Raw genomic sequence first — 72089 nt, 5'->3', positions numbered from 1 at the left:
ACTCACAGCATATAAAAAACATATCTTACAAACATTAAATCAATGATAAAAACCATTCACATAAATTGTTAAAATGATGTTTCAATACAGAATGTACTTAAACTTGTGAATTTCAGCCATATTAAATATGCTGAAAAGTCTAAAAACCTAGTTCATACATCCTGATTACTAAATAAAAATTCACTATCCTAGAGTTAGTCACCCTTTAACCAAGTGAGATGGGCAAGTAGCATTATCAATAAACCAAGCAATTGTAGCGAATCACAATTAATGACAGAATTTGTCTAAAAATTCATAAGGTGGCAAGGGTTACAATACAGCCCCCAAGCTTTTTCCATCTTCACTCATTTAAGCAGCAATACAGCTTAAGGACATTCACAGAGGTTCAGGGATCTAGCATATGGGCAGAAGGATGTCAAAAACAGCATCTTCCGTTTCATCCATTAAGGTATCAGGTGGTCCTTTGCCTATTTTCGAGTTAAAATCGACTTATATATTGCATTGGTTTTACCTGCAGTAGTTGACAATAGGTAGTTAATGAGCCTCATTACGAGTCCGGTGGTAGCTGTGCCGGGAAAACCGGCAGTCTATCGCCGGACCCGAAATACCACTCTGCTTCTGTGATTGCCGGAATCACCGGGGCATTACAACCCCAGTGACCCGGCAATTTCTGAGGTGGAATTCCGTAATTACCCATTCCCATGGAGTCCAACAGGACTCCATGGGGGTGGGGACAATGGAAACATTGGTTCCGTCTATGACAGAGCCAGTGTTTCCATTTCTGCCTGCAGGCGGGTGGAGTTACTCCCGCCAGATCAGACCTGGTGGGAGTGACACCTCCTGCCTGCAGAACTTGGAATCAGCCGGTCCGGAAACAACGGTGGCAGTGGATTTACCATCACCGTTGTTTCCGGACCGCCAGGATCATAATGAGGCCCAATATTTTGTTTTAAATTACTAAGTGAGAACTCTCCCCCATCTTTACCCACCTGGTTATAAAAATGTCCAATATATAATCGAAATCCCTCTTTGTTTAATTTTTATTGAAATGATGTGCATATTCTGTGTGGGATATTATGCGGATAATGCTATGGCTTTCCAGTAGACTTTTACAAAGATCACTAAGCTGCCATAAGGCCGTCCTCTCACTTTTATTGATGCATATATCTGGAAACTGGTCAAGCTATCCAGACCTAGATGGGTCAGAGCCCATGTTTGCTGTAAAACATTTGTAAGCTATTGACGACTTCCTGGCTCGACAACAGATCCATTTGGCCGGCCAGATTCCATGACAAAATAGAAAAGCCAGCTATGCCATAAGGTAACTATTCGTATTTTACAGGCGTACCTTTTTTATGGTAGTTGAAGAAAAACATAATGCACGTGAATGCAGCAAGGTATCATTTTGGCACCTCTTGCTTTCGATTTAGCAAGTCTACATTTATTTTTCTTGCCCCCTACAGCTACTTGTGAAAATGTATAATATTATCTACAGCATTCAGTGTTGGCGTGACATATGGTATTTTGGCCAATCCATCAGCAAAGACGCGTTATGTTGAACAAGCACAAATGTCAGATCTTGGCAACCTTGGTCATTATTGAAGTACTGGTGCCAGCCCCGGCGTGCTGTTCTATCACATCATCTCAGTAGCGGTCTAGTCCTCAACCAAGATAACGTCAGTCATTCCTCACAGCATTCAAATGGAGCCCGGGCCATGACCGCACCGCTTCTCAACTCCTGTGAGTACCAACGCTAGTTTCTCGCTATTAGTCTGTGGTTCCTTCCTCCTCCATCTACCTGTCTTGGTTCGCCTCAGTACCGCCCCTTCCCCTTGATTCCTTCTTTGCCTAGCCGCCTCCAGCGGTCGTCAGACCAAAACTGCTCAGTACAGGAGCATCATTCCTGAGCTACCTTCTCTATTGTGGAGCTGGACACCGTGTTTTCCAGCTCCAGCGGATCAAACCACACCTTATCTGCCATTGGCTGTGTCAGCGTCCAGAGTGTTTTCCTGGCTTGCCCTTTTTCCTCGATACATAGCCCTGAACCTTGAAAGTGGATTCTGTTCATTCAGACTCTGGGCCTCATTACAAGTATGGAGGTAGCCATGCCGCTATTAGCGTTATGGTTACCGTCATACCGGGTACCGGGTCCGGGTTCCCGGAATGGGGAAGTACTGGGCCATTCCGACCTTGGAGGGCCCGGTTAATCCCATTCCCGGGAACCCGGACCCGGCACATCCCCATTCCCATTCGAGCCCCCATAGGGCTCAATGGGAATGGGGAGGATGCAAACAACGGGTCCGTTAATGACGGGCCCATTGTTTGCATCCTGGTCTGCTCACGGCACCCGCTAAGGACACCTGGTTTTACCAGGCATCCATAGCGGGGCCCGCAAGGAGACCTCGTAATGGGGCGGTAGAGGGATAACGGGGCCGGCATCTCTACCTACCCCGTTATCCCTCTACCACATATCTGGTAATGAGGCCCTCTGTGTTTAAGGGCCAAGCGCTGTTTCCATATTATACCACCATTCCACAAAACTCCTAACAGTGGTAAGTGGGTTTTATTTTTGAAGTTCTCACAGTTTGAGACGCCCACAAAAAAAAGAAAATGGCACAAATGCAAGCTCTCGTCAATGCTATGCAATCCTTGCCCCAAGAGGTGCAAGCACTAAAAGCAGAAAATGACACTCTACTGCAAATCATGGCAGCGTGAGAAACGTTGGAGAAGAACCTTCAGTGTCCTCCCCTAATATGGAAAAATTCGACAGAAATCCTAACATGCAAAATTTCCTAAATGCCTGCTCAGTGTACTTCTCTTTTCGTCCTCTCTCCTTTTCCTCCAAAAGAGCTAAAATCGGATTTATTGCATAAAACCTAACCAAGAGTGCTCTTGCCTGGGCTGCCACTTTAGTCACAGCTGATAGTCCCTTAATGAGTGATTATGCTTCATTTTTTCAATCCTTCATGGAAACCTTCGGCAGACCGGAACTCACTTACACAGCACAAGAATCCTTATTGGACTTCGCTCAAGGCTCATCTGATTTAATGTCTTATGTAACAAGATTAAGCAGCTAGCAGCGGAATTCGGATAGCCTGAGTCAGCTCAATTCACCCTATTCAGGAGGCATCTGAAGTATGACCTGAAGGACGAATTAGCTCGAGTACCCCGTCCTGGTTCATTCTCAGAACTGGCAGCCCTTGTCCTACAAATTGATCATCGGATCCTAGAAAGAAAGTCAGAAAGGAAAGGTACTCTCGAACAATCCTTCTCGAACCCCTTTTGGACATTATGAATATCAGGTTATGCCTTTTGCATTAACCAATGCTCCTTCTTTGTTTCAAATGTTCATAGACCATATTTTTGCTGATCTACTTTTTCAATCAGTTATCATTTATCTGGATGATATCCTCATCTATTCTGAATCTACTGATAGCCACACTATTCATGTTAAAGAGGTTCTTTCTTGTCTACGAAAACACCAGCTCCTAGTCAAACCTGAAAAGTATCTCTGTTCAAGTGCCTCTGAACCAATGTTCCCTACCTTGTTTGCATCTCAGTCCAGAAGGAATACAAATGCATCAAAAGAAAATCAAAGCTATAATGGATTGGACAGTTCCTCATTCCGTGAAGGAGATACAGCGATTCCTTGGACTGTGTCATTTTTATCGCCGATTAACAACCAATATGCTACCCTGGTGTTGCCTATCGCCCGTCTTCTGAAGAAAGACACACCTTTCAACTGGACTGACATACGAGAATCTGCATTTCATACACTGAAAAGATTTTTCACTTCTGCCCCTATTTTATGTCAGCCTGACGTCCAGAGGCCTTTTGTAGAGGAAGCAGACACGTCCGCAAATGCCCTGGGTGCAGTGCTATTACAGGAACAAGACGGCCACCTAGAACACCCCATTGCATACCTTTCTCACACTCTTGCTGATAGTACCCTGTGAAAGTGTGAACCCATCACAAGAACTTAAAGGTCTTACAGAATATGGAATGCAGGAACAGCTGACAGGCACGTTGGGTCTATTTCTTTGCCCAGTACCAGTTCAATATCACGTTTATCCCTGGCTCCAAAATATTGTTGCTGATGCATTGTCACGTAGGAACACCCAGCCTTCTTGTGTCCGCCAAAAGGGATCCATGTTTTCTCCTAAAATCATTATCATGCACGTTAATATTTTCCTTCAAACCCTCAAGGACGATACTCAAGGATTGCTTCAAAGCCACACTCCCGAAAAATCACTCTTGTTGAAGGATGGCATCCTCTTAAAAGGAAACCAGATCTTTATACAACCACTGCCTTGCAGCAACAAGTCGTGACATTAGGTCATGACGGTAAAAGCACAGGACACAGAGGAGTGAAGACCACTCAAGATTTGGCACAGCGATACTTCTGGTGGCCTACGTTAAGATACGATATCTGCCAGCATGGCGCTACGTGCCCAGTATGATATGATATGATAGTTTATTTATATAGCGCCTATACACAATGTGTTCCAAAGCGCTTCATGACAAGCGAGGGAACAAGGGAAAATACATACATTCTTACAGGTCATGAACAACAAGCGACATTTCAGATAGTGCAAGTGCTCAGACACAGATAGGAAGGAAAAGGGAACAGACAGGCGACTACCGTACTAGGCCGGATGACATTTCTGGTAGAGCCGGAGAATTACAAGAGGTGAGGGAGAGAGGATCAGAAGGGGGAGAGGAAAAAAACAAGCGACTATCGTACTAGGCCTGACGACATTTCTGGTAGAGCCGGAGAATTACACGAGGTGAGGGAGAGGAGATGAGAAGGGAGTAAAGAGGAGAGAAGTGGGAGACCCTCATACCTCATTGAAGGCCCTCGCTTTGCTCAGGCCGTCAACTCGGTCTTCATGGCCCATAACGCCCGGTAAGGGCCGCACTGCAGGTCAATGAAGCTAGATCACATGAAGCTAATTAGGCAAATGTGTGAGTTGACACTGCATATGCACAGTCCATTTACATTGGTAACACAGTAATGGCGACTGAAACCCTTGTGGTCTGTTGTACATGAATTGTGAAGGTGCAGGTTCACTTTGAATCGGCCACGTGACAGCAACTGCAACCATCCTGCACTCACCCTTTGATGAGCCCTATGTTCACTTACCAGGTTCATAGAGATTGACATATGCCATGTACAGTCATGATACCCTCCTCTTAGTAGCATTTCATGATGGACATTGGACAATAAATCACATGTAATCTTTCTCTTGCTCCCATGCAGCTGGTGCCGGGTATCCCCTGATGGGCTGGCTCATGACCCCCATAAGGCACACACACAACAGGCACGAAGAGGCGTACAACCATGCTCATGCACGTACTCGTGTCACCATTGAGCAGACATGTGGCCTGTTGAAGGCCAGGTTCCGCTGCCTCAGCAGGTCGGGTGGAGCCCTCATTTATGGGTGAGAAAAGGTTGGGAAAATCGTACTAGTATGTGCCATGCTTCACAACATGTGCATCCGTCGCAACGTCCCACTGCCCCATGACATGGACATGGTGCCACCTGAGGATGAGAATGAGGATGAAGGAGATGCTGAAATCCCTCAGCGACACTATGGCATTGATGGACGTGCAACACATCAAGAATTAATTGACCATTACTTCTGATGGAGTGAGCACGGAACTGGGCATGGGTCACAATGGGCACTGTACATGATTAAATTGACACACACTGAAGAAGCAAAGTCCAGCCATGTTTGTTTGCGACACCAAGTGTATTGAATATAGAAAAAAAAGTAATAATTGAACTTTTTAACCTAACACTTCTAGCCCATTTAATTTACCCCACACTCCCTCCCCCACTACCCCCGCACACAATACCCCAACACACCCTCCCCCACTATCCACACACCCAATACCCCAACACCCCCTCCCCCACTAACCCCACTAGCCCTTCCCAACTACTCCTTCCCCACATTCAGTAGTCACTCACCCTATTCACAGGCCCTTTTCTGAGGATGGAGCTGAGCCTCTGGTGGACGACTCAGTCGCTGTGACCATCGCAAGGGATACTATGGACCAAACTAGTCAGGGTTGTGCTGGAGGATTGGGGGAGGGTTGTGATGATGTGCCATTGTTAGACAATGGCGGTCACCAACCTGTTAATAGACTCCGACGTGCTCGACATAACCCCATTCCTCTCCCGCACACGCCTCTCAAGGTGGTAGACACCCGAAGTGGCCCTGCCGAGCATCCGGCCCATGTTACGCATGGAGTGTGTGATCAAGCCGTGCATGGCCTGCTGCCGCTCTTCCATTCACATGAGGCACCCCTCAATGTCCCTTATGTGTCTGAGTCCTGGTAGTGGCAAGGGAAGTGGGCTCAAAGGGCCTGGGGGAGTGAACAAAGCTTCGTCACCAAGCCCTTCATCAGTATTGGTGTTCGGCCCACTGGCCTCCACAGTGCTGTGGGCTGCAGAGCCATCTGTTGGTGTTAGATGTATGTTCGTCTGCCTGGGTGGTGGGGCTTCTGGCTACTCCTGCTCGCTGGGCACTTGGGATTGTGCCTCCTCCTGCTCACTGGGCACTGGCGATTGTACCTCCTCCTTCTCACTGGGCACTGGGGATTGTGCTTCCTCCTGCTCGCTTGGCACTGGGGATTCAGGCTCTTAACCCTGATGTGCCTCCCTCGCTGCAGATGTTGTGGTTGACTGCCGGGGGGGCCTTGTTGGCATGTGCTGTGGTCAATTGCCAGGAGGACTTACTGGCAGATGTTGTGGTCGACTGCCGGGGGGGTTGCTGACAGGTGTTGTGGTCGACTGCCGGGGGGCCTTGCTGGCAGGTGTTGTGGTTAACTGCCGGGGCTCCGTGCTGGCAGGTGTTGTGGTCGACTGCCGGGGCTCCGTGCTGGCAGGTGTTGTGGTCGACTCCCGGGGGGCCTTGCTGGCAGATGTTGGTGGATGCTGGTGCTGCAGGGCAGCCTGTGTTTCCTGGTGGTGTGGCAGGTGTTGTGGCACGCTCGTGTCTTGCCGTGGAGGTGCCTGCCTCTTGGCTGGAGGCAGTGGTATCGTAGCGGCGGCAACGTGCAGCGGCAGACAGGGGTGTAGTGTCATGTTCACCTTCACTGTCAAATGAGGTGCCTGTGGGGGACAGTGAGGCAGGGCATCAGAATGGGTGTGCATCCATCTGACATTTATCAATGCTGCTACATTCTGAGTCATGCGCATTATCATGGACATGTTGGTGGGCCCTGCATGGTGCACACAGAAATGTGTGGGGGATGCAGTGTTGGGGCATCCTTGTGCTGCGGCCATGGAGTATCCAGTGTCTGATGGATGGGGTACTGGTGACTAGTGGCTTAGGTGTTGTGGCCATGCAACAGGGGCTGTGTGCCATGTGGACTTTGATTGTCAATGTGATGTGTTCCCATTGTGTGCGTTGATGCATTGATGTAGACTCTGCGGTATGGACATGGTGGGTGTGTCAGGTGTGCAACTGGTGCGGGTAATGTGTGTATCTTGGCATGAGATGGCTTTGGCTATGTGGTGGCAGATTGGTAGCGCCAGGAGTTGGGCGGTGATGTGTGTCTGTGTGCATGCAGATGGCACTTGTGTCGGCAATACAGGGGACATGTGGGGTGTGTCAGTGGGGTTTCTTGATTGTGTTCCTGGCAGGTGCATTGTACTTGTGTGGGAGGAGGCTTTTGGTGGGTGCAATTGCAGCAAGGATCTGGTGCAACTTACTTGACATTTGGACCTTACCATTGACATTGAGGATACATTGTGTGTGCTGTGACTTTGGTATTACAGTAACGGACACTCAACATCATCATCAGGTGTCACTGCTCCCGTTTCCGCATCTCCTACTCCCTCGATGCTCTCCACATGGAGTACACTGCTGCAGGTCTCCTCCCACGCCTGCAATTTGATGGAGGATGGTGCCTGGCCAGCCCCTGGCTGTGCTCTGCAGTGAGGAGGTTGCGGACACTGAGTTGTAGATTGTCCCACCTCTTCTGACAATCCCGGACAGTCTGAGGTGTGGTCCCCACTACCGAGACTTTGGGGGCCACTTCTACTCATATGGATTTCTTTCTCAGTTGTGGCCGCAGTAGATCTGCGCAAGACACCACGTTGGTATGTTCGACAAGTGAATCTGCTAACATGTTGAGCTCCAGCTCACTAAAACAGGGTTTCCGGCGACGGATAGCACCTTGCTTAGCATCCACAGTGTACTTTCTCAGGGTCTACTTGGATTTCCATTTTGACTCCTGTGCAATGAGGATTGCAATGGATTTTTGAAGATGGCTGCTGGTGCATTTCCCTTTCCGGCACAATGATGTTGCTTCCGGTGCCTGTAATACTAGTACCAGCAATGATGGTATTGTGGATGCCGGAGTTGGTGTCTGCGGCATCATCTATTCTGGTTTCAGGACTTTTGGGGCCTTTACAGACATGCCGGTGCTACCGTTTCTGGCATGCCGGAATGCACGTGCACTCTGACTCAGAATCTGCTGTTGATTCCAGCAGCACTTCTACATGGAAATGGTAATACCGGCATGCCGGTAAATTTCATTTTTAACCAGCAAACTAGTAATGAGGCCCAATGTGTCCAACAGTCAAATGCGAGCATTTGCAAAGTCATTAATGATGAACCCTTTGTGAATCAAGATACTTCCTGCAATGAATGGGAAGGGGAAAAGAGGAAGGGAAAGTGGGGGAAGGGAGAAGAGATCAAGGAAAAAACAGGGGGGCTGGGGGACCAAAAGGGGGCACGCAGCAACGTCATAGGGGAACGGAGGGGGGGGACAACAGCCAACAGGGGGACCAGTGGGTGAGGGTTAACAAAGCAGTATCACGGGGGACAGGGGGCAGGGGGAAACGAGCAACATCATGGGGGATAAAAGGGTGCTTGGGGGACACCAGCAACATCACGCAGGACCGAAAAAACAACTGACTACTGTTCCAATAGGAAAACTATGTTGGGTATCCAAAAGACATTGGGGGTCATTACGAGTTGGGTGGTAAGGGATACCGGGCACCGGTAAGGAGACCGGTGCCGGTAATCCCTTACCACCCAATTCCGAGGTCCCTTGGTGGGAAACGTAAGGAACATGTGGTCTGATCACACGTCCCTTACGGGTCCCGCTAAGGGACTAGGGCGCTAATAATGGGCTTGCCATTCGCAAGCCCGTTATTAGCGCCCTCCCCATTCCCATTGAGCCCTATGGGGGCTCAAATGGGAATGGGGAATGGTTTGTTCAATGGGTATTTACCGGTCCCGCCAGGGTCGGAATGCACTGGTAAGTCCCCATTGAACAAGACCGGACTCGGATACGGTATGGGAGGCAGCCATGGTGCTATTATCACCATGGCTACCGCCCATCTCGTAATGAGGCCCAAAGTTTGGCTGTCCACCAAATACCTGTCCAGAAGATTGAGGCCTTCCAAATTCTCTCCATTATACATGGGTTAGTTTTCCATCATACAAACCATCAACCCAGTAGCCTTCAAACTTGTGTTACCTTTGTCATGGCGAAGAATACATCCTGTCTTTCATACTTCTCTTCTGAAGCCTTTTCTCCCACCTCTGATCTTGGTGGACGACATCCCTGAATAGGATTTGTGATTCCCACTTTTTTAGAGGCAATCTCTACTACTTAGTGGATTGGGAAGGCCCGGGCTGAGCTACCTTCTCTATTGTGGAGCTGTACACCATGTTTTCCAACTCCAGAGGATCAAACCACACCTTATCTGCTTGCCTGTTTCCCTCTGGACATAGCGCTGAACCTTTGAAGTGGAGTCTGTTTCATTCAGACTCTGTGTTCAAGGGCCAAGCTCTGTTTCTATATTCTTCTACTGCTCCACGAAACTCCTAACAGTGGTAAGTGGGTTTTATTTCTGAAGTTCTCACAACAAATCAAACAGTCACACACAAAAATCGCAAATCTCCAGTAGTATGACATTTCACTGAATTTCTCCATCAAATAAGTAAATCAAGGTTTCAGATTTGGGAAGTGATTTCAAGGTAATCACATCATGTTCCACTTAATCACATCAAATTCACCAGCTCTCACACCATATACAAAGAAATCCCATCAAAATCATGTACTTGCATCATATGCCTCGTTGATCCAACAAATGCAAATTAAGTGAGATAGTAAGTGAGATAGTATTGCAAGTATTGATATCACATGTTATGTTGTTATGTTCTGTTCATTTATACCGCACAGCACTGCCGTTTGCATTGTCTCCAGGCGCTAACGTGGCTCTGTAAGAAAGGTGGGTAGGGTTGGTTAGTGAGTAAGCGATGGATAGGATAGAGGTTGTGATCATCTGTTGATGTTTGTTGAACCAAGTGAAACTGGCGCCTGAGCGTGTGTGCTTTTTACGTATGCTTGGCTATGTGCCCTGGACTTGTTTTGCCCGTAACAGAGGCGTCCAGTGTCTGAGTTGTATGTTGTCTGGAGGTATTGGGTTTGTAGTATAATAAGAGAGAGGTGTGCAGTTTCCAGGTGTTTGGTGGGTTGTTTCACTAGCCCTCTATGTGTGTGTAGAACATGAGTGGTGTGAGGATGTGGAAAATAGATGGGAGGGTGGTTAGTTGGTTTTGGGTGATCTCTGGGTTCAGTAGTTTTATTGTGGGTTCTTCATTCTGTACTTTCCTGTGTTTGCTTTGGCCCAGGTGTATGGTTAGCAGAGGCACACATCTAAACCAAATCTGAACAACAGTTCTAGTGTGGCTAAATTCTGAACAGTGCGAACCAGGTTAGCACAGCTCCACTGTGGCTAAATTCAAAAGCAGCATTAACTAAATCAGTCCAACTCTAGTTTCTAGTGTGGTTGAATGTAAAGCAGCAGGGTACAGTTTTGATGTGGTTAAATTCTAAAGCAGCATGAATCAAGTCAGTGCAGTTCTAGTGTGGCTAAATTCAAAAGCAGCGTTAACAAAATAATTACAATTGCTGTGTGGCTGCATTCAAACACACCGGAAACCGAGTTAGTAGAATTCTAGTGTTTCAAAAATCAAAAGCAGTGTTAGCTAAGTCATTGCATTCATACAGTGTCTGAATAAACAAACAACGGACACCAAGTAAGTAGAATTCTAGTGTGGCTAAAATCACATGGAGCTTTGTCATCAACTGTGAAGGTACTCTCATTATATGACAGATGTTGTGAATAAATTAATATTTAAGTACTCACATTATGCCCCAGATATAGATGTCATATGACAGATATTCACATCCTATGCAAAACATTGCCATCAACTTCCAATGTGCATTGATCAGAATGACAGCTATTGTTCAGGTACTCACACCACATGTAAGTTATTGCTACTGAATGCCCAGTTACCCACATCCATATGCTAGGCGTTTCCATCAGGTGCCAGTTACTCACATCGCAGAGCAGGTATTTGGATCTCATGCCAGATATTTACATTTGATATATTGCTAAGAAATAAAAAGTACTGAAATCACGTGGCAGGTATTCCCATTAAATGAGCAGGTACTTATATTGTGACAAAGTGCCTTGTGATGGCTCCCAAAACACACATACATCTCGCTATATCACCTCTACTCATGCAGGCTGGCTTATTTGTTGTTACCTGCAAGCCATGCTGGGAGCCGCAACAGCACACCCACTTCTGACAAGACAACTCTGGAGCTCAGTGGTACTGAGATCCAAGATGACAGCTAAATCTTGTTTCTCCTACCCTCGGACCATGGAATCTGAGGTCAGAAACTAGGAATGCTGAGGAACGAGAGGCCGACAGGGAGTACCAAACCAATGAAAACAGTAAGAACTGGATCCTGGGACTCTCCATCAATGAGGGGGAAGACTGCAGAGGTATGAGAAAGACAAGTTACTTGACTGAGGTCAGAAACTAGGACTGCTGAGGAACGAGAGGCCGACAGGGAGTACTAAACCAATGAAAACAGTAAGAACTGGATCCTGGGACTCTCCATCAATGAGGGGGAAGACTGCAGAGGTATGAGAAAGACAAGTTACTTGACAGAGGCAGAAGAAGCAGAAATCTGAATGATGCATGATGAAGGAGGTAGGAGGTAGCTGCCGACACCAGGAGGAGATCTGGACCAGAGTGTGTTCTAGGTTGAGACCCTATGACCTTGCAGAGGCTGGACCCAAGATTGAACAAGACAATGGGTTCTAAAAGCATGCAGCAATTAGTGGGTAGCTGAGCATCAAGCGGAAAACATCACCCAAGGAGTGAGAGATGCTGGACACCCATACCCTGGAGTTGGAAGACCTCGGGTGAGAGCTGGAAAGACATAACAGACATTTGAAAAGCAGAGATGGTGCTGCGAGAAGACAAAGTGCCTACCAAGTCGCTTGTGAGTCTATGGGTTTAGAAAAAATAAATTGTAAGATACTGAGAGCCCAGACACTGGGAAATGTAGTGAAACTACCAAAGGGTCTGAAAGGCATTGGGAGATTTAAAAAAGAGCTCAGTCTGCAGTTGGAAATGGCACAGGAGCTTCCGCTCCACTCCTGGGACAGCTGGAAGCCCAGGAAGCCTTGCAGGCAATTTCTGTTGAAGGCCATGCCCCCTCGATTATTTCTCTCCCAGCCTCCCCCCACATGGTGAAGTCCATTGGGGAAAGAGCACGGCAGTTGGGCGTCCCGAAGGGAGTTCGGCAGACCAAGGAGGAGGCCACTGCACTGCAGTCCAGTTCTGTACTTAACAATGAAAGTTACACCGAGAGAAATTGACGCACAGGTGAGAAGTCCTAATCCCTGTATTATGAATGCTGAGCCAAATGCCCCAAACTTATAAAGCAGCTGTTCTACCAAGGGGGAAGATCAAGCAGTCCACAAATGGAAGATCTTGACAGTCAAGCGTAAGCTGATAGCAGTCTCAGATCCCTGTACTGGAAAGAAACTCCCTTTGGGTTCTACGAAAATTATGGGGGAAGCTTATTCTTTGATCAAGGAACCCAACCAATTTCTGGGGATGGATTCCGTGAATCACAAAACCACTGGGGGCAAAACCAGTATGCACATAATTAGTTTAGTGCCTGAGGCTGAACCAAAGCATATAGTGGAGCCAGGGAGCTAGGACTCGAATTGCACTAGCACCTGTGATACTACTATAGACGTGGATTTACTTTTGGGGTAGGGCGAGCAGCCCAGGAATGTCAAAAGACCAATGACTCCAAAGGATAAAGATACTATAATTTTGTTGGACATATTGAACTCGGTCCCACAGTTCATTAACCCCAAAATGAATATGTACTAGGAATTGTAGAGACCAACCATTGCCATGCTAAAAACATGGCTCCTAAAATCAGTCCCCAACCCTCAGACCTTGGTCCAAGCAGGAACTATCCCGAAAACACCCAGTCTCATGGACTCAGCCATCCACTCACCCAATGCTGTCTGACTCATACACTCTCCCCCCCAACGACCCAGCTGACGAGGGACCATGCAAACCTTGTGCTTGTTGAACTCTTGTCAGAACATGGGGAACTAAAGAGGCTATACAGGTACTTATCCAGGCCCAGTAGAGAGGTGGGGTTTTGTGAGGGCCTTCAAGGGAGAAAGAAGGTGGCATGGATGGCATGAGGACTAATTGCTTTACGGGGTGCCCAAACTACCACACCCGGGCATTGTCAAAAGTGCTACGAACCTGAACGGGATGGGTATGGGGACAGCCTGTGTAAGTGGAGAACATATTGGGTCTGTGGAAGCTGTGGCCAAGCAAGCGTCCTTGGACCCACATAAGACTGAGCTCCCTGGACAGACTTTAGCGACATGAAGTAAAGAGGCACAAAGCACCGAGAAGCATACACTCAGGGAAATAGCCCAGTGCCCCAGAATTAAACCATCAACCAACAAGTCACGGGTTGAGGCCGATCCTGTGAGTCCAAACAATCCCATTGTTGTGTCACGTCCCAGGGCCTGGAGACAGTGGTCGAAGTGGGCTGGAGCGGTGCTCCTCTACTTTTTCTTAAATAAGCTTCACTGTTCCTATACTTTCATTTTAAAAAGAAACCGTTCCGGGACCGTTTCATTTTAAAATAAAAGTGTAAGAAGAAGTTAAAAATTGCTCTTCAGTGCACTGCATCAGGGGTAGGTGGGAGGGGTGGCCTTAATCTTTAGCATGCCCCTTCAGAGGTGCGAATAGGGGGTGATTAGAAGGTGGATGGTGCGTAAAGCTGCATGCTGTGGGGGAACCAAATAAAGTTAATGGGGTTATTTAAAATTAATTTTGCATTTTCCTTGGCTGTGTTTCTTTCCGCCGTTGCACAGTGGTGGCGGTAGAATTGTGGAAAGGTGGGACCCACGAGTGGGCTTTGTATTCGGTGTGGGAGGGGGTGTGGGGATGGGGCTTTGTGGGGCGGGCCAGCAGGGAACATAGTTCCACTACTTCTTTTCGTACACTTCGACCACTGCCTGGAGAATATATGCTGGGCAGAGCCTAAAAAGAGGCACAGTGTATTTGCATCAAGTTCCCAAAATCTCTAGCAACTAACAAGAATCCAGGGAGGCCTTGACAAATAAATACCTGCATTGGCTGGGAACTGTACAGGGCTGCTTTTTTGTATCCCGGGAGAGCATCCCAAATTGTAGCACAGTCTATCACCAGGGGGTGAATGACTAGGATTCGATTTGGGTTGATTTTTGGGACCATGGCATAGCCTGTGACATACTGGGCATCAATATGAAAAGCGCTCCATTAATCAACAGTTCAGTCCGAATCAGCCCCCAGCTTGATCGCAAAACAATTTTTCCGGGTCTGCTTGCAGGGAGTGGCACGGAAGTGTTCTGACGAGACAGCAGTGTCTTCCTTTGCATGTCCCCTTCTCTGCTCTGGGGTCCTCAGCCTTGAAATGAAAATGGCTGTAGAGAAAAGCAGCAGACTCCTCTTTGGATTTCTGGTGCCTCCAGACCATTATTATAAAAGCAGGTAGTGTTCTTAGTTGGAGGGATACCTGGATTGTATTGGCAAGTTGATGTGCTGGGACAAGATATGGATGTTTTAAAAAGGAGAATGTTGAAGGAGCGTTTCAATATGACCCACGTTGGACCATTTCCATAGGCTCTGTTCCCTATATGTTCTATGTGTACCCTGTTCCCTATGTTCGAGTCTCCTGTAAGTTTGACAGTGAGAACCTGTACACTTTAACGTAAGCAGTTCCCTACTGCCAAAGTTTGGTCATCTGCACTGCAGGGTGCAAATGTAAAAGGCAGAAGGTGGCGTACCAATCATGTCAGACAGCATTATTTGTAATTGTAAATGCTTGAAACTTTACATTTGATCCCTATAGGGTCCACCTTGCTTTATGCTATTGCATAAAGCAGGCAGACACCATAGGGGATCTCCATGAAAATCCATGTCAGCGCAAATGCAGGAGCATTTGTATGGCAGCGAGGAAGACTGGCGGTGGAAACGCAAGTTGTCTTCCGCCCCTCCTCTCCACCATACAAATGAATGAAAAAGGCGGGTAACGTAAGGACTGTGCGTAAAAGCTTAAGGCTTTTACAGATTTGTCTTACGTTACACCCCCATGAAATGAGCCCCTTTGTGCTTCAGCATTGTTGTGTCTAAAGTGGAAGAATGGGGGCAGTTCCTTTAATTGGTAGTGGAGTTCTCTTTCTCATGCACCCAAACTTGACTGTGTGATTCATCAGTAAAATAAAGCCATGGCTATTAACAACAATCATAGGCTCGTCAGTGTTAACAAAACACTGCCACATCAATAATGCAGTGCTGTAATTATTAGCAATCAATCAATTGGTGCAGTGTGTGTCATCTATAGTATATAAGTAATACCAATACCATTTTGGAATAGTTTATATCAAAAAGAAGAAGAGTAGAGTAGGCAGCAATGCATTTTATTCCATACCCGTGGCATCGCCAGGGGACCACTCCGGTGGTGATAGTATGCGGTATAAATGTCCTTTAACATTAACATTAGCATTAACTATAAAATGTTCCACCCTCCCAGATTGAAACTACCAGCATCTACTCTTCCATAGGCATGGCTCTTCCACACCTGATATCTGGGTTACTCTGCTTGATAGTGATCCGGGATCATCAGTACCAAGCGGTCACTCATGGTGCCCGTCAAGCTTTAGAAGCACATGTAATACAACCTAACATAATGTATAAAGATGGGTGCCACGATTCTTTCTTTCATAGTTTGAGCAGGAAGACTGATGGTGTGCTCTGGGATATGTTGTCCCATGAATAAGGGTCTCCTTTGAGTGTCCATTTGGGTCTGCAGTTCTTTTTAATGTTGTATGCTACGCCTCCCAGAGTCCATGGAGGGGCACATGCTTGACTATGTTCATTTCGACCTAAAACATAGTACTTGTGGACGGGTGTCTGTGTGTCTTGAAACCACCTAAAACACATGATAACAAATACTTGTTCCCCAAATGCGTTTGAACTATAAGAAGATTAATAAAGCAATGCATGTGAAAAAAGAAGTGATATTGATATTGTCATGAACAAAGGATTTCATACTTAGTATTGCATAATATTCATAGCGTCCTAGTTAGAATGTATCATTTAGTTTAGCATCTGAACACTCAGTACCTGCACGTTTCTGGCCTACATGTGTTTCAATTGTTGAGCTTCTTAAGGGCACGTTCCTACCTATTGTTGTACCAAATTTTGGAAAAAAACAATTATTAATACCTTTAATACAGACTCTAGGACAACCGTTGGTTGTTCAGGAAAAACCATAAAAAATAGCAACCGAAAAAACAAATGAATGTGCCCAAAATTGAAAAGGAAATATGTCCATGTTAGCGTAAAACAAACTCAAATTCAAATCACACCGTTATTGTAATTATTGAAGAGAAGGGATGTGAAAAATGCAACATAAAATGAGAGAAAATATGATGGAATGCGAACATTGTCTGCTTGTCCCAGCCCACCTAAAACATAGTACATGTGGACAGGTGTCTACTTGTCACAACGACTTCTTCAGGTCAAGTCTTTAATGCAACTGAAATAAGTAAAGTGAAAGACGAGGTTAAAATAAAACTTCTGTGCTCTTAGAATTCGCTCATCGCATGTATTGCTGCGTTAAAAAGCGAGCACCATTGCAACCTTGCGCCACGGTGTGATGAGGCGTGCGCAACTGCGGTGGTTTAGGTGGAAACATCCTCATTCATTCTATTATTCAATTGCACAAAGTACACCGGTTTCATTCTCTTGCTCTGTTTACCTACGTTTTTTCTAAATCTGGATTAATTTACAAATTGTTTCTTTTCTTGTCACTCCTCCTGCTCCCCCACCTCCCACTCCCCCTCGCCACACTCAATTGGCATTGTCTAGGCTTGCCCTATACAAATATTTTAAATAAAAAACATAATACATTCATATGCATAGGTGCAAAATCCCCCAGAGCCTTCATTTAATGAAACACGCTGGACATGCATACAGGCCATTAACACCATAACATATATCTAGGAAGGCACCACCCAAGAGCACTGCCTGATGCTTTGCTAAAAAAGCGAATTCCCGCAGACCCATCCAAAGAGAATGCAAAGGAACTACAAGTGAATAACTCTAGCAAATGTTTGTTCTTTCAACTCTGTCTTGTACTTGTAAGTCCACACCTTAAAGCCCTATTCACGTTTTCTGATCCAGGCTAATTAAAAACCCCATTCAGCTCTCGGTGAAATCTGTTCCCAGTCCTGGTGCACCTGCTATGACAGAATGCCCAGAGACACGGTAGCTCGGAGCCAAGGCACCTGCTACCTTATGTCTCACAGTATGTTCGGCTTTTACGGAACTAGTAGCAAAGAAGCCAATATCTCTTTTTTGGCATGTAATAGTTTTGAATACCAGGCATTTTGGCATCAGATGTTTTAAGTGAATTTATTGAACATTGTTATGTCGCTTCAATTGGAAAAGTTAAGAATAGCAAATACTATGAACATATTTTTTTTAGTTAAAGCTACTGACAAACATTTCCGGGTGCAGAGAAATTATGAAATCGTGGCAATCGCTGCAGCAATATTTCTTAGAAGACATTTATAAATAGTTAAATTTGCAATTATTCTGTACATCCTAGGGGTCTGTGAGCAAGCAGCAAGCCGGGAAGATGTGAATCCCGCGAGGCCCTCCACTTCCACTTATTTATCCAAACGGTATTTGGGATAGTGCAGAGAACCGCAGGTGCGGTATATAGGTGGTATATAGGCAACCGAAGTTTAGCAAGATGTGTTCTGTTCTAAGAAGCGAATTGTATTTGAATCTCACCTACTGTGCCTGGAATTGTTCGCCTGCTGCCCACAGTGAAATTAGGGGTCTGCAACCTTTTGCTCACCAGATCTTTTGTACTTAACCTCCCATTATGTCTCACCATTGACTATGCTGGCTCGGTGTAATGGGAGCGGTAGTCCAAAACATCAGGAGAGCCAAAGGTTGCAGATCCCTAAAGGCGGCAGAAAGATGAACTCACCTGGGGCAGAATCAAAGAACAGGGTACAAGAAAGTCTAGTGATGAAGAACCGTGGTCCAGTGGCTAGACCGAGAAGGGGGTGCCAGTGGCGCACTGTGCTTCAGACAACAAAGGCTTGGGACACGAGGAGCAGGTGCTTTAAATGTTCCATTGCCCCAGCAGTAAAATGGTGAAGTAGCATGACCTAGACGTGGAGTCATCAGTAGTAAACAAGGACTTAGAATGATAAGCATGTTCTGATGAAACTAGTGGACAACGTTTTCTTTTTAGTGGGTCTGAGGTTCCCAGCCCCATCATTGGCTGACTTTCAGCGAGATAGGAGTTTGAGAAACCCTGTGCACACAGAAGGATGCTTAACCGTGGTGTGCCTGCTGATCTAACACCTCCACCCCCAAGCTGTGGAAAAACTGCTAAGAATCACTTTGTGGGTAAAGCACCAGGGAGACGAGTTTGAACCTGTTACAGGTACCTAGGCATGGTATGATATATTACTTGGCGCAATGTAGTGCAGAAGGAGACCACAAACTGGTTGAAGTGAAAATCTGAAATGATGCCACCAAGATCTAACAGGATTTTATACTGAGGGCCCAATTCTCAAGTTAGCACAGTGGGCATTCTAAAGAGCACGAATCACTGCCCCAAATCTGGACGCCCAGGCTTCACCACTATTCTCGAGTGGGCCTGGGCGCCCTCGTAGTGCACTGCCTTCATTGCACCTGTTGTTGGGTTCGACGGGCGCAAAGGAAAAATCTCGGTAGTACTTTCCTTAAATAATGACATATTCGTTATTTAACGAAAGTGAGAACACGTTAATGAGGGTTATATTAATGTCAATCCTCCAAGGACTAAAACATAAGACTGCTTGCTCTTCTCCCTGAAATATTCTCTGTCATAAATCACCTGCCATGCACAGCTATTAACTTGAAATTTGCATTTGCAGTTCCCAACAGCGAGACCTGGAGAATGAGCACAGAGAGCAAGCTACATGCCGCTTTACTCATTTGCATCATCTCCTGAAGGGTGCAAAGGATGGAATGTAGAACCTGTGACCTAGATTGTGGTTGATACCGGCCAGAAAGATATTACACAAAGGTTTCCTTCATCGGCAGAAGCTGTTGCCACGTGCTTGATTTTTCCATTAGTAGAAATATATGACAACAAACACATCGGTTTGGAAAGTTTCTGGTGGTTTGGCCACACACCTGCACTGCGACCGGCTTCCTGTGACACTCCTCCACAATACCAGCACCGAAATGGTAATGTATATGTGTGCCACTTTAGTGCACATTTAAAAGTGGAGGAGTGCTACAAGAATACCCGTCTTAAGTGGCAGGTAACACATGTGGCGGTTGCTAGGTTGGTTTCCCACCCATTTTAGCAACCGCCACATATATTCTGAAAGTGGCGCTTTCATGCCGACTTCGGAAGAATGCGGCACCTTCAGAATAGGTCTTGAGTACCAAAAAGGTCGTCAAAGCTTTTAACAACCTTTTTCGGTACTTAAAACCCACTCGAGCCCTGACAGTACCTCTGTTGGGAAAAAAAGTCAGTGAAATTGAATAAGGGATGAAGTTGCTGAGAACATTTTTACAAAAGATTTCACAAAGGGTATAGGAAACTGAAACCTGCACCTGGGTAGTTAAGTACTCTGGCCAAATACTGTACTGCAAGCAAAAATGAGCTAAGGCAAGAAAGAAACCACAGGCTTGTAATATGGCCTAACATGGTATAAAAATCCAAGTCTTGATCATTTTGATTGAACTAATTGAAAATAGTATGATGAGAAGTTATAGCAGAAGATCACATGTCTCCAACAAGTGCAATGAGGGCAAACCGGAATGAGATCAGGGCAAGGAGATGTTCTTTGAGAAATAATTCCAAGAGTTAATTGTCAAACAAGCACCACGCTCCCTGTTCAAAATAGAACATGCACCTTAAACTCCTCTCAAAACAACACTGCTGGCAGCTGCACTACGGAGCCATAATAAAACCATTTTGAATTTTCTAGACAGGCAAGTCAGGACAAGGCAAGTAAACTTGGTCCAGATGGACATCATTCTGGGAAATCGGGTCCCTGCTTGATTGAAACAAAGCCATGGAAAAATAGATGAATAAATGAAGAGGTGGACAGGAAACTATGACACGATCTGAGGACGTTTCTGCTGTGCCCCCTGTGAAAGCTGTTTATCATGAAAAAGCCCACAGGACACCTGAAAGATTTTGCATTAAGCACAGAAGGAAAAGCGCTAGAAGATGATGCCAGACACAGACCTTGGACAACAGAGGTAAAATCAGAAACACTAGCCTGGCAACATATTGCCCACCCATGCAGAGGTCGAGGCCATGAGGCAGGGTTTTGGCAGATGGGAGTTAAGATTGTGAGGTGGACTGCATGGATCGTTGGTTTGAGGCAGATAATGGGGAGTGTTAGAAGCGAGTTGGCTGCCTGCTAAGTGTTGGGGACCTGCATCTCTTGTTCTAAAGCAATTTACAATAGCTTGTGAAGCATGTGTAAGGGTAAGATTCAAGTTGTGAGTAGCACTGCGCGTCGAGATAGGTGGCCAAGGATGTAGGGACTGTTATCATTAAAGTAAGCAAAATGCTGGGGTGCCGAATGGGAGATTTAGAGTATAGAAGATAGGTGGAATCTCCGTAAGCTATTCAGATCTGTTCACATTCAGTCACTAGAGGGAGAGATGGATGATGCTTGGGAATGGACGGGGGAGGGGCACTGGATAGTATAACATCATCACAACGCCCGTCGGGAAAAAGTAGTGAGACTGTAAAGCATGTGGAGAGATGTTATTGCACAATTGTTGGGGACTTCATGAGCTTTCTGGGGGTTCATACTTTAAAGTAAAAGCCATTGAAGATTCTCATATGGACCAAGACTTGCACCAATAGAAATGTGGCAAGAAGTGGCCCCTCAAATCTTCCTTCAAGAAGCAGCTATTGCTATACTGAAGGCAGTGGCACTGGAACTCAGGGTTCCAGGGGTGCTGTGGATCCCATTCACCTCCTGCTTCAGTTCAGCAGCCAAATGACAATAATGCTGTCTTTGAAGTATATGTTTTTGTGACCTTTGCATGTATCTGAAGATATCTGATTTTAGCAGTAATTAAAGGGTCTGAGAAATAAATTCTTCTTACAAACGGCTGCTTTTCCGATACACATTTTTTCTAACTGAAACGCGAGGGTGTGGGGAAGAAGTCTCCCACAGTGCTGCCTCAGCAGCAGCATCGCGAGACTTCTTATCTTATCTTAACAATATTTGTAAAGCGCATCGGTCCCCCGAGGGCATCAGGGCGCTATAACCGCAGAAATGTACGGACAGACTGGGTGGAGCAAAATGCTAGAAAAGAAAAGTATTCAAGGCCTGCCGAAAGAGAGGGTAGGCCTCAGTGACACGTAAGCAGAGAGGGAGAGAATTCCATGCGCTAGCGGCAGCCACTGAGAAAGCACGGCCTCCAACCCAAGAGAGTCTAATCCTGGGGAGTTGAATGGTCATAGAGGATTGGGAGCATAACAATCTTCAGGAAATGGATGGACAGAACTTCGTCCAGAGATATTCTGCCCCTGTTTTATAAAAGGCTCTGTGGACCAGGCACAGAGACTTGAACCTCACACTCTGCTCAACTGAGAGCCAGTGGAGCTGTCAGAGGAGCAGCGTCATAGGGGCATCGTATGGGGGGCAGAGCACCGCTCTTGTTGCCCTATTCTGCAGCTGCTGTAGACGGTGAAGCAAATATTGTGGAAGAGCCAAATACAGTGCATTACAGTTATCAGTACAACTGATTACCAGAGAGGATACCACCAGGGCATGACATTTTGAAGGGATATAAGGAAGGACCTTCCGTAGTGTCCTCAACTTGAAATGTTCCTTTTGACAGGTAGACAACACCTGTTCAGTCATGGACAGGGATGCCATGATCTTAACGCTTAGATCTTTCAACGACGAGGCGGCAGAGGAAATGGGCCCAGGCTGTCAGGCCAAAACTCTGAGGTCCAGAACACAGACGGATTAGCAGTGCCAACCACCAGCCCCTGTGTTTTCTCACCATTCAATTTGAGCCCGTTCATGGCTATCCAGTCACCCACTGCCTCCAGGCAACTACTCAGTCGACCAGCCATCTCCAGCTGGGCTAGATTAAGTCACACAATAATGTGTGTGTTGTCGGCGTAGGAGTAGCACAGGAAGCCGTGCGTGTGGATTATGCCAAGAAGTGGTTGGATGTAAATGTTGAACAAGGTGGCAGGTAGTGAGGAGCCCTGAGAACTCCACACACCAGTGGGACTGCCTGGGATTGAAAGGGTGGCAGAGACACATATTGTGAACGTCCCACAAGAAAAGAGGAGAACCAGGCCAGGACTTGTCCAGAAAGACCCGCGGTAGAGAGACGGAAGACCAGGGTGAAGTGGTCTATGGTGTCAGATCCAACAGTATCAGGACACCCACTCCCGCCTGGTCCACCAGCCGCGCCAGATCAACAGCCACTGAAAGCCCGATTGAAAAGGATCAAAGAAGGCTGAAGATTCCAAAAAGGAGCCGAGAATTGGTGACACCAGGGACTCAAGTAATTTCATTACACAGGTAAGCAAGGAAATGGGGCAGAAGTTAAAAAGGACCACCGGGTCCAGACACAGCTTTTTAAGCAAAGGAATTATAAGGGCATGTTTAAGACCTTCGGGGATAATTCCTGAGGAGAATGAATAATTAACTACCCTAAACATCAACGGAACAATCATATCCAAGACATTTTTCAGTAGAGAGTCTAATAGGGTCGAAGGGCGACTCTGATTTTAAACTTTTAATAGCAGCCACAATATCATGGTCTGTAAAACCAGAAAGGCGGACCAGACAGCTGTGGCTGTGTCATACTTTGAAGATAAACAGGGTGGTGGTCCGGGCTGGGCAGACTGGGGCCAATCCTAGAAATGGTGGCCATCGTATCGTCAAAAAATAGAGACAAGGAGTCACAGAATTCCTGTGAGGGAGGAGTAGTAGACTGAGATTTAGATTGTACCATCAGAGATTGAACTGCCTCAAATAAAGCTTTAGGTTGATTAATGGCCTGCTCAATGTTGTCGCTGAAGAATAGTTGTTTAGCCACTGTAATAGGTCTTTGATTATTAGCAGTGGCGAGACAATAGAGGGCTCTGGCAGATGGTAAATAGCCAATTCTCCATTTTCTTTCAGCCTGCCTACGGCGAAGTTTAAGATCTTTAAGTTCATTCGTATACCAGGGTTCAGAACTGTGATTCTTCACAAGACAACGCTTAGGAGGGGCAAGAGTGTTGGCCACCCACCGACTTAAATGCCTGAGACAGAGTCGTCAGTGTGCAGTCAGAGGTATTAGTACACCCATTCAGAATACGGTGGCTGAGATTCTGAGAAGAGACAGAGTGCCAGCAGCGTTTAATGACCTGCATGGACAAGGGCACCACCATATGGTCTGACCAAATAATGGGGAGCACAGGGAAGACAGATAGAGATGCTGGGGGGCAAAGATGAAGTGAAGAATATTACCCAATGGGTGTGTAGGGTAAATAACCACTTGAGAAAGTCCCAAGTCCAACATCCAGGAAGCAAGAGAATTCAGAGTTGGTGGACGACTATGTCACCAGGATGTACAAATTGGCTGCATTCTGTTGATTTGGCGACCGTATCAAGATTTGCTAACAGTCCACACCAAGGACAACAAGAAGTTGTTCCTGGTGGAAGCATACAATTTTAGAGTCTTAAGTCATTTGGTGTCTGAATGAATACAGGAGACACTAGGAACTGGGTACAGACAGTTGTGGGTGCTTTATTTTCACTCATATGTAGTTTCCTCATTTTATAATATTTAGAAATACAGACATAGCCATTCATTTATTAGCATCTGTTCAATTTTTCAAGAAAGGATTTTATAATGGCAATACAATATTAGCATCATGATGTGAATAGAAGAAGAGGGTGTCCCAACAACTCCCTGTGTTTAGAGAAGGGAAGTGGGATAGTTGTGCAAGAAACAGTGTTTCAGGTGCAATGAGTAATAGCAGCCTAAAAAAGGGAATTTGGCCGAGGTGGCCATAAATCAACAACCAAGGTCGACCCTAACAAGTTAAAGAAGAAGTTTGAATCACATATACACTAGATGCACTTCACATGGCCGTTTGAGCTAATTGAGCTAATTCAGTCGATCGCCTTCCACAGGACCAAAACATTTCCAGCTGTGAGGTTTAGGAAAAATAAAGAGAAAGGGATTTAAAATAATTTAAAAACAAAATGATAAGAGGCAGTTCAAAAGAATATATCAAGAAGGTGTGGTGCCACAACTCATGGAGGTAAAGGTAAAACAGGGGCTTTCCTGGCAGCGTTTCTCAATGTAGTTAGTATTCCTTCGTGTGGGGGTTCATTCCAAAATCTAGAGGGGTGTCAAGGGTGCAGGTGTTGGTTTCCCACAGGCCCTGGAGAATCTGCCTGCAGTCCTGCTGTCCTCTTGTTGCAAGCCCCGCCCTCCTGCTGAGGACTTAAAAATTCCATCTCTCCCCACAAGGGTGAAGCCTGTGGTGGTGAAGAGGGTGCGGGCGTTGGCATCCAGCAGGGGGTTTTCAGGGGCATGCACCCTCTTTTTTAGCACCTCTCACTTACTGTTCAGATTCGGCGTTGTGAAAGCTGCGAGGCTATGTTCTCCTGCTGTGCTGTGCCATTGCTGTTGCTGCTGCCTTGCCTTTCACACTGCTCCATAACGTGGGTCCAGTGGGGATTTCTAAGGAAGGCAATAAGAGCGGCCGGAAAAGCTCCATAAGGTTAAAATCACAGAGACTATGTTACTACTCATAAACCACGCAGCACATCCATTGCCTGGCCCACTTTTGCCCCTGGAGAACCTATTAGTGCACCTTTACTGTCTCATGAGGGGCAGTTTCTAAAGCCTTTGAAGTGGCTGAGTGTGCTTTGTGTTTTATGCCCTGTCCTGACTGTGTTAGCACAATCATCATGTCAGCTGAGCTCCATACCCGTACCCGTACCTGATCCTGCACTTGGACCTTGGCTTGGATTGGGTCCTGGGCTTGGCCGAAGACCGAAAAGGAAAATATTGACACTTAGGAGGAAGAAACTAACTTTAGACCTAACCACCCCAGCTCTACGAAGTGTTGCTATTTTTGGTGTATTTAAGTATAGTAGACACCGTAAGAGCCACCGCCAGCTCTTTCGGTGATGCCCATCTGCCTATTAGAGAAATTCAGCAGTTCTTGGGTACCTTGTGCCCAAACCAGCCTGATCCCGGCGAGGGGCTAACCACAGATACCCTCGAGACATCCACGGCCGCTACAACACCTCCCATCACAATCTGCTTAAATGATGTTAATCTGGGCCTTGAGTGTACAGGGGGGATGTGTATACTGCTGATCTATCTCCCAAGTCCAAAAGGCCCAACAACTGTGCCTAGGGGGACCACCCAGTGACTCTGGCCCGGCCACCCCAGTTCTAACCCCGTCACTGTTATCCCCGGCCCGAAGCAGAGTGACATTCTTGTTGTCCCCCCTCCCATGTCATGTTGCCAAGGGAGTCACTGTACTTTGTCTCAAATCAAAACCCGGCGGAGGGGAGGTCATGCCGCCATCAAAAGTGAATGTTGATGAGTTTTCCAAGCAATCCTCTAGCTCAAAAGCTGTAAGCGTGGGCAGGGAACCCTGGGGGAGCTTGGCGTGCATTCTGGGAACACCAAATGTAGCCCAATTGGATAGCACATTCAGTCCGGTAACCAACGCCAAGGAAATGGTTATTGCCACCAACAACACCAGCCCTGAACAGAAAGGAGAGGGGGACATGAATCAAAGGAGTGTTGCGGAAGTTGTAGTGTCGTTTTGTCTGAGCTTATACTAATAAAGAACCTGTTACTGTCCCTAATTATTCAAGCCACTGAAAAGAGAGTAGTTCCTGGGAAATCCCCAATTAACCAGGTGGGAGAAAAAGGGGTCCTGAATAACCTAAATGCTCCAAGGACAGTAAGTGCCCTTACTCATGAATCTTGTAATATTACCCTAATACAACCGAGGGAGACAGCAGGCTTTGTGACGGGAAAAGAGCAGGGTCCAATAATGATAATGTTCAAAGGGGCACAGGGTCTTGTGCAAACTAGTTATAGCTGACCCTGATCCTAAAGGGGTCCTGCACCTTGCTGCTCCGCTTTTATCGAGGCAGTCTCGTAGCTTGCATATAGACAGAACCCTGAGGGCGAATGTGATGCCCATGAAAACAGCGTGCTGGCCCAGGATCTGCCTAATCTCCAAGATAAAACTGACAGGCCTTTTGCTCCCCGGTCCATATTCCTGCATAGAGTTCCTAAACTAACCTCAAAGCGGTATGAAACGAGGGATGCTCTCCAGAACAAGTGCTTAGATTGGTTGCGATCTGTGAGGGGTTGTCATTTTGTCACTAGGGAACTTGATTGGTAATTGATTGTACCAGGATCTCCAAAACGAAGCAAGATGTTTCTGATTCTGTTGAGATTAAGTTTCAAGACCCCAGAGTGGTTAGCGACATATTGGGCCTCATTACGAGGTATGCCGGTAGCCATGCCGCTATTGGCGGCATGGCTGCCGGCAAAACCGCATCCGTGTCCGTGTCCTCGGAATGAGGACTTACCGGACCATTCCGAGTTCGGCTGGCCCGGTAATTCCTCACTCGAGGACACGGACACGGTTCATCCCCATTCCCATTTCAGCCCCCATAGGGCTGAATGGGAATGGGAGAGGGAGTAAACAACGGGCCATTACGAGATGGCCCGTTGTTTGCTCCCTCTTCCCCTTGCGGGACCCGGTATGCACGCCTGGTTTTCCCAGGCGTGCTTAACGTGTCCCGCGAGGGGACCTCGTAATGTGGCGGAACGGGTTGAACGGCGCCGCAGCCTTTTACGCCGCCATTTAACCTGTTCTGCCAGGGTCGTAATGAGGCCCAATTGAGTACCAACAGGGTATGTCAAAGGGGTCTGTATTGTCAGGAACGAATGCTGGTCCGCTGGGGTAAACGTATGTAGGGACTTCCCTCGTTTATGAGCATTAATGATTGCTGACGTATCATCCAGAGTGAGAAGTTACTGTAGTCTCATGATATAAATCTGGATCCAAGGAGCATTGTGTTTGTGTTGTTTTTTCATGCTGTTGTTTGTAATGGGAACGCTATGTAATGCTTAATTATTGTTGTGAAAACTTGTATGGCTCTATGCCGAAACAAAGTTATGAAGAAGAAGGGGGGTGTGCGGAACATAATAGAAATAGAGTTTAGGGCCTTGGTGAGGTGTCAAACAATGGACAGGTGTCATAGCAAATATATAACGACACATAACTTGTATGGTTTTTCAGTAATTCATGTCGAATGAGTTGGGAATGGCTTCAGTCTGAAAATGTGATCACAGTGTGTTAATATTGTGTAACATAAGAAAATAAGGCTATGTAACGGAAAGGGCAACATCATACCTGCGGAGGACAGAAATACAACAGGGATGTCAGGCATGCTACAAGTGTGCTTAGCTTAATCATCTTAACAGCTATTTAAAGGCTTGGCCGGAGTGTTGCCGTCCAACAACCACAAAACTCAAACACCAACATATTACGTGGTTGCAGTTATTACCACAATAAAACCTACAAGCACTTACTACCTGATGTCATAAACCCCTAAACAAACGACTAAACACCTACTCTTACCTGGTGTCAGTAACAATAACTACTGCAGTACCATACAAACACCTACATTAACTGGTATCCATAACTCGTAAACCATATAGAACAACCTGGTTTCAACTATCACATATAGGATATGCATCACTTCACAACATCCACTGACTCCACAACATACATCTCTACACCACAACCACGTCATAGGCACCCTACATCCACTACTAACACTCCAACTTCAATTCACCCGTCATCGCCAGTCCCATACCAAAACGTGCACTCTACATGACAAATGAAACTTCCTTTAAAGTAGTGGTGGTCAGGCACTACTTCAAATCACCCATGTCCCCAAAAAGGAAGGTGCTAAACACACTGTATAACACAATATATCACAATATTTTGTAAATATTGTATATCTGTTAATTCTAAGAAATGCTTCTGTTCCTTCTAAAACTGCTTCCATACAACATGGCATAATGCTTCCAACCACAACTAGCTTACTGCACGCCCACATGGTGCACTGCTCACAACCACAACACGTTAATTAGTTCACTTCTCCCTTCACACACACCCATACGCCACATGGTGTACTCACTACACCCAAAACACAGTGCACCATACACTTAACTCAGAATGAAATATCTGACATTGATGATTTACACATACAAATATACGTGATCTTCTGCTTCCCACTTTTCTAATAATACATTATCTTCTTCTCCCCATTATTAGAAAAACACATCATTTAGCGTCATCGGCACAGCAAACATAGCCATCACACAACCTTATAGTGACCCCACAGACATTATTCCTCTCTTGTGCATACCCTGTACTGGTAACCAAGTGCTACCCTACTTACCAGTACCAAAAAAGAATTGCTCTTCCCAGTGCTGCTGCACCGAAACATCATTTCTTAAACTTCTTAACACCGCTATTGAAGCCCACTTTGACATTCTTAAAACACCATTCATTAACTCCAATACATGGCAAATAACTATTTTTCATAGAACATGGAGCTCATTGCCATGTCCAACTGTAAAACAAGCTAATTCTGGACTGTTGGAGCAGCCGCGCTGGTTCTGCCCATGATGTGTCATAAACACAGGTGCATTGCAAAGTGAAAGTACCTCCTTTGTGAAACTCAGACAGCTTCCCGGTGTTGTCTCAACAAAAAACAAAACCTGTTCTGAACCACCACGTTGTAAATACAATCAGAGATTCATGTCAGAATGCTGCTGATCGCATTGGGTGTGGATTGGTGGCCATGTAAGAAGACGTGAATCTACCGTGTCTTCTGCAAATCCTACAGAGATCTGGATAAAAGGCAACTAAATGTGGCTGTGGAACAATACACTTGCACGCATGCGCTTGTGAAGTAAGCAGGCACAGTCAGAGGCAATTGGAGCTGGCCCAGTGCGACGATTCCGCGAGTTATCCCCAGAAGAAGTTTGCACAAGAACGGATTGAGCAGTCCCAAGATGGTGGCGAATAAGAACAAAGAGACCGGTCGCTGAGGGGGACATCAGATCAGAGATCATGCCCATATGACTACAACATTGTAGCTGTAAAGCACAGGAAGAACGGTGCTGCACCCTTAGATGTGGAGGTTAGGAGACCGGGACATTACAGCCCCAATGTGTCGGTACGAAGAGCGTGTGACAAGAGCCTCAGCTCACACATCTGCATCACTGCTCGCGGGTTACAGACAGAATTTTCATACTGGACTGCCCGAACCACAGAGGGCTGGGTCCTGCGGGTCTGCACTGCTAGAAGACATTGGCTCCCCTCCTGGGAGACCGGCCGCGACGCAGACACAAAGTAGCAGGGTCATTGCAGCAGAGAGACACTGACGCGGCTTCTGCCTCGGTGGCCCTTTCAAAGTGAGATTTCGTTCCCCATGGAGTATGACCGCGTGACAGAAGCAAGATTGAAGATTGAAACACTGTTGCACCCGAGAGCATTATCCAGGCACACTGAGAAGCCCAGGAGAGCGAAGTGACCCACGTGCACCGGACGAGTGCTGAGCCCGAGCGGGGGCGTGGCAGGAGACCAGCAAGGCGACAACATGATAGCGGCATAAATGAGTTGAATCCCCATGTCCTGCATAATATATACGGGCACATGCGCCGTGGGGATACTGCCTGCAGACACCCGTATCATGAGGCAGAACACCGCCTGGATACCGGTACCCCGTTTAAATGAAAGGAAGGGCTGAGGATTTGCTTCTAAGTTGACTATACTCACAACTACAGGATCCTGCAGTCACTGGAGGTAAGAAAATGAAATTCCCGCTCAACACATGTGCCCCCATATGGTAAAAGGACGTGCAAAACCAGTGTGACCCTGTGAGTTGGGGGGTCAGGCAAATGCACACTGCCACAGCAAGGCCCACCCAGCAATGAATTAGGGAGACTAGGACTGGCACTCGAGGGAGCGGGGTCGGTGGAGTGATTGGAACCCTTTGTTAGGGAAATTCATGCTTGACAATTGGAAGTAACCAGTGATGTGAGATAAAGTACGGGGGCCCATTAGCAATCCAGTGATATATGCAACACCCCTTGCGTGAACTGCAGAGGAAAGCACACCGACAAGGTGTGAGGAGGACTGATTCCCAAGTAGCCGAGGGGTACTAAGGCTTGCCCATAAAGAAGCAGAAGCAGGCGAACCATGGGCACTGATGGATCTTTGTTCACTCCCTTGAGATAGCCCAAGACAAATAATACTCAAAATTCCAACGCATGGAAGCAGATTCTATCGTGCTGGAGGGGTAAAGAGACTTACAAGATAATCAAGATGCGAGGCCTGTTCGGCGCACATGACCCTGCTCACGGTTGACCTGCGCGCGGATGCTAGTTGTGCAATCCATGATGGCAACAAAGACCACCTGCATGTATGGAACAGCAAGATAACAGATGTTTTGAAAGCACACTAGGGAACGATGCAGGTGTACCGAATTGCGGCTCACTGAGATACGCATCAGATAGACGTACTCTGGGGTAGGCACTGGCGCTCAGATCTGTCGGGGTGAAATGTCGTCCAAGATGGACATCTTCACAAGACAAATACAGGGCACAGACACTTCCAAAGCAAGCGGACCGGTGGCAAGTGGAGACCCAAGCCCAACCAGAGGTGATAAACAGATGTTAGAAGCCACAGTGGCTCTGCAGGTATCCTGTGAATCTAAATGAAGTGCGGCCATGACAGAGCTCAGGACATCCCTGGAGTTTAAGATTGACGCAATCGGAGTGGTTGTCAACTTGCTACGACAAGACGTAAGGGCGGTGCCAGAGCACACGGGAAGGCTGGAAGAGGAAGTCAAAGCCAATGTGAGTTTGTAAACAGATAACACCAAAATCATCTCCACGTTACAACAGTTAGTGCGCAACCTAGAACACAGGATAGAAGAGCACCCAGAGAAATAACATACGGGTGGTGGGTCTCCCCGAAGGCGAATAAAATCCAGACACAACGAATTATATTGAGAACATGCTGCTGCAGGAGATAGGAGCAGAAACGCTGACCCAGGGATTTACAGTGGAAAGAGCAGATAGGGCTCCAATAAGGAAACCACCATCCGGTGCACCTCCCAGACCAATCATCGCGAGAATCTTAAACTATAAAGATAGGGAGAAGATATTGGAACATTTCAGGAAGGGAGGAACAGTAAGCAGAGCATCGGCGTCCATCACAGCATATCTGGACTACACCTTCCAGGTGCAAAGGCAACGCTTGAATTATGTGGCCACGAAACGGAGGTTGCGGCAGGCGGGACTGAAATATATGCTTCTCTACCCAGCGAAGTTGAAGGTTTTATAGAAAGGCAAGGCCCTTTTTATCGAGACTCCGGAAGACACAGACAAATAGATGGACACTGTGAACTGTCCAGCAGATGCGGACAACCAAGACAGGAGGTATGAGGATAAGTGAACCTGTGCTTTTTTTCAACATGTACTTTGTCGAACGGGTGGTTGAGATCATATAGAGTTTACTTAAACTATCCATTGAACTATAGTTAAGACCGGGTTTCTGGAATATAACTGTGTTAAGCTAGATTTGGGCTATGTAGATTGCCTTTGCTTTGATATTGACTAGCAGGGGACAGAGGGATCACTTAGAGGAAGTGACACCGTGGAATGCATCAAACCCCAAGTAGTTTCAGTTGGATACTAGTAGGGTAGTATTGAGCTGGGCAACAGTTGGGAGGGGTAGGGGTTAGGGATTAGGGGTTAATGGGAGGGTAGATGTAGGAGTAGTTCAGTTTGGGGAGAGATCGGGGGGCAGGGGGGAGGTAGAGGGGGAGTTAAAAGGGGGTCAGGGAAAGAGTCAACAGTTTGGGGAAGTTGGAGGGAGGGGGAGGGCAACTGTTCGGGTTGGGTAGGGCGGGGGAGGGAAGGAGGTTGGGGAGATTGGAGGGATGTTAAGGGAACAAGCTTACACCTATATGCCAATACGTAAGGAGCAGATGGTGAGGGGGGTGGAGAGGGGACAGGATATGGATAGGATGGGAGACCTGAAGATAGCCACCTGGAATGTCAGGGGGCTCAATAGTTATTTGAAGAGGAACAAGGTTATGATGTATTTGAGACGACAGAAAATTGATATCTGTCTACTGCAAGAAAACCACCTTACGAAAGATAAGCAAGAAATAGTGGGTAAGAAATGGAGAGGCACCACTGTAGGAGCGACGTACTCAGCGTACGCCAGAAGAGTTATCACATGGGTAGCAGCAAATGTCCCCTTTAAGTTGTTAAAGTCCGCTATAGAGCCTGATGGGAGGTCGGTACTGATAAAATGCCTTATAGAAAATAGACAAGTGAGTATTATGAACACGTATACCCCAAGCCAGGACACAGTGGGCCATTTCAAGTCCTTGCATAGTAAGATCAGCCCGTACAAGGGAGGGGCAGTTAATATGGGGAGGAGACTTCAACTGCACATTGGATCCCAAAGTGGATAGATCAGATAGCAAGATGGTAAAGCCTGCCCCAGCAGCCAAGGCCCTCGTTGCCCTATTGGGAGTCTTCCACCTAGTGGATATATGGAGGATGCACCATCCACAGGACAGGCAATATTCCCACTACGCGGCACCACAGGACCTGTACACACGGATAGACTATGTGTTTGTTCAGAACTGACAGGGGAGCTAGTGCACTCAGAATATAAGGCAAGAGTCCTATGGGACCACTCGCCATTGATCGTGGAGTGGCGGTACTTTCCACACAGATCACGGATACCGACATGGAGACTTAGGGCGGAGGCCTTGAAAGATACAATGTTTAGAGAGGACCTGCCAAAAGAGATAGTAGAATACTTTGAACCCAATACCAGGAGTGTGGAGTCAGCCGGCACATTATGGGAGGCATTAAAGGTGGTTGTGAGGGGAGCAGCAATATCTAAATCCAAAGGGCTACAGGACGAGATTGCTAGGGAGTTACACGCAGTGGAGAAGAAACTGGAAGGAATTATGCACAGTGGAGGGCACTCCCTGGAAGAAGTAAGGAATATTAATAGATTGAAACAAGATTGTGAGGAACTCTGTGGAAGATTGTGTAACTTGAACTCCAAAAAATATGTAGAAAGACAGCATGCGGGAGGAGACAAGCCGGGCGGGCTCCTGGCCTGGTTATATAAATGTGAGATGCCTAAGCAAACAATTAGAGCAATAAGAGGCACAAATGGGCAAACACTAGACACTCAAAAAGAAGTGAATGAGGGCTTCGTAGAATTTTACCAGCAACTGTATGCGGATACTGGCAGGGAAGCAGAAAATGATATATTAGACATGCTGGAAGACATCGGTCTTCCCGAACTAGAGACATTGGAAAGGGAGAACCTTAAGGTCCCAATCTCCCTAGAGGAATTAGAGGCAGTGATCAAGCTTTTGCCTACCTTTAAGACCTCCGGGGCAGACTCACTCCCTAGCGAATTTTATAAAAGTTATAGGGCAGAACTGCTGCACCCGATGCTGGCAATGTTAAATGAAGCATTGGAAAAAGGGATGTTGCCGGAATCTCTGAGGGAGGCGATTATTGTCTCACTCCTTAAGCCAAACAAGTCCGGCATGGATCGTGGATCGTACAGACCGCTGTCCCTGCTGAACCAAGACAACAAGATACTTACTGCAGTGTTAGCGAACAGGTTGAGACCAGTCATTAATAAACGTATACAACCGGATCAGACGGGGTGTGTCCCGCACAGGAACATATCTGATAACCTCAGGAGGCTCCATCATGTCATTGAACAAACAGAGGAGGATTCACAGGAGGCGGCAATAATATCATTGGATGCGGTGAAGGACTTTGACTCTGTCAAATGGCCGTGGTTGAAGGGGGCCCTAAAAGGTTATGGGACGGGCCAGTATATTTGAGGTGGGTGCACCTGCTCTATAGCGCGCCACTGGCGCGAGTCAAGATGGGCGTGGTCATTCATGATTGGTGGCAACTTGGTAGAGGCACCAGACAAGGATGCCCATGGTCCCCGATGTTGTTTATACTAGCTTTGGAGCCCCTGGCAATATATCTGAGGCAACATTACAGAGAAGTGGGGATTCCGACGAAGGGGGGGCTACACTTGATCTCAATGTATGCTGACGATATGTTGTTATATCTAAGATATCCCAAGGAGAATCTAGAATACATATTGGAAGTGATGGATAGATACGCATTGTTTTCGGGGATAACAGTGAATCCCAAGAAGTCATGTATATTTTCCCTGGATAGATGTAAAGGGATTCAACGAGAAGAGCTACTGTTACTCCAAATACAATGGGAGACTGAGACCTTTAGATACCTGGGGATCGATGTGTATCATACACCCGAGGTCAAACATAAACATTTCACAGAGAAATCAGTGACTAATATTGAACGCAGTGTGAAGATCTGGGCCAAGCTCCCCTTGTCTATGATGGGGCGAGTGGCATTGCTGAAAATGGTGGTGTTGCCTAGGCTGCTGCACTTCTTCAGAAACATACCTTACATGATAGCCAAGCGATTCTTTGTCAAGCTCCACAGCTTGTGCAGGGGTTTCATATGGCACAATACTAGAAACAGTATAGCAATGTCGAAACTACAAAACACATACGATAAAGGGGGCATCAGGTTGCCAAACTTTGAGATTTATTACCCATCCTGTATGTCGCCAGGTGGCTATCATATGACCCGACACCGGAGTCTAGATTGTTGAAGGGTGAATGCACCCCGTTCTTCCTGAAAGAATGGATTTGGTTGTCTAAGGCACGGCAGAAGAGAGGCACGAGGATGCTGGGATTGAGAGGGAGAATATGGCAGAGAGCGTGCCATTCTGTGGAGAACCCTGCCCCGTGGTCCCCACAGATACCATTAGTAGCATTGACGGGGGTGGATGAACAACTGCAGAAGATAATCCAAAGGCATTGGGAACCGAATGGCATTGCGACATTCAGAGATATGTGGCAGGATGGGGAGGTGGTGGAATTCGACAAACTTGTCCAAAACACAGGTCTGCAACAGGGACAATATATCACTTACACTAGGTTGGTGCGGATGATTAAAAATACATGGGCAGATGCAGTGCTGGAGGGTCAGCCACACACGGTCATAGAAACAATCTATGATGTCTCAGATGGAGGCCATGAGGTCTCCTGAATTTATAAGCTACTCATGTCCAGGGTTGGTAAAGAGGTGCTCCAGCTGAGACGGGACTGGGAAGAGGAAGCCGGAGAATCCATGGGGGACGATTATGGGTGAGAGCCCAGAGATACCACAAGAAAGTGTCTAGGAATGCGAGATTGCAGCAAGACCAGTTGTACATTACCCATGGGGCGTACATGACCCCTCAGAGGATTGTGCGATTCAAGAATGCGGGGATACAAACATGTCCTAAATGTGGAGAAGTAAATGCGGGAATGATACACATGTTCTGGGCTTGCCCTGAAATTGAGAGATTTTGGGGGGAAGTGGCGAGTGGCCTAAATGAGAAGGGGATTAAACTGGAAGTAGAATCTTTGTGGGCGTGCATGGTAGGGGGTTTCCCAGGCTGCATAAATTGAAACATGAATGTAAGCTTAAGGACTTGGCCTACATACTAGCCAAGCGCAGGATTGCCATGGGCTGGAAGGCTATTAACAGACTTGGAAGTGTGGTGGCGCGACCTTCAGAAATGGGTGGAAGCTGAGACTGTGGTGTGGAGCGAAGCAGTTAACGGGGGTGGGAGGGACATAGGAGAGACACTGATAGCCTGGAGGCATTTAGTGGCCACTCTGTTTGAGTCGGCTAATACAGGCAATGGTGAGGATGACTCCCCGACAGATATAACAGAGAGTATATCCTTAGAGGAGATTACAGAGAATGATGGTATGGAGTAAGCTCAGGGGGGGGGAGTTGGGCAGGCATCGGAAGTTATATTATTGATGCATTTATGACTTGTGTGTATTGTTTGGTTATTTGGTTGTTTATGTTGTAAAATCCAAAAATCAATAAAAATTGATTTAAAAAAAAAACTCCACTTGCAATCTACACCAAACTTCTGCCTAGGTCCACGATCAGAAAATCCTCCTTTTGGTACACGGGACAGAAATGTATATGACAAACGCATCATGATACGGGGCATGCTTTAGATGCCTTTCCTTTTGCCATCCAACGACTTCACTGTTCCTTCCTCATTGCGCTGATAAGCGTTTGCCAGACCATCCTGCCCTCCACCTACATCATTAGTCCTGACCGAACTGCAGGACCGCAAAGAGCTCTCTGTTCACCAACGACTGCTCCATTCCTCCAAGTGCCACAGGAGCAGCTCCTCCTCTCTCCTGAACTGGTGAGGCAGGACACCATAGCCTGCCTGCTACTCTGTGCTCTGTTCCCAGCATTATGGGAGAGAATTCCTGTTGCCTCCCAAACACCCAGTCAACTCTTTCGGTGCCCTGTGGATGGCCCACCACGCCAATAGGGCTCACTACAGAGGCCGCGCTCATTGTCTTGCTGACACCTCAGGAGCTCCATGGTAGCTGGGAGCATACATGCACGCTCCTTACTTACAGCTCTCCCAGGGTGCATCCAACTACCATCCGGTTTCCCGGGTGCCCTGCCCCTTCCAGCTGATCCAGCAGTCTTCTCACTGGACTGGCAGGTACTCTGGATCACTGTGCTTGCACCTTTCTCTGCACAAGTAGCACTCCGCCTCTTGGGCTCCTCGCTTCATGGCACTGTACTCCACCTTGCAGCCAGTGTAGAGAACAGCACCACACAGACTTCGGGACAGCCAGCCTCCCATCAAGGTGCCACCTCACAACAGCACTTTTCTAAACATGTCTTGGAGCTTGGAAGATCAGTGTGACTGTATGTGTGAGTGCAGGGCCTCATAGAATGGTGAGTTGGAGCCTGGAGTGTTGGAGGCTTGGGAGTTCCAGAGAGTGATGGTTGGGACTTGGAGTATGGCAAGGAACCAGGACAGATGCTTGTGACCTTCTCTCCTACGTGCATGAACTATAATTATGTAACTAAGCAAATAAAGCCTCTTCTGTTTGTACTTACCTGGGTCAGCCTGGTTCCTGCTCCATGTCATCTCTGATCCAGGCACATCTTGCAGGAGGCAAGATACTACAACATGCATCCACCTTTCAGGCAATGTCCGCTTTTTATCCTCGTTGGCAAACTGAAACATTCAACATAGGGACTCGGACTCAGTGACCAGGCGGAGGCCGTAAGTACAAAAGGAAAGTCTGAACTTTAATCTTCAGTTTCAGGTTAAGACAAAGACTGGAACATAGGGAGTAAGCATCTTAACAGCTCTAGTCCCATGCTGAAGTCCCCTTCCAACCGGCACACTCAGAACTCTTCCGCAATCACACGCTACATTCCGTCAGGCATTCCAAAAGCGGCACCCAGCGGACAACATGCAGGATACCACAATATGTACACCAAATCAGATTAAAACAGAATGCGGTCCCAGTCGAACACAAAGTGAGACCTGTACCAGCAACAGCAAGGAGTGTGTTGCAGATCCAGCTGAAAAAGATGGTTAAAGAAGTCACAATAGAGACAGTGGAATTGTCTGAATGTCTGAGCCCAATGGTCCTGATAAAAAAACAGCACTCAAATGACCTTAGAGTATGCATTTACCTATGCAGTTTGAATGTTGTAGTGATAACGGAGAGTTACCTCCTACCAGGCATAAACAAACTAATCCTGATGATGCTAAGTACTTTTCCAAATTGGACATGAGGGATGCGTATCATCAGATCAGTTTGCACAAAGAGTCAAGACCACTAACCGCCTTTATAGCTCCGTTTGGCACATTTCAGTACACCAGGAGGTCTTTCGGGTTGTCCTCTGCCGCTTCAGCATTTCAAAGAATGATGGACTCGTTGCTATGCAATATCGGTAATGTATCCTACTTTCTGGATGACATCCTCATATACACTGAAGACGCAGCGACGCATGATGTTGCATAAAGAAAAGTACTCACCAAGCTTACAGAATGCTATGCTAAATGCATGCCTAGATTTTCTGAAACAATGGTGCCATTACAAGAACTGTTAAAGAAGGGTGCTGAATACGACTGGCGTCAGGAACAAAAAGGTGCCTTTGAGCTTGTAAAGAGGAGAATAACAGGTGCTCCATGCCTATGACCATTCAATCATCTATGGACAACATTAATTACTGCAGATGCCAGTGCATATGGTCTGGGAGCGACGCTGATCCAGAAGAAGGGTGGCACGGAACATGTTGTGGCATTCACGTCCAAAGCATTGTCAAGCTGAGAAGAATTACTCTACAGTAGAAAAGGAAATGTTAGCCTGCACCTGGGTGGTGAAGAATTTCAGGTCATATGTTTGGGGCACAACATTTCAATACACTTACTAAAAAGTACACATAGCTAGGTGGAAGAATGCGCAAGCCCATTGCATGTCATGGCTACCGGAACAAAGAGAGTCTGCAACCACATTCCTGGAAGATGAATGCATTGTGGCATTGAAGGAGAGTCATTGGCAGGGATAATCAGCCAAAGATGTCACAATGATGAAAATGACAGACTGGGTCAATAAAGGATGGCAGGTGAAAGGACAATTCCGGAAGGATTGAGGCCGTACTGGAAAGTAGCTGACGAGATATATGAATCCGACAGGCTGCTGATCAGAGGAGGTCATGTCATTCCGCCACAGAGAATGAGAAAAATTATTCTGTGCAAGATCCACCGCTAATTGTGTTGGCGGTATCTCGGCGGATTTACTGCTGTGATTCCGCCCAACTCCTGATAGAGCCCTAAGTCTTAGAATTCGTTCACATACATTAACTTCTCAGAAAGAGCAACAGTTACTACCCTTTTATCCTTTTGAGAGGGTGTGACGCACCCTAATGGCTCTGCAAGAACTTTTCTCACCAAGGCTGCTACACATTTAATGGGGCAATAATAGGACTTTTTAGTAGTGTGGGCAGCTATACTAAAGCTATAAATAAGATAGTCCTGGCACTTCTGATGGGCAGTGTGACAAACGAAGCAGCGTTGTGTGATTTCAGGCCATAACGCTCTATGTATGCCACCTTTCAATTACCTTGCCCTCTCCAATTCCAGACAAATGGCCTCACTCCCCCTTCCCTGCCAGCCATTCAGTGGCCCTGGTCTTGCTCTTTGCATATAGTGCTAGGCTGGCCCAGATCCCTTCACAAATCAAGTACACAATACAAGCGACACAGTCTACCCAAGAGGGCCTTGAAAAGGCACCCTTCTGTTATCAAATGGAGCTCAGTAGGTTAATGCACCTCAACGAAGATCCATATTTAAACTGCAAATTAGATTAGTCAAAACTCGTAACACTGCTCAGCAGGTTGTTGTGCCTGCTTCATAGATCCGTGTGCAAGTAAAAGTTAATGGGTTTGAAATCCGACTGAACTTGCGTAAGCTTTTACCTCTCAATAGGGTCGCAATTACTTTAATGGGACAATCGTATAGACACGTCTCAGAAGGATTTGTATACACCTACTGGAAATTTAGCTTTCTTTAGTTTACTGTTTGGATATGGCACTTAAAACCATTATTTTAATCGGTCCGAGCACTTTGCAATCCCTTCTCCCAAGAGCTGTAGTACATTTAATAAGGTAATGTTTCAACATCTCAACAGCACTGCTGTATTTGTAATAGGGTGTACCCCTAGGCCTGGTTTGCTCTCCTCTACAAAACATCAATGAGGATTCTAGTTTAAGGATTGAGGAAGCATTATTTCTGGCAATGAGTAGCATGGTGGCCGTCAGACTACAATGGAGAGGCAGGTAGCCATTGCATCCTTAGAAATGAACATTGTAAACTGGATTGTAAAATTATTTCCTTTTTTAATAGCTTTGTTGTGCCTAAAATACACATCATTTTGAATATTAAAATGTCGTTTTTGGAACGGGTTGCCTCAGATTGAAATCAACAAACATGCAGGCCCTATGCAAGTGGTATATTCTAACACAACATAACATAACACCCAGCTACAGTCAACATAGGACTACTCACATCCTCCTATTGCCATATACAGTCAACACAGGCCCAAGTACTGCCCTTAAATTTCAATTTAGTGCCATCAAGTGCCTAGACATATCCCTTAACATGCAAGTTATTGGACTAGGTCCAGTCACTCACAATATGTGCCTGTGATATGGCGTTGTCTATTTCCGGGATATTTTTTGCCAACGTTTTACAGCCGATAAAACGGTTCTATGTCATATTTCTGCATTTTACAGACCGAACACAAATAAGACATATTTTTTTCCAGCCTTTTTTGTGTCAACTTTAAAATGCAGAAATAGGACATATTCCCCCTCGAAGGTGATCCCCCCATCATCTCCCACTAGTTGTTTTCTAAATTGGGTGTTTTAACACCCCCAAACTCTCCCTTTTCCCCACCCACCACCCCCTTCCCAGCACAACACATACTGACTACACGCACGCACACACACAGACACACACAGCCCCACATTCACTTACCCGACACTCCCGCGCCTGTCAGCCCCTGCCCGCACTGGCATGAGGCAGAGGCATGACAGTTCGATTTAGAAAGAACGTTCTGTGCCGTCTCAGACAGAGCTGTCTTTCCAAATCGATCGTTTTTTTTTGTTTTTTGTTTAAAAAAAAAGGTCTATTGACCTAATACCGAAAAACCTCATCGAAAAATATGGGTGGAGGCGGGGGGTCGGAGGGTGGTGGGGAATAGGGATTAGATAATGGGAAATGGAGTTTAAGGGGGTACCCCCGAAATAAAAACAATAAAAAAAATCAGATGAGTTTCTTCAGCTGAAAATATTCGGCAAAAAACTCAGCAGAAACAATCCTGGCAATTTAAGAACATAGATAAGTGCCTGGTACTGACCTCATTTGCCAAGGTCTTGGTAACATAGGTGACGTGTTGCCATAATATGCAGGTGCTCTCAACTAAACCCGGGCTATTGCCATTAATTGGCTAAGTACTCTCAGAGCATGCTGGATATTGCTATCAAAGGCCTGTTTACTCTCACCAGTTTTCTAATAAAACCATCACATGCCCATGGTATCCCATTAACAGTCATGTATGTTCCAAGTGAAAAAAAACATGGACATAAACATTGTGGCACCACAAAAGACCACTGCATTCAAGTAGCTGTGGGAAAATGTTCTCTATCAGTTCTGTCTTTATACCGAGGGTTATGAGGTGGGTTACAGGATGAAGAACAATTGCTTCCCAAGAACGGCACTGAGTTCCCTGTCACCCGACCACCGCCCTGGCCTTAGCTTAAATCACTGGTACTCACAAACATTTTTAGGGTGCCAAAATATTTGGTTTGGTCTACATTGGGCTGAATTGATCACTGCCACAGCCAAAAGCACAAGGCTCACCATAACACCAACACCTCCATTTTGAAGATAGTGGGGTTTCAAAGCCCTGAAAAATAACGTGGTGCTCCTAAAATCACATTGGGCAAGTAATATTGATAAGACATGAAATTATTTAAATGCCAAGGTTGCCACTTGTGCCAAATTGTACATTTTAAAGCACATGGGAAAGTCAAATTAGTCATACATGAAAGGATGCACGTTTTCATTTCTTAGGAGTTTTAAGTGTTCTCCAACAAGGAATAGTTATGAAAATGTAACTGCGCCTAAGTATAAAGCACTCTGAGTTGGTAACAATGGGCAGAAAATTGGGATTTAAATTAAAAACAATTTATGCAGCAAACGGACAACTTCATAAATACTTTATTAGAAAATGATAGTAATACTGTGCAAGTCAAATTGGGCCAGTTCCATTAATATAAGAAATAAACTGCCATTAAGGCTCTGTTTGGCCTATGATCATACCACGTGCACGTGTAAGGAGGCACTGTACCTCACACACGTTAAGTATCTGAGCTTTCTGGGTGGATAGCTCAGAAGGAAAAGGTTTGCCTTTCTCACACAGGGCCAGCCTCTCCTTTCCCAGTTCAAATCTTGCAGGAGAGCTGACGTAACCATTCACCTTTTCAAGGTTACTACACTGAATACCATAACATGGGGTAACACCACCACATGTTTGGCTGTCGTCCTTTTGATGTTGATAATTGACTGTGGGGTTCCATGTAATAATGTCCCTGCAAAAATGTCGCCTGGCAAAAAAACTCACCAAAAGATTGCAGTTTTTTGCAGGGGACATTCTTACATTGAACATGCGGGGGACACCCCTGCAATCCCAAAAACCTTTTTTTTTTCAAAGGGAGCTCCCATTGACCCCATATATATGGTCACAATAAATGATGTCGCTACAACCTTTTCCCGGGGAAATTATGTATGGAGACCATATATATGGGAAAAATATTACCTTATACCCTATGTGGACAACATAGAGACTCTACCCATTTCAAAAGTACCAATTCTGCCCTAGATTGGTGTATGTATGAGTTTGGCATTGCACACCTGTTTTTATTCTATGGATATATAGGAACACATATTTTGATGTCATGCAGATGTGATATTAATTAAGTTAGATGGTATTACTGAGGAATTTGAGGTTGCATTTGGTATATAATGGCGGCACCCAAGCATGTGAGGGGTGCACCTTACGTTCGGTGACTATATTATGCTTAAAACATACACTGCTATTACTGTGGCATTTAAGGCTGTTCTTGCCTGTGATAGCAGCACATGCACAAGATGCTGTGCATTTAAAATAAAAAGTGCATCTGGCTCCAAACTCCAACGCATATTCAGTTGGAAAGCAGAATGTCTTTGTAAGTTGTTTTCAAAATAATTAATAACAGAAACTAATTTTGATTTTTTAATATGAAATTTAAATAGATTATGATTGAAATTTCATTATGTTGATTTAAAAAATGAGTTAACAAAATCATGTTTTTGATGAAGATTCCATATATTGAATTTATTGGCTCAATTGTAGGTAACATATAAGCATTGAATGACTAAACTAAATTGCATATGGATTGCTCTATATGAATATATATAATTGCATGAGATCAATTCCCGTGAAGTGTGGGCTATAGCTCGCATAATAGAATAGGTGTGACCATTGTTAGACAAATTATTAGAGGCACAGCTGAAGTCTTGAGGCACTTGCACCAATAGGTCAGTCCCAACAAGTGCCAGGAGTGCGGGGTACGGTACTGGAACCACTGGGAGCCTGCTTTGCAGCAGGTGGACCACTACTCTTATTCCCACCCACAGATGACTTATCCCCACTAGATTTTTTGGTCTTGGAGAGGAAGGTTTAGGTTTACCCGACCGTGACTGCTTGTGGGACTCCTCAGCTTTCTGAGAGGCCCCCTTTTCTTTGTCCTTGTCCTTCCCACTGGAGTCCTTAGGGGACACCCGGTGGGAGACCCACTTGTCAGCCAACCTAGCCAGCTTAAAGGGGTCCAAAATGTTCTGGTCAGCCACATACTGACGCAGCTCTGGTGAACAGGCTTCAGAAAAATGCTCAAAAAACAAGAGGTGGGACAATTCAACAAAAGTCTTAACCTTGTATCCATCAATCCACCCCATCATGTTCATGTGCGCAGCACTCACCCAGTCAACCCAAGACACATTCTCTCTTTTCTTAAAATCCCTGAACCTTTTAAGGTATTGGGTAGGTGTCTTGCCAAACCTGGCAATCAAAGCAGACTTCATACACTCATACTGACCCCTTTCTTCCACACTCAGCTTCAGAATACAGTCATATCCAGTTTGAGGCACTCTGCTTAACAAACACTTAGCCCAATCTCTTTTATCAACATCATGAATCGCACAAGCCATTTCAAACGCTGCAATCCATTGGAGGATATCTGAACCCTCCACAAATACACCAACCAAATCTTTCATAAACTTGGTGGCTGGGGACCTGACACTCTCACTGGTTTTAGCTGACGTCTCCACTCTAGCTTTCTCTAGCTGGATTCTCTGACATTCAGTGTCCTGGCTCTTGAGTTCAAGGTCCTTATTTCTGAGTTCAAGATCCCTATTCTTGAGCTCCACTTGTTGAGCCAACTCCTCTTTCTTAAGTTCAGCATCTATTTCCAACTTGCGGTATTCAAAGGCCAATTTCATCCTTAATAACTCAAGCTCCAAGGAATTGCTGGGGTTTGGAACAGAGGCAGCAGGAATGGCGGCATTCCCAGAAACAGATTCAGCAGAAACCCCAAGGGCAGAGTCCTCATTGGTTGCATTCCCCCCCTCATCAAGAGTTTCATCATCAGTCTGGTAGTCCACCAGGGCAGCTATCAGCTCAGCCCTAGACTTATCCACAAAGTCTAACTCCCTGGCTTCACAAGCACTCTGGACAGCCTCCAAGCTCATCCGAGTCAATTTGCCATTTGCAATAGACTCCATTGTTTGTAATGCAGTTATCTTGTACACAGCTAAACCTTAATTTAATAAAGTGCAGATATCTTTTGTAAGTGGCACGGTTATACACTGATTCTTAAAACCATAAGCATCCCACTGCTGCCACCAGTGTGAAGGACCCGGTGGGGGCTGGTCTGTACTTCTGCTCTCTATATGGTAGAGGGGAGGCATAGAGGACCCCAGCCTAGATTCTCTATTCGGTAGCTATGGTTGAGCAATCAAGGCCTAGCTTCTCAGGAGGTGATGCAGGCTGGTTCTTAAGTACAGTGTAGTCCCCAAGTCCCCACAAAGGAATGTCCACACACTGTATTGGTTAGAACACAGTCTTTATATAATCAATATTCAAGGTTATGTACACTTATCATAATAACTCACTTTGTACTTAGGAAAATCAATAATGGCAAATATATACAATTCTAAAGTGGTACCACCCTTTGTATTAGATCTCATTAAAGTGCATCAACAATACTGTAACAATGTCACACAGATCAATAGAGTGAAACCAGCAATAGAGAGAGGAGAGAAAATAAGATGGTTGAGCAATAGGCAGAATACTGGCCCCTACCACTAGACACAGTTCTGTGTGGAGATCCCCCCACCTGGGCAACCTGTAAAATAAAGATATAGCACAAGCCCAGTCCATATATTGTTCTGCAAGTCTTATTCCCTCCTATAATGTTTTTACCCCTCCAATGTACCTGGTGGATTCGAGTTCTTCGAAGAGGCGTCGACAGATCCTTCTTGAGCGACCCCCTTTCAAGCGGGAGTCACGGATCGTCGAGAGGCGTCGAGAAGCGTCGAGGAACTCGGCATTTGGCGGCGGGGAATCGATGGCCCTTCTTGAATGCCTTCCCTTTCAAGCGGGAGACACGGGGCGTCGAACGTCCGTCGAGGAACTCGGCGTTCGGCGTCGGGGAATCGACGACCCTTCTTGAGTGCCTGCCCTTTAAAGCGGGAGACACAGGTCGTCGAACGTCCGACGGAGAACACGGGTGAACGGCGTCGATGAGGCAGCAGCTTCGTCCGAGCGGTGCTCGTCGGCGTCGGAGCGTCGGCGTCCTGCAAGGAAGAGGCGTGCGGGGCACCTCGGTGACAATAGTTCTGGACCGCAAAGATTGTGGAGACGGGGGCCCAGCAAGGGCGTCGAGTCGTTCGAGTCTTTGTGGTCTTCGGGTGGCGGGAAACCCACCGGCAGGTTTCTCCTCGGCGCGTTGGTCGTCCTCGACTTTCTCCGGCAGGATAAAGCGGTCGACGATGCGGACGAGGGAGTCCTTCGATTCGAATGTTCTTTGGCAAAGGAGCGGGCGGCTCCGGTCGTCGGCGGCACGGCGTCAAGTGGTTCCCACGGCTGGGCAACTCAACTTCGACGGGCCTCCAGCGGTTCCACAGACCTGCGAACCCTGGTCGACGGCAATGGACTTCGACGGCGGCGATGTCCGGGTGCTTCACTTCGATCTCCTCGGCGGTCCTGTCTCGGGTCGGCAGCCTTTCGAGGGTCTGACTTCCAGGGCGCTTCGGCGAAGATGGAGCGGTGCTCGATGGTCCCTCTCTCGGGTCAGTCTTCGACGATTTCGGCAGCCTTCGGATCGGTCGAAGCAAATGCAACAGCAAGTCTTCTTCTTCCAGCTGGGCGTCGAGGATCAGCAGTTCCAGTTACTCTTAGAGTGGAGACTCAGCTCCAGAACGCTTCTGAACAATTACCAGTGGTGAGAGGTCCCCAGATATACTATTCTGTCTCTCATCCACACTGCTGGCACACACTCGGCAGCCAATCATACAGAAGGGCATTCATGCAGTCAGTCAGCCAATCAGGCACACAGTGCATTCAGGCCACACTCCTCCCTTTCAGACACTCACAACAAGGAATGTGGATTGGGACAAGTACCCAGCCATTCAACACTACACACTGCATTCAGGCCAGTTTCGGGCAGGGCTGTCTCAGTCTTTGTCTCTCATGCCAGAAACCAGACAACCACAACAAGGAGTGCATATTGGTCACACACTCCATTCACCCAGGTCCCACCCACAGGAGGTACCCACAACATACAGTCACTGGGAAGGCTCCAGTCAGTCTAGCTGGGCCTTCACAACAACACCATATTTGGAACTTCCACCCAACAGCCAGTCAGGGGGAAGGGACAGAGTCAGGGCTTCCCAGGACTTTGGGAACACAAGGTAACAGGCAATAGAAAGCAAGAGGCCACAGGGGCCATCTTGTTTCCTATCAGGAATCAACTGATCCCAATGGCAGGGCCTGGGTATCCCAAAATGGAGGACACCCAGAGCACCTGTCAAATTCAGCATGGAGCTGCCACCAGCCCATACCCTGCTCTTTGGGCCACCCACAGGTGCCCAAAAATATACGCTAGGGGCACAGGGTTGTACCCCTACCCATGGGTGCCATAAGGGTATCCCATGGGTCTGTTCACCCACCAAAAGAGAGAGCTGCACTGCCAGGAGTCCCACATGGACTCCTGGGCAGGAAACACGACAGAACACACGAAAAAAAGCAGTAAAGGACAAGGATTCAGCGGCCCTGTCCCTCTGATGCATTTCCAGCATCACACATCCTAACTGCCATTACTGGAAACATTAAGGACTATTTCTGTCAAAACACCTTCCACAGACTTGTCCTTGATATGATAGAGATATATATTGTATCCGAAGTCATAGCTGCAGACTCCTTCTCTTTCTGGTTGCAAACCAACTTTTTATGGTTAACTCAGCTCAAACCTCTAATCAGATGTAGCTCACACTATTCATCTGTCTTAAATATTATTACTTCCTGGCTCTTTGTGATAGATTTCATTGAAATTAAATGTGTGGACCAGTGCCATGCAGGAGAAGTTTCATGAATCTACTTGGTTTCCCATAGATAGTAGTTCCAAGAGCTTTGAAAAATGCTTGTCATAAATTAGCCCAAGTTCCTGGTGCATTCTATTTAGTCGGTTGCTGTGGGATATTTTCACCTATGCCGATGTGCCCCACTGCCTCACTTTACCAATGTGGAAAGAAACAGCCAAAAATGGATGTGCTAACCCCTGTGCGTGCAAAAATCTGCAAAACTGTGCATGGGTCACACTCACCAAAGGCCGCACACCCCTGCCACACAGTCAAAGTGGGGGTGACAACAGAATTCTCACTGCAGCAGAATGCCAGTGGGTGGTGTTACATTTAACAGGGAGAAAGGCAGCAGAATTGTCCTAAAAACCAAAAATGCCTTTTAAAATGCAACTTTGGAATCTTCAAAGTGCTGTTTTGGCGCTAGATCCATTATTTTCCAGTGAACCATTGGAATTAAAAGTGTACTGCAATCACAGTTCCTCCAGGTGGCTCAGAGAAACCGGGCCTTACTGACTGACAGCAGCTAAGAAATGAATTTCATGAAAAACCAGTCCAGCAACAGTTTGTTTTCAATTACACAGGAAAAATGCAGCTAAAAATGGCAAAACATATAAAAATTTCAGCTGTACAGAGAAAGCTCCAAACAAATGCTGGATACATATATCCAGACTGCAAGACACATTCCACCACTCAAAGACAGAAATATATATTTCCTACAAAAGTGGATTTAAAAGACTCAGTTTAAATGTGCTTATTAAGGGAAGAAGTGCAAAAATCACCCATTTAAAAGTATGTTTTTGTGAAAGGCCTAATTCTTTAATTGTCAAAATACACTGAAACTGTGCTCATTTTTATATATTTTAAATGAAAGATGTAGGCAACTTAAAGTAACCCAGACTGGAGTTAATTAAATAATTAATTCTGACTTGACAGTGCCCAGCCTGGGAAAGATGACACTTTAGGTTGGCACTGCCCTGCTACAGGAAGGCTTAATTGATGCTGGAGGTTCTCGCATATTGACAACAAGGAACTGATTACACATTTGTCTCTGGCCCAGCAAAGGACAATGGAAGGCTGAATACTGATCCCTTCAAAGGAGGGGCAGAAAACTTCCTCCCTCTCAAGGGCAGAGGACCCCACCCTGATCAAAGGAATTTGACAGCTGTTGCTTGTTGAAAGGAAAGTTACAAAGAAAAGAAAACTGCCAAGAACGTTTGGTGTTTAAATGCCTATTTGTGATTAAGTTTTGAAACTCTTTAACTTTGCAACATTAAGGAGGACAAATCTAAAAAGTGGTAGCTATAAATCTAATTGTGTGCCCGTTCTTTGAAGACATGAGTGAACCCTGTACTGCATAAGGAACCAAAGATACACCAAAACACTGATTGCGCCAAAACTATTAAGGCTGCAAGGTTAGTATTGTATACCCATGCTCTAGTGATGATTGCACAGATATATACTGAATTAGGAATTGTTAGGCCAAACCATTATGATTAAAATTGACAAAATTCCCCAGAATGACAAAGACAGCTCTCACTGAGATGGGAATTGAATGTAAAGATAATCCATCAAATATGTAATGCATGTGGCTAATTTTATTAGCGGGCAGAATTCTAGAAATGTGTATTTGAGGAAAAGTTAAGTTTTGGTCCAAATCACTGTGGGAGTTCCTAAATCACACCATAAAATATGACAGCTCTTTCTGGCTTCCAACCAGAAAAAGGCAGGTGCCTATGACGTATCACAGCTGTGGGGGTATGGTTTGAAATTGTGCCCCTACCATAAACTTTGTCATGTCACTTGGCATGATAAATATAGGAACTTCACCACATAGACACACACTGATTCCTGACTACATCCTGATTTCCACGCAGCGTCCTGCTGTTGACTTCTTCATCCTGTTCCAGAAATGTTCATCTTGTCCTGATCCAGAATACTTTGCAAAACCAAGGCCCAGCATTTGCTGAACTCTTCTTCAGGTAGGCCCAATTCTTGAACCATCCCAAACATCAGAAAAGAATAATTCTGATCCAGTCTGGCTTGCTACCATTCATGCTTACCTACTGAACTTGCCATTGCGCTAATCTACTGTGTCCAGTGACCAGAAGGGCCAATCCAATCCAAATCCTTCTGAGGTACTAGTCCAATTGACCAGAACCGGCCAGCTGACCATCCTAACAGAGGTGCCCTCCTGCCGGTACACCCAATCTGGATGACCAGAACCCTGATGGTTCAATCTTAATTTACAGTTGACTGTAAGTATCAACAGGAATCATAGTAACCCATAGTATAATTGCCTTGTCCTAACCCCATCTATAACCCATCCTCTCTTTCACTTAAGAAATTATAATAGTGTCACACCAGTCTGAAACCTTGCTTTGATTTCTTGTGCTAGTGATAATTTCTTGAAAATCCTTTTGTCTAGTGAAAATCCCAAACCCTTAAAATTATCCCACGGGTATTCCGACTGAGTCCTCCAAGGCGGACACAGATGTGCTGGGGTTGGTTTCCACGGACCACTCTGGGGCTTACTGTGTTTCAAACTGGTAACCAGCCTGAATACCCTAGTTTAGAACATAATTGTAATTGTAAGAACTGATTTATTTTTTCATTCTCGCGTCTTTATTTTCAAAAACGCCTCTTATTCAAACTTGCATAACTTCTTCAATTTTATAGATAGAAATGTAATTTCAACTCTCACTTAAAAGTAAGACCCGTACCTACATCCATAACTAAAAGCCGCATTGCAAAACAGTATATTTGACCAGTTTTTTTACAAATCACATAGCGGAAATTAGGCGCAAATTTGCATTTCTGCAAAAGTTTCACACGTGTCTTTTTATCATTCAAAGTATTTCCACACTCCCATTCTGATTTAAAGTGTGTTCTATTGCTTATCTCATAGCGTATGTTTGCTAGAACCTGTTTAATGTTGCTCCCATAGGAATTGTTATCAATTTAAGCATTTGTGCACACTTTGCATTGTTTCACAAAGCCATTTTTCACCTGTCATTTTAAAAGTGTAAAATTTCCAAAAACGGTTTTCTCTCTTGTTTGGATTCAAACTCTAGACACTGTTCTTCATTCCTGAATACCTGCTACTTACTTACATCTGTGTAGTATTGCTCAATTGTGAATTAAGAACTTTGCAGGGGGAAACTTTAACCTAAGCCCTATCTTTTCACAAGTCGAAACTGTTCTTTTTCCTGTTTTCTATTCTGTATCACTATAAGTGAATTCAATTGCTTTACTTACTTTCTGATTTGTTTTGTCACCACATTGGTGATTTCTGCCCCCTATATATATATTAAAACTTATGTGTGATTGGAAATTTAAATAAATAAATATTTACCTTTACCAACCAGACTGATTCCTGGTCCATTTTGACCTGGAGGGTATTTTGAGATGGGTGTGATATGAGTGGTATATCACTCAGAATATTGAACCTAAAGACATAATAACTAAGTATTTCATCTGTGCTTTACATGCTAGGCAAGACCCGGCTGTATTGCCTGATTGCAATCCTTAACATTGCTCTTATTTTTCTTTTCTTTCGAAGTGGTTGGTTGAAAAGCCAAGTCTTGAGCTGTTTCCTGTAAATCAGGTGGTTCTCCTCTAGGTGGAGATGATCAGGTAGCATGGCCCACAGTATTGTGACAGAACTGAAAAAAGAGGATCCTCCTTACAGTATCTTGTTGCAATTGAGTACTAGTACTAGTCAGTCAGTCAAACAAACTTTTATTCGGCATAAAATCTTTAAGTAAAACACAATTTAAAATACATCCTGAGGCATTGAATACAAATGTCTAAGACATAAGCTATAAGCTAGGCAATAATCTAAAATATATGAAACAAATGTATTTTCAAGGGTAAAACTATAGAAAGCAAGATCATAATTGTTGAATTCGATCTAGGAGAATCAGATAACCCCAATTAATTCCCCAAATCATACAAAAGCTGACAAGTATTACTGTCCAAAAAGTGGGACAGAACCCCTGTACTTAATAGTTCCAAAATCCCTCTTGCGAGGAGAGCCATTGTCTCAGCTTTGCAGTTTTACGCCCAAGTTGCAATCCGGGTTTCATCGGCTTTACTGTGATTAGCTGTTCCAAGAATTTGATTTTCAAATATGGCTATGCTCATATGACTCTTCAAAGTTAGCAAATTCCAACCCCATGCTTTCTAGGAAGACTGCATGTGTTACCTCGAAATAAGAGACCAGGTTTCCACAAAGCTAAACAGGCATAACAATGACAGATCTAATTATAGAATGACGTCAATATGTTATTTGAATTTCCTTTATGGCATTTTTCAAGGTCTTTGATAGTTGGAGCCCCCCTCTATGAGTATACCTTGCAGTTGCGAACACTAAAATGTACTAGTGCACAGTTTCTCTGGCCTAAATGTTTTGGAGGGAATGTATTGTTGAAATTAGTTCTGAAATAGGAAGTGCCCCGTACATTGTATTAACGATGGGCGATCCAAAAGGTACATAATGCTGGCATGATATGCTCAAGTCACTTAATTCTGAGAAGTAGTCTTGCTGCTGCATTTTGAACTCTTTCAAGTTACCTCATTTGGTAATCTGGGAGACCGAGATGGTGCTGTTTCCATAGACTAGTATGGATAGTATTAGTGAAATTATGGCCGTGGCCCTGTGGGTGAATGTTAAGTAAAGGAAATGTGGTGTAGCATGCACAGCTGGAGGACACAGCTCCTGATGATCACTTTGAACTGTGGAACAAGAGTGAAGGTGTTGTCCATTTCCGTTCAATGATTTCTTACTATAGTTGATGGGTTTGGGCAGGGTCTCATTTTGTCAGGATATGGGATTGTGGTGGAGTTAGAACCTGTAGGATTACAGAGCATCAGCTCTGTTTTTCTAGGGGTGAATTGTAGTCTGTTTGTTGTCATCCATGTGTCCACCTGTGATAGGCAGTTGTTAATGTCTGGGTCATTAGCTGAAGATGTTTTCCAAATGTGTAGATTATTTGTGTGTCATCCATGTAGTTGTAGCAGGAGATACCATACTTATTGATGATGTCAAGTAGGGGTGTCGTGTAGATGTTTAAAAGTAGAGGCAAGAATCTGGATCCCTGGGGTACTCTGTATGTAAGTGGGTGGCCATGGCCAGGAAATGTAGGGGCCCAAGATTGTGGTTTCTGTTCTACCCATTAGGAAGGTGGCGATCCAGTGTAGAAGTGATTCTTTAATACCAATACCTTCCAGTCTTTTCAGACGGATCTCATGAATGAGGGTGTCAAAAGTGTCAGAGATGTCTAACAGGATGCGTGCACTCTGGGTTTTCATCTGTATTGTTTTTAAGTGCATCCCAGATGGAGCACAGAGATGATTCTGTACTACTGCAAGGTCTTAATCCATGCTGTGCGTCATTCAGGAGTTGGCTTGGTTCGATAAAGTCCCGGAGTTGACGGTATGTGAATCTTTCCAGAATGTTCACGATAAAAGGTGTGTTTTAGATGGGGTGATAGCTGGCTGGGTTATATGGGTCTACTGTGGGCTTTGTGACCAAAGGTCTGATGTATGCAGATTTCAAATGAGCTGGGACACATCTGGTGCTGATGGAGTCATTGAGGAGGGATAGGACAATGGATGCTAATTCTGGAGGTTTCATAATTGATTTGTAAAGATTGTGGAGACGTGGATCCTCACAAGATCCTGATGGATTGCATGAGTCAATAGTAGCGTGTAGCCCATCTGTAGACAGATGGTGGAAAGACAATAGAGAGAAGGTATTGGGAGGTGCTGGTGGGATCTTAGTTGCATGAGGGTGGAGTATCCTTTATTTTGATCCTGATCCTGGATGTCTAGTATTTTTTGGTTAGAATATGCAGCAATCTGGCCAGAGAGCTCTTGTGTCGGCATAGGAATTGTGTTGCAGGCTGTTTGGTTTTTGAACTCTCCAATGATCTTTACATTTCCCTTTTGCTGTGATCCAATCTGTTTGGATTAGTGTGCTTTCTTTGCTTTCCTTGATATGAGTACTTCAGCCCTGTAAAGGTGTAACTGCTGGTGGTAGGTGAATTTGCTAGTGTGTTTTTCCTCTAGATTTACTCAAGTTTCCAATTTTCTATAGTGAGAAATGAAAGCCCAGGATACACTAAGGATATGATTTTATGCTTTTTTGTTTGATATGTTTTCTAGATTTCCATTGTTTATCAGAAATACTTTCCTTCTTAATGCACAGTTAATTTCTGAATGCATTATGCCTATATACATATATTTGCCACAATGTACATAATGTGCATTGTCATGACAAGTAGTTCTCAGTTCAATGTGTCCCATGTATATGTGGGCCCAATATTGACATTTCCCAAAAAGTGCTCAAAAGGCTTCAGGAAATATTACTGTAAATGAGCCCACTAGTTGTGCTACATAATTTGGGCATGTACACAGTAGCCCCTTGCACCAGAGGATCGCATCAATGCTGGACCCCACCTGCTTAGTTGCCCACTTCTCTTCTTCCTGAGCACCGTGAGATTCGTTTGTGGGGAAAACACCTGAATCACTGAGCTCCAGGGAGTGGAGACTGCTTTGACAGAATAGAATCCAAGATGGGCACGTGCCCAGAATCTTTATAAATGAATTTCAAAACATGATATGCCACTTAAAAGACCAAAAGCAATGCACAATGCAACCCATCTGCCTGCCCAACTCCTCATTACAGGTTTTCTTGCTGCTCCACTAAGATGCTGACCTAGTTCTTGATGTACTCACATGCCCAATTTACACCTAACCCTGTCAGGCAATTTGGGACAGCATAAGCAATCTCCCAGTCAGCTAGAGCCAATGCAATCTTGATGGACACTGGAGAGAGCCATAATGATACTCTCCCTCACTCTACGGCCCCCTGCAAGTTTCCTTCGATGCTGTGGATGGAAACCTTTCACCAACCGAGGTGCATGAACATGATCTGCATTCTCTGAAATGGGATGTGCGAGCAAATAACTTCTCCCATCCACTAGAGACCACAGTCAGCTGGTCAAGGGTCATTCCAACAGCAGTCAAACCACAAACTCAAGAATTCTGTGTACTAGAATCCGTGAAGGGTGCTTTGTTGTGCTGTAACAGGAGATGGCTTTAATGTGGGCACATGGAAGGTTGGGTGCTTCATCGAGTACTTGGCTAATATTAACCAATATGGCACCAGATTGATTTGTGCTTCGATCTTGTATGGCATATCAACTTGGGCTTCACGTTCAGTGAGGAGTGGAAATGAATGTGATGAGTGGCAGATAACATCTTGTCTCCCACCTTAAAGTGATGAGTTTCCCTTCCTTTTATTTTGCTGCAAGGGCCCTTTAACAAGCTTTTACAGCAATGGGTGATGTCCTAGCCTTTCAGACTGCAATATACAACTCATTTCAAAATGTCTGTACTGTAATCACTGGGATTGTCAGAAAGGGTCCATCAGAAAAACTAGAGAGTGATATCCATGAGTGTAGAAAAATGTTTCTTTTCTGATGAAAGAGTGGTGAGCATTGTTCTAAGAAAACAAACTCCATTGTACAGAGCAGTCTCGCCTATGTGGTTTCTCCTTGTGCTGCAAAGTAACAGAGGTATTGCTCTGGGAACTGATGGAGTGTCTCGGTTTGTCCATCTATTCGATGGGGAAAACAAGAGGAGAACCTTATTTGGATATCCAACAAAGAGCAGAGTTCTCTCAAATATTTAGATGTATATTGGAAACACCATTCAGATATCACCACCGAAGATAGGCAGAGTAATCAGATCACATGTTGAACCCTGACTTCAGCCAACTGCTTGCCCGATGGGGCAGACACAAAGACATTCATGGACTGGACAGTACATAACAATTCTCCCTTCACTAGCTCTCGGGTAAAGTTTGAGTGGGCCTTCAGAGAACAATATAATTGAAGTCCATAGCCTATCTTATTAGGTGTAACTTTTCAACAATGGAGTGAGAGTACCTTTTCTGTTTATGGCACATCCCACAAATTCCCCTTTCTGTATCTCTTGGCCCATCATAGGAATTGTCATCTCCACTTCTTTCCCTATGATGCACAAACATTTTCTATGACACTATACATTTCCTCTCCTGATCCCCCTAGACCCTGACTATCAACATTTTGTATGCTTCTAGTACGATTATCTCTTCAAATTGTTTGACTGCCGGTAGATCAAATTTCTACTATCCCATTATGTCCTGTTTGGCCAACGTCAGGCCAGTGAAAACCCACCTCTACTTTTGTTTACTCATCCGTTTGATTCTGGAAGTATTGTGCAGCATTTGGTGATTTGTGCTAGAGCACATGACACTATATGTGAAACTCTGCCAAGGATCAGCTGTAAGGATCAGGGCTCAACTGTGTCCTAGAACGCTGTTGTGAGGACTCTATGATGTGATTAGTCTGGTCACGTTGGTGTAGTGGAGAGTCCTGCAGGTACATGCGGTCGTCTCTGGATGCCACCCTGTCCGTGCTGTAAAACCGCAAACAGGGTAGTGCCAAGAGCAAAACTCCAATGTTAGAGGAAAACCCAATGAAGGGAAAAACCTCTCTGCCAGATGGTAGCAGGAGGAGGGATGGATCCAAAGACCATTCACAGACCCTCCGGTCCACATGGCGGATCAGGAAGACAAGGAGGCAGGTATGACAGAAGTGGGAAGGCAGGAGGCAAGGACATGGAAACCAGCAGGGCAAGAGACAAGAAAGGATCAGGAGACACAGCAGTGAGTAACAAGGGCAACAATACCTTAGCGTTGCTATGTTCAGTGTCGATGAACTCTGCTTTGGATATAGCAAACCGCAGCTGATCCAAGATCTGAACAGCGAGTGACACCTCTGCGTGGTGCCATCATGGAACGGGCTCATAAGACAGAGAAAAGGTTATTCACTCTATATCATGTTTCAAATTAATTGATTTACATTACGAGTATGAAATGTACCCACTGCATACTGTACACACATGTATGCCTCAGTTGAAGGACGCCTATGTCTCCTGCACTAATCCTTTTGGCCTTGGGTGACTCAGAGAAGCAGAGCTACAACCAACTCTGCAAAACCTGCCTCAGCCACACCCGGCCACACGTCCACCTTCTCATCAACTCTTCTAAACAGAGTTGCGGAACCAAAACATGATTTAGGGTTTGATGAAGGGAAATGGTGGGAACGGTATCAAAGCGGTTTATCCAGCCCGCACAGGGATTGTGGTTACCACCCTCTGTCCACCTCTCTAGTCTTGGGAAACCCACATGTATTTGCCCTGTCTGGCCATGCATGGAAGGTGGGTGGAAACAGTGCCTGATACCCTACCAGGCAGCACATGTGCTCTGCCTGCTGGAAGCACTTCAGTCAGGCTGATTATCGCCTCTGGGCTGCATGTACATGCCAATCTCTGAATCAAGTCAAGATACTACTTTCCAGAGAGCAAGGGGGTGGAACAGAGATATAACTGAAGCACTGCTTCTGCCAGCCATGTGTAATCAAGAACTATAGAATTCCTAGTAAATTAACTTTTTTGGGGAATTGTACTAATTCTTCATACATTTTTTGACAAGTATAATTTACGCTTGGATACCATATCAGTCCATAATTTAAAAGCACACATGGTTGTAACTATGCCTGGCATAAATAACGCATGTAAATGCATGCCTATATAATCAATCTCTATATTTTGCTTGCGGGTTATCTCTCTCCATTGTCCACATCTGTTATAGATTGGAGTTCTGGCAGTGTAGTTCTATGTGTTTGCCCCAAAGCGCAACACATTGAAAGCTGACTCTCTGACCCTGACTCGTCAAATCCCATCCACCGATTTGACTCCTTTCCACTCCCCTCTTCCTTGTCCCTCCTTGGGGGCTTTGCCCTATGCCTCCTCCTCCCCATCTCACCTCCCAATGCGAGCTCTGCCCCCATACCCTCCACCCCTGTCCTCAGTTTCCCTCTTCATGGGGCGGGGGCTTCCGGGCCCACATACACCACACCACCTGGCATTCCCTCAACCGCCCAGTCCACAGCCTCCACACATGCTACTCCCTCCCCACCCCACCTCTATCCTCTCCTTACCTTCTCTATTACACCACCCAGTCACCCTACATCCTCCTTTGCATGCCACACACACAGTCACAGAAAGTGAACCACAGTTTCTCTAATTAAGCATCTGATGCGCAGACGCGTTGGCTGGCAGACCTTCCAACTACTCATAGTCAGCAAAGATGGGTTTGATGAATCTGTTTTCCCGAATATGAGTAGAACTGCCAGTTCATGTGAGATAGTTTAAAGTAAAATTCAAATGTTAATTCACTGTGTGCACAATGGGCCGGCTTCTCAAAGAGCTGCACTGGTGCAAATCAGCGATGGTATCGACCATCTCTGATCTGCACATGCTACCACATACCTGATCCTTAAACACTAAAAAGGGATCAAATAGAGATATACCCAAAGCATCTGTGGGATGATCACGTGCACATGAGATTCACAAAGATTTGCTCAAGGTGATCTCAGAGATTCTCCAGGATTCTTCAGATGTTCTCTAGTTTTAGGCTTTGAGAAACAGGTATAAAGTACCAGATGCAAATATGCTTGCAACATGGAATGCCTTTGTCTATTTGACACATTATTTCTTGGTGTAGGGAGGAAAGTTAGCCATCTTTCTCATTTGTCTCAGAACAGATTCGGTCACATCTGATGGTCTGGCTGTTATACTTTCTTATAAGGAATAAGTGTCATTGCCATATACATTGAGTTCAAAATAGCTTCTACATTCCAAGGTGCCCTTTGTAGTGTTTATCTTGATTAAATATAGAGACAATATTCAGTTCCTTGCTATACTGATAGTAAAAATAGGTCTTGCACCTAGTGTCATGCCAGACTGTTCCTACTTCTAAGAGATGTAATAATATATGCTGTAACTATCCAATTTAATGGTGCACAATGTATCGACCTCGAAAGGATGAAGGGCTGAGTCGACCCTGCCACCGGATACGTACTTCAGAGAAAAGCACTTAGCCACAGAGCTTTCCCCCCAAATAAAGTGTTAAAAATACACAGTGATGCAGAAAAATGTACGTGGCAGAGACATAAATATGAACTAAAAACATGATGGCAATGGGTTTAAGAAACGCAAAAGTAGTGAAAGACAATTCATGTTTGGCAGAGTTGCAAAGTTGTGAAACAACTTTTCCAAACATGGCTAAGTGTTCTTGCTCGGTTTTCTGTCAAATTAAATATTTTGACACATTTCACCTCCATAAAGGTATCGAAATTAAAGACAGAATTGCTAATTGCTATCACATACCAGGTTCAGTCCAGGGAATAATTTGGCTACAAAATTCAAGATATAGATTTTCCTTCGAGAAAAAGTTGTAACACGAAAACAGGTGAAAAGCCTTTGCTAATACCTGGGGGAGAATGTGATTTACTGTTGATAAACAGACTTTGAATTAATTAGTCTTCCGTAATTATCTGAGCTGTCCAAACTGAATGCTAGCATTCCTCGTATACATTTTTTTTTCTATTTGTGTATTTATGAAAAGTGCATGCTGAGTTTTCTTTTTGTTTTTAAAGTGAACAGGAAAATGTAGCAAAGGCAGACGCGCTGCAACATACACTTCAAATGCATGGTTACAGCATACAATAATGTTATAGACCTTGAATTAGTCGACGCATTTACATAGAAAATGTATGACATTTGGTCACTGACCCCAGCAAGCAGTGGGCCGAATACTCCAAAATGGATTGGCAAAGCAGCGCAGATAAGGCTGTGATATGCCTGCTAAAGTCACCATTTCCTAAATTATAATACCACAAAAGTAGGTGCTGCCATCATATGTTAACTGAAGTCTTGAATGGGCCAGGAATGCCCTCATGTGCCTACTACAGTCACCATAGTTAAGGTAAAGGCGTGCATGTTTACCAATACGCCATACGTACACTCCAGTCTTGTAGATGATGCAATCATTTGCCAAGTGCAGCTTGAACTATCCATATCCCGCTGGTAGAGGAAGGCCCATGAACAAGATGCCTGCAGCCATTGGAGTCTTCCCTCCCCAGCACGAGCCTCCACATATTGTTGCAAGTGCTGATTCACAATTCATGTCAATATGGCATATTCTGGGTCTGAAAAATCAAAAGATGGGCACTAGACCCACAGGTCAAGTGACTTAATAAAGCTACTAGAGCGCATGATTCCTCAGCTCCGGTTTGTTTTTCTAACATACTGCAGGAATCAAATGTATGTTTCTATAACTGATAACTGGTTTTCATTTCAAAGTATGGGTAGTTTAATGTCACAAAATGATAACATATTTCATTTTCATGATAAGTGCTTTAAAATATTGCCGACTATGACCTATAATCAAACAAATATAGCCTATTGTGATTTGGAAATTTATGTTAAAACTAACTTCCTACAGAGCAACATTTCGAGAAGAAATATAATGCAAATACAATGATACATGCTAACAGTGCACACACAAAAGAATAATTAAAAGCATCCTAAAGGGAGAATTTGTACATGCTAAAAACATAAGCAAACAATCTAGAATCAAGCGTGTCAAAAAGTAACTCTGGGTTAGGAAACACGTAAAAGAGTCTCCTTTATCACAACATTTTCTAGAGATAATCGCAATTTGGAAAAAATAATGTGAAAACATTGCTATGTATTGAGTCTTGCTAAAGAACTACAACCTTTCTGTGAAAATCATCCAAAAAATATTACAAAAAGAGTCAACTGCAACACAAATGTGTGGGCAATAATGTGTACTGCTTGTATACTGTACAAAGCTCTATCTAGGTGGCATAGTCAGAAAACTTAAAAAAAAATGAATGAACAAACACGTGATAGGCATTCATAAGAAAGATCCTAGACAACCGTTGCATATACCTTGGGACTCAGAGAATTAAGAAGAAAGTAAAGCAAACATCAAATTCATAGGTTTACAATGGATGAAACTCCTGGACAGAACAGGTAACGGAGAACTGAAATTAAGAGAGGGAGAAGCTGCTTGAAATTTTTATATGAGAAGTATTGAAATTGGTCTGAATCAAAATCATAAACAACATATCTTTTTAGGACATTTATTTGTTAGTTCTGATCACGGATTGTGCGGCTTTTTGACGACAAGGCATAATATGCAACAAGATTAATCAGAGCGATAGCAATGACCTTAGTGCAAAATAGTTGTAATTAACTATCTTTTCATGTATATGATTGTCAGCCAATTAGGACAGGTCTAATGCAGGTTTAATTCAAGTACTGCTGTGCTCCATATTCATATATTGAATCAACAGATGTAACTTTAGCACACGCAAGTGCTTTTCAATGTACCTATATCAAGGTTTTGAATACCCAAGTTCTAACATTTGAAACCTAAGAAATATATATATATATAAACAATATATATATATACATATATATATATATATATATATATATATATATATATATACTGAAAGACATGTAATGGTGCAAGTGAGATGGTATTATCTACTATAAACACCTACCAAAAAATGCCCAAGCACTCAAGACTTAAAACTGTGTTTTAAAATTTCATTTATTTCTCAAACAGAGTGCAAATTTATAAAAAGCATACATTGCATTACCTAGGTAGACCAAGTGTCATATAGCACTCACCCACAGCGGGTGGAAAACGCAACGCGTTCCGCTCGACTCGCGAGCTTCCTCAGTGTTGATGTACAATAGCCATTATCCCCAAGCATTAAGGGACAATTTGCCTTATGGAAAATGTTGTCACATTAGAAGGGTAATGGCCCAAAATGTTGCCCTCCCAATTACCACGGCCGAAAATTATGACTTTTTTTTATCCCCCTTACACCTCATATATAGGTGGGGGGTATATGATATATTATTAATAAGGTTGGGTGCAGGGGGGTTTCCCCCCGCATATATATGTGGTGTAAAGGGGGTTTAAAAAAATAAAACAAACAAAAAAAGTTGGCATTTTCGCTCAGCGTAATTATGACGGTCGCAGTGATCACATAGATCTCATTGGAAAAAGTTGCCAAAGGAAAGAAGCCTATATGAGGGGATCTAATGCCCTGTTCCAAAGATTATTGAATAGGGGTTACCCTAAAGAATTATTTAACCATGCAAACAAATAAGCTCAGAATAGAGGCAATAACATAATGAATTGGAACATGAGAACTCTAGAAACATCCTAAACGTCTTTAAGAACGGTAAAACCAAAAATGTTGCAGATGTGTTGAAATGGCCATGTGGCAGAATACACATTGTACAAACATTGTGTTCCTTCAATAGTAGATTCTCTGAACACAGATCCAAAATCAGATTAACAAAAGATGGAAGCACATATGTTTCAACACTACTTGGACAATTGACACAAAGAAAATGACATAACCTGGACTATTATCAATGTGGTGAGGAATACACATTATCCACATAGAGTAGTCATTCAGTCAATAACACTTTATTCAATTTACAGTAAATATTGAAATACACAATTCATTATGTAATAAAGAAATACAATATATCAAATGACTTCATAATAACATGGTATAACATTCTCATCATTACTTTAAGGACAATCACATTAAGAAATTCATCATAAAATGCAGTCAGTATTAAACTTGCCATTAAATGAATTCAATAACTGGTGTTCATGGATATGGCAATTATGTCAGACTAAAAAATCCCTTTCTTGTAAAATACACCCTACGCATGTACTTGCCTACTGAAGCACTGACCGGTTCAATAGCAGTAGACCTGCACAGTCATTGACAATAGATTGCACATTAGCAGCTCTCAAGAGGGGCTTAAGGTAGAGAGATCTATATTTGGCATAGCTTGAGCAGAAAAAATAAAGTGTTCCATGCTTTCGCTTGCTAATGTACAACAAGGGGACCTGTCTTGGTGGGATAGGTTCCATACTTTTAGCAAGAATCACATAGGTAACAGACCAAAATGAAATTTCATTTCCAAGTCACGCGCATATAGGGGGCCATCTCATCAATATATTTCTCACTTATGAGCCCCTGATTGTGTGTGCAATATGCATATGGCAATGGAGATATTTCGCCAGTTGTCAAGGTTCTAGCCTTGGAGGCATCTATAAAGGCTTTTTTCATTGTAGCTTTCATCCCTACTTCAGTACAGCTTTCTTTAAACCATAAGTGAGTCATTTCAATCAATGACAAGGCCTATTTAATATGTCTGCACCATTGGGCAGAAGGCTCCCCGTCCTGTGATAACTGGTCTACCAGTGCTTCCCTATACTTTACTAGATGAGGGGAAGCCTGAAGGCGTGCCCATAAAGGATCAGCTTCAAACTGATTTTGACTAAAACACATTTCATGTCTAGTTCTGCATGAAGCCTATGAATAGACATAGGCTTCGGTATGTATAGAGGTTTTTTAAGGAACTTCTTCACCGGCACCACCAATTTTAGGGGCTGCTGACTACCCCAAAGCTCGGCGTTGTAAAAACTCTGCAGCCATGCCCTGGTTATTGTATATATCAAGGGCAGGGGAAAAAGCTTCCTTACAATTCATGGCATAAAACGTGAGCATCGTATTACTGCATTGTTCGAGCTTTAAGCATGTTTTTTCTATGTTACTTGACCATTTACAGTCGCCCTGGAAACGTATACCAAGGTAAGCAAAATGTTGTGTCTGTTTAATAATATGGCCGTCCACCGTTAGATGTAACTTTGGAGTTTTCTTCTTTAGACAAGAATGGAAGACCATACTTTTCATTTCCCTAATATTTATCCCAAGGCCATTTGCTTTGCCACCCTCACAAAAAGCTCCCAACAGGCTTCTCAGGCCTGCTGGTGTAAGGAAGATAAGAATATCGCCATCCGCAAATAGTAACACAGGTTCTTGTCTGTCCATTGTTTTGGTGCATCAGTGTCAATTTGAGTCAGGCTAAGCACCATTTGGGGACCTGGACGCATCCTTGCCTGACCCCACTTTGCACTGTTACGGGCGAAGTAGCCTCTCTGGCTGTGTTCCAGCAGATGGATGCTTGCTTCACACTTAGTAGAATAGAAAACATTCTCAGCAGAATAGAACAAAACTGAATGTTATATTTTAAATCCCATATGACAGGACTGAAAGACCAATTGAATTGGGCAGCATTAATATAAATGATACAGTTCCATGTAATAATGTCCCCGCAAAAATGTCTCCTGACAAAAAAGTCGCTGTTTTTTGCGGAGACATTATTACCTTGAACATGTGGGTGTACACCCAGGCAACACGATATTTCTTTTTTTTTTTACAAGCGTAGCTGGGGACATCCCTGCAACCTGTCCCATACATAATGACACCATATATAATGTCTCCAATGGCTTTTCCCGGTGACATTATGTATGGGGACATTATTACCTGATACCAAGGAAAGCTACTTATAGAAATCCTTATGGTGCATTCAGCACCATTGTTCCTGTCACAAGAAATGTGGTCACATTATGATAACTGCAAATTAATAAACACATACTTAGTACTTGGCATATGTATGATTAGTTAAACAGACTTTTGAAAATTGGTCATTGAGCATTTTAAGAAACAAGCAACATTAGTCCTTTCTAGATGACCACACAAAAATGGCTTTGGCAACATCAACACGTGACCGCAGTTCGATACATTAAATATGTTCACATTTTTGTTTATAAAAAAAAGATTTAGCAGAACTTTACATGTCGATATCATAAACACAGAGAATTAAAATAACAGTTTAGGAAACGCACATTAATAAATACCGTGTTATCAGATACGGATTGGTTAGCAAAAGACCACTTTAGCATGACCTCTCAAGGAACAACATAGCACGATGGCTGCCACAGATTAACATGTGGCGCGAAATTATATAATACAATTCAAAATGGTGCAACGCTATACGACATATGAATCCCGTAAATGCTTATGGGCCTCATTACGACCCAGGCGGTAAATTACCGCCTGGGCCGTGACTTTACCACCATGGCGTAAACTACGTTTACGCCATGGTGGTTGGCGGACTTACCGCCCCATTCCGAGTTTGGCGGGGCGGTAAATCCCCAATCCCCATTTACCCTTCCCCATTCCCATTTTTGCCCCATAGGGCATAATGGGAGTGGGGAAGGCGTTAATTACGCCACCGTAAATTACGGTGGCGTAATTAACTCCATGGTCCCTTAGCGCCATGGATTTTAACACCTGCTAAAAGCAGGTGTTAAGTCCGCCATGGCGCTAAGGGACCTCGTACTCAGGCGGTAAGGGTCGGCGCTGTTTACGCCGCCGTAAAACCCTTACCGCCTGAGTCGTAATGAGGCCCCATGTTAGGATGACTACAAGTTTAATACACATACGTTTATGCTTTGAAAAAATGGTTGGTAAAACCGAAGCTTTGTGAAAGACTAGCTTCCTTTGACTGAGTAAAATATATCATGCTTTTAGTAAGCCTTTTCATGAAACCCTGCAGATGTGTAGAACTGAACATTTTTCCCTAAAGAAAAAACACATATAAAGGTTAACATCTGGGAATCTCAATTCACGGTATACTACCAAGTACATTATATACATTCTACAAATGTATCATTAAGATTAGATAGGCATTGATTGTCATCCACAACCAAGATATTACTTTTTCTGGTTTAGATGGAAGAAAAATACAGAAGCACTAAAGAAATGAATATTCATTGTCAAAAATCTGGAAGAAGAGGCATGACCTTTTATAATTATCTAAGGTCCCACAATAGGAGTTAACTGAGAGCCCCACATTGTTGAATGTATTATTTTCCCGATTTACTGACACAATGATGCTGACCCTGCATTCAGTCTGACCCTGAAGAAGACCACGTGCACAACACATTCCATTGTAACCCTGTTAGTTCTCAAAAGATGTATGGCCCAATGGTTCCTAATAGTAGAACACCCTTGTGACTTATAATATATTTTCCCTTCCATGGAAAGGGATTATGGAGCTTGTACTGACCACTGACTGCTCCGCGAGAGTTTTACCCCAGGTGATCCCCTGTAGGCCTCCTCTTTGGTGAACGTCTTGAAGGGTAGGGGTGTCCCTGGCCCCCTGGGTGACCGCACTGCCAGAGCTCATCGTCACAAGATATATGGAACCTGTGTGTGCTATATCAATCACTTTTCTTAATCTAAAGCAAGTATAATTTACTAATGCGTAAGAGTGTCGTAACATATTTCGACTTCTTAGCAATGGCAGAAGTTAAAACACCCCTGAGGAGTTTTGTTTGTTTGTTTGTTTTGTTTTATTATTTATAATGCGCAAGTGTACCCGGGGGTATCAGGGCGCAGCATTTACAAGAATTTTCGAGGCTTAGTTACAGTACACAGAGTATGCATAATACAAGAATAAGGTACACCAATGTTATATACAAATCAGTAGAAGGCCAACAGGTCATTATATACAGGTACGCAAAAAGGCACACGTGGTTACAGTTTGTGCAGGTAGCGCTGGGCACTTTGTTGTACTAGTGGGTCTCCAATTTCAGCCAGGAGACTACCAGGGAGCGGAAGTTCTGATAGGGCAGGGCTACTCTAAGGTTTGGAAGCAGGGAATTCCACAGCTTGGCAGCTTTTACAGTGAAGCTGTTGCCCCCTATGGTGGCCCGTTTGTAATGGGGAACAGATAGACAGTTTTTGTATGCAGTTCTAGTGGGTCTTAATGAGGACTGTCGGTGGAATCTGCTGATCAGGTAAGTTGGTGGGCCATTGTTAAGAGACTTGTGTGTAAGTGATGCCGTTTTTAATAGAATTGTATCTCTAGTGGAGAGCCAATTATTCTTTTGGCTGAATCTTGTGATGTGTTCTCTTCTGGAGATGCCCAGGGCTGCTCTGAGAGCATTGTTCTGAAGGGTTTGCAATTTACTGGTGGTGGCCTTTGTGGATCCCAGCTAAAGGGCATTGCAATAATCGAGGCGAGACAATATGAGAGCTCTGGCAAGTGTCAGGCAGCTATAGTCCGACAGGAAGGGTTTAGCTGTGCGGATTAATTTGCACGTATAAGCTGTGGAAGATGCAAGGGAGCTCACTTGTCTTTTGAGGGAAAAGTTGGAGTCTAGATAGAATCCCAATGTTTTGACCTCTTGTCCGACTTTGATGTTGTTTCCGTCAATCAGGAAGGAATTGTAGGCCGGGCCTAGTTTCTTTATACTGAGCGTGGTACCTAAGATGATAAGTTTTGTTTTATCGTCATTCAGGCATAGTCCATGAGTGGTCAACCATGCCTGGATGATGATGTACACTCTATTTAACAAGGCCAAATCCTTTCCATAATCTCCAGAAAGCGGAAGGAGGATCTGAGTATCATCTGCATAGTTAGTGTAGGTGATACTGAGATGATGCAAATCATCGAAAAGGAGCTTGGTAAATATGTTGTATAGTGTGGGGGAGACACAGGAGCCCTGAGGAACGCCGCAAGTGATGGGTATGGGTCTGCAGCAGCAGTGGGTGAGAATACCCTCATATTCCTGCTGTTAAGGAAGGATGTGATCCAGGTGATGGCCTCTGTGGAAAAGTGAGCTGAAGTGTAGAGGTGTGAGCATAAGACAGAATGATCGACCAAATCGAAAGCGGCCGATAGGTCAAGGAGAAGGAGTAGGGCGGCTTGCCCATTGTCTCTGAGCGAGTCGATCTGTGCTTTTAAGTCAACGAGGGCGGTTTCGGTCCCGTGTTGGGGGCGGAACCCAGATTGTCTAGATCCTAGGAGGTTGTGTTCTTCCAAGTGCTTCTGTATTTGTACATAGGCAACCTTGTCCAAAATGTTTAGTAGAAAGAGAACAGTCGTTATGGGTCGGTAATTTGTGGGTATGGCTAGGTCAAGAGTAGGTTTTTTCAATAGTGGGAGTACCCAGGAGTGTTTTAGGTTAGTAGGGATGGAACGAGTAGCGAAGGAGGCATTAATCAGTTTTGTAATGAAAGGGGAGAGGTCACGGGCAGCATCTTTAATGAGCTGTGCAGGGCACAGATTTCCCTGGCAATTGGTAGCTTTCAGAGATAAGATAATTTTTTCAACTTCCAATATGTTGACTTTAGAGAACTGGAAACGGGCTATATCAGTGGGCATGATCTTGTCGGGAATTTTTGAGTTGAGGGTGTCATTCAAGGAGGCTCTTTTGCTGGAGATTTTATTTTGAAGAGTCACAATCTTATTTGCTAGGGCATTTTGAATTTCTGTGCACCAGCTTTTATCTTTGGTGCAGGTGTCAAGGGGTGCTATAGGGGTTTCTATTTCTTTGAGGATTGAAAAGAGTTCTTTCGTGTTGGATTTAGCTTGGGATATACAAGAGTCAAATGAAGCTCGTTTGGCCAAGTAGATTTCTTTTTTGTAAAGTGCAGCTAGTTTGGAGAGTTTGAGTTTGTTTGAGTCTGATGGGGATTTTTTCCAAATGGCCTCGCAGTTTCTTTTTTGCTGCCTTAGGTTTTTGAGGAATGGTGTGTACCATTTGTTGAGGTGCGTTTTCGGTTTGCTGGATCTGAGTTTAAGGGGGACAATGTGGTCCAGCGAAGTGGCCATAATCTTGTTATATTCTTCGACCAGGGACTCAGGATCCAGGTTGTTGGGCAGTGTGTTGAGAATGGGGAGTAGATGTGGGGTAAGTCTTTCTGCTGTCATGTTTTTCTTGTTTCTGGTGAGACTGGGTGGGGCCTTGATAGTAGGCGGAGGTGGAGGTCTGTCAGTGGAGAGCATGAATGATACCAAGTGGTAGTCAGTCCAGGCTAGAGGTGAGATATTTGTGATATTCGCTAGGCAATTGTAGTCGGCCACCCAGTCAAGTGTCCTGCCTTTTGAATGTGTTGGTAACGTGCATCTTTGCATGAAGCCGAATTTAGTGAGAGTGTTGGCTATGGTGCTAGCGGGATGGTCTTCCGGGTTATTGTAGCCCAAGGTGAGGTCTCCTAAGGTGAGTGCTTGAGTGGAGCTTTTAAGGTTGCTAGAAGGAATAGAATTGAGGTCTTCATCGAAGGTGAGAAAAAATAAAAAGGAATAGATATCTAGTTCATCTATCCAAATAGTTGTGCCAAACAAGTGATCATTATAAAAAACACATTTTAATCAACGAACAATTCATTAGAAAATGATATGATGTATGCTATCCCGCAACATCACAAACATTCAGAGATAATTAAAAACTTCAATTTAAAGAAAAAATAGTCCAACAATTATTGCATTCTTGTGCCCAAAAATGTGGATGGTGTTAGTAAGTGACATTCATCATTTATCACCATGACATCAAAAATATTACCACATGCTATTGTGGCAGGGGAATACTGTCAATGTACCGCAAAAGCTCGAAGTTCATTTAGAAGAAAAAGACAACGTTGCTGTGGTGTCTGTGGGATGTCTACATATGTTTCGGCTGAACAGATGTCGTCAACACCCTCCCTGGTGTTCCGCTGTTTGCTTTATAGCCCTCTTCAGGACGGTACGTTGTTTTAATGGTTTGACAAAAATGTTCAGCCGAAACATATGTAGACATCCCACAGACACCACAGCAATGTTGTCTTTTTCTTCTAAATGAACTTTGAGCTTTTGCTGTACATTGACAGTATTCCCCTGCCACAATAGCATGTGGTAACATTTTTGATGTCATGGTGATAAATGATGAATGTCACTTACTAACACCACCCAAATTTTTGGGCACAAGAATGCAATAATTGTTGGACTGTTTTTTCTTTAAATTGAAGTTTTTAATTATCTCTGAATGTTTGTGATGTTGCGGGATAGCATACATCATATCATTTTCTAATGAATTGTTTGTTGATTAAAATGTTTTTTTTATAATGATCACTTGTTTGGCACAACTATTTGGATAGATGAACTAGATAATCTATTCCTTTGTTTTTTTTTTGTTTTTTTTCTCACTGACCACCCTTTAAGGTAGACTAGGAAAGGGGTAATTAAGCAGTTTGTTCTTTTCAAACCCTACATTGTTGTTCCCTATACTGCTTCATCCCCCTAAAACAAAAAATTGTGGGGCTTACCCATTCTTCTCCTTCATGGAAGGTGCCAATGGGGCCTGGCGGGCGGTAGATCAAATAGATGTTAAGAGTTTGGGTGTCAGTGAGTGGTATTTTGACTGCTAGTAATTCACAGCAGAGGGCGTAGATAGAAGTAGCTAGTCTCATGGTAAGACTGCACTTATGGATGATGGCGACACCGCCTCCTCTAGAGTTGGGACGGTCTTGTCTTAAGATAGAGTAATTATCTGGGACTGCCAGCATGAGCATAGGGCCTGCTGCTGGGTGTAACCAGGTCATTAGAATTAAAGGTGACCATCAAATCAAATGTAACATAGCTGAGCAGGGAGAGGACAGGTTAATGGAATTTGTATGGAGAGCACTCGCTATGTTTGGCGGCAAAAGCTCCCCTCCATGAAATTGTAATCCTTTCCACCATGTAGTGGAAAAGTAAAGAGTAAAACACAGTCAAAATCTTATTTACACTTTACTTATCCACAATGTGTTTGGAAAAGTGAAAATTGGAGCACAAAACAGGAGTCTAATCTCTATGAACTCTAGGTGCAATTGCTGTAATAAGACCTATTACACAAAACTGTAGTCTATAGAGGAATGTCCCCCTGTATTCCATAGACTTATGTGTCCCCAAATGCTCATTATTGGGAAATTAAAAACCACTTAGGATTTCTGTGTACAGAACTCCAAGGTGGCATAACATCCTTACAAGGCATATTTTGGGGTATATTAATCTATATCATATCAGAATTATGGTTAGTTTTGCATCCGGGCAGGGTGGTGAGGCAGTTGGCCTTGAAGGAGATACAATTCTGGAAAAGCAGCCGGTGCATGCCTGTGGGTGTTGTGCTTATACAGTATGATCATATTTTTAAAATAATTTCATGATTTTGGTTGAAACGTGCAAAAGGAAAGCCATCATTTCTAAAGCTTTGTGAGCTTCAAAGGTGGAAACAGATGTTCATTCCATTTAGCCTGACATGACTTTCTCTGCAGCTGGTCTTGCTGTAAAGGGTTGCATGTAGCTGTCCCTCCTCAGCCTTATGGCAAACACCAGTATTCGGGCCAAGGCAAACAATTGGAGGTGAAGCAGATTCTGTGTTTTTTGTAACAAAATCCCTGCCTCTTTTCTCTAGTCAGGTTTTCATCCAAACCATGGAACAGAACTGCATTATTGGATTTCTGGGATGACACTTGAGATGGCAACATGGCAGCTTTACACATGAGCAACCACATATTGTTGGCAATGCTGAAACTCTCTTTGGTGTTCAACACTGTTGATCAATTCTTTCCCATTATATTTTCCGTGCTTCACCCCCCTGTCTTCACCTGGTTTTTATTAGGTTTGTCAGAGCATTCACAGAGCGTCCAGATTGCCTCTCATCCATCTTTATCTGTCAGAGTGTTATGTAGAGTTCCCTAGGGTTTACCATTATTACCAGTTTTGTCCCACATGTATCCAGCTCTGCTCTTTCACTTATTACAAAAGTACCAATCCTAGGCTGAAGACACCCAAGTCCATATCACCTTGACAGGGGAACATGAAAATGAATTGGCAGGCCTACACCACTGCCAATTCAACATCCGATAAAGGGTGAATCACTCCTTCATTCAGTTGAAAAACAAGACCAAAATAATTATTGCCAAAATACCTTCCAGTCCTTTCGTGACCAACATCACCCCACTTCTTCGGCTTCACATCCTACCTTAACAGTTTCTTAAAAACTAGGATTCATTTTTAATGAATGCATTACCCTGAAACATCAAGTAATGTGTAGAGGATCAGATGGATGTGTTTTCCCTAGCTCCTGCACCCTCACCGCCGTCATAACGGAAAAGCAGGAGAAGGGCTATATGTGGGACCACATGTGTTGTGCCTATACCGCATCGAGTGTATGAGAGACAATATGCACTTAGGCAGCCATACCGAATGTACCCTTGCATTGAAAGAGTGGAAGGATGCCATAACGCACCTTTGGACATTATGTAACGCTGAGTGAAATCTGATGAGGCCAGAGTGATGCCATGAAGAAGATATACAAGGACACACTGAAACAACATGAACATTCTCAAGAATAAAGATGCAACCGAAGTGACAAGAGAAACATGTACGAAATGATCAAGTAATCTTATACAAAGGAGATAAGGTAATTTGTTGACCAATAGGTGTAAATAAACAGTAACTCAAGGTAGATGAGACATACAGAAGCTTGCTATAGAGGAAAATATAACGTGGCAAGGACGCCATGATAGGAAAATGGATGTCGGCTCATGTAAAGATTCATTCCAGCTAACTCAGAAACAGATCAGGGTGCAGAGTCAGGAGATGTTGGAGAAATAGCTTTGTGTGCAAAATAAATAGGCGTCTGTGTTCGCCTGGGATCAGGGATGCTATTTCAAGGAAGAATTGCA

This window comes from Ambystoma mexicanum, chromosome 9, assembly GCF_040938575.1.
Source record: "Ambystoma mexicanum isolate Mex_15411 chromosome 9, UKY_AmexF1_1, whole genome shotgun sequence".
Classification (NCBI taxonomy): domain Eukaryota; kingdom Metazoa; phylum Chordata; class Amphibia; order Caudata; family Ambystomatidae; genus Ambystoma; species Ambystoma mexicanum.
This window is presented reverse-complemented; position numbering follows the sequence as displayed.